Source organism: Phaseolus vulgaris, chromosome 11, assembly GCF_000499845.2.
Source record: "Phaseolus vulgaris cultivar G19833 chromosome 11, P. vulgaris v2.0, whole genome shotgun sequence".
NCBI lineage: Eukaryota > Viridiplantae > Streptophyta > Magnoliopsida > Fabales > Fabaceae > Phaseolus > Phaseolus vulgaris.
Window position 1 is genome coordinate 48,011,306 of NC_023749.2, and position 72,089 is coordinate 48,083,394.

The following is a 72,089-nucleotide window of genomic DNA, read 5'->3' on the forward strand; positions in this document are numbered from 1 at the left end:
AAGAAAACATTAATAAAGCATTATAAAATAAATAATATTTTTGAATGTTTTATTTTTAAAAATAGAATTATCTCTGTAATAAAAAAAATTTAAAAAAAAAAACACTTATCTAAAAGAATAGCATTGTCGTAAGTTTGTTTTTAATACCTATATAAGTGATATCATAAATTCACATAAATTGTAAATAAATTCTTCAAGCAAAATCGGTTAAACTCTCATTAATATTGGTTGAGATTATAAATTTTACAAAATTTAGAAACTAACAGTTACTTTATTAGTAATAGTAGATTATTACAAGAAAATTATTAAATAAAAATTAATTTTAAACACAAAAAATAATTAACTAAGTTATATATTATTTTAGAGAAAAAAAATGATGAGGATCTAAATTTGTTTCTATTATAGATAAATATTTTTTTAAATATATCTAATTAGCTACAAAGATTTTAGCTATCAACTTTATAATTTAAATAATTGATAATTAAAACTTCAGTAACTAATTATATTTTAATTTGGAAACTATTTATCAACAATAAAAACTACTTTATATATAAATAATTTTTTTAGTTTCTAGAATAGTATATAATTTAGTTAATATAGCAACTAATTATTATTTTTTTAAAATTAGTTTTTGTTTAATAATTTTTTAATAGTGCATAGTATGATTATTAAAATATGTAATTAAGTCTCAACTATTAAATTACAGAACAAAACATACAAAGAGAGACAATCATTTCATTATCTCTCTCGTTTAGACATCAAGTTATGACTTGAATGAAGAACATCTAGTTATGCGTTGTTCTTCGAATAATATATGTAGAAACAAAAAAACACAATAAATTTTACAGCTAAATATCAACCAAACCCAATCCTTCTAACATGTTTCAATTTAAATGAAACATACTTCCCACTCAAACTAACAAATATATTAACTCACATTAATTATAACTAATCAACATTCAATTTAAATCAAAACTACCATAAAAGCTAGACAACCAGTCCACAAATTTAGAAAATGTAAATAATTTATTAGATTTTACATAGATGAAATTTAATAAATAATAAAGAATGAAATATTTCAAATTTATTTATAGTATTTAAGAAAAAACATATTGATTTCCATTTAATTTAATTTAAACGTTATTATCTAAACTTAAAAACAAGCAAATCTTACATAAAATATAATTTATTAAAATGGAATCTAGTCTTATCAGTACATATTAAAAGTATTTAATTTTTGTAGTGTACTTATTCCATAATAATATAAATAACTTTGGTTACATTTATTTTTTTAATTGTTTTTAATATATATGCTCTATAATAAACTTCAAAACTAAAGTAAAAAAATGTAATTACGTTATCAATATGAAATATTTACATAATATGAAATATTTACATGTTGACGTTTTTCTTTTTCCAAATAATGTAACTCATCAATTCTCCCGAGCTTCTTCTAACAACATTTTTATTTATAAGATTTAAAGTCAATATATTTATTATAATATTAGTTTGGCACCATAACTTATGTCCTTTAATAGTGTAGTAAAAAGTTTAACTACGGTAATGAGACTTCGAAATTTAGAAGGTCATTTTCATATTTCATTTAAATTTTTAGATGGTTATATTCGTGAGTTATGAATTCCAGATTTTCATATTCAGAATGATGTGTTGTAAATGGTGCTGATGATTGATATCCGACACTCATTTATGTTTGCTTACGAATCTTGACATTCGAAAGGTCATTTATATTGTCTAGGTAAGCTTTCGGATTGTGAAATCCATAAGTGACATATTAGTTTTGGATTTGTATATCTAGAATTGTTGTTGGGATCTCGTCATCCTATAAGACCGAGGCTTCTGTATCCAAATTTTTTTTAGCGTTGTGCAAGTATAAAATCCTACATGGTAATAATCAGTTTTAAAGTTACAAATACTAAAACAATTATTTTTATATTATTCATTTTCCTTTGCGTGAAAAACTAAATTATAAACTATGGATCAATATGAAAGGTGATTAAGATTTACTTATATTTTGTATCAGTAAACAATTTATTTATTTTTTACATACAAAGACAGTAAAAGTTTGGTTAACTCATGAAATGGTAGGAGGGGGATACTTATTGAATGATGTAATTCATATTCTTGATAGAATTACACCAATTTCTTCATGTAACATGGTAAGTATCAAATTATGCAATTTGTATAATAAAGATTGTCATAAATTGTGCATCCATAGCCATGGACTCTCCATAAGGATGAAGGAGTTTTCTGCAGACTGCATTGACATCCATTTTCTTTAATGTATAATCAAATTTAACAATTTACACTATTTCAAATCCAAAAAACAAATATGATATACTTTTCCACACTCCAGTGTTACTGCTTGATGCCAACAAAAGTCACCATATTCTATAGTTGTCCTACATAAATTAGTAATGTCCAAAAGCACTATTACCTTGTAAAGCTTTTTCTAAGGGAACTAGAAGTAGTCATCTTATACATCTTTGATAATCATACTATCTTCATCAATATACCAGTTATCTTTTTTCATTTTCCTCCATTGCACATAGTTTAACTCCCACTTGGCATAGAGGAGCATCTTATAATTACTTCAGCTTTAGAACTGCTATGCACTGAAGATATTGAGGCAGAGGGTCTTAGGAGGGGTGTAACTACCCTGCTTGAAGTTTCATTAGCAATGGGAGAAGGGGTGGATGTAACAGCCGTGACTGGTTGTAATTCTACTTCAGGGGCATCAATTAATTGGTCATCTTCTTCAATGGACAACACAGTGCTTGTGTCTGTATGAATGGTGACGGAGTCATCAGGGAACATACCATGTCTTCTCTTCTTCCTAGCTGCCTTACCCCATCCATGAATTGTTTCTCTTATCCTCTGTGGGATTAATGCGGCCTTATAGTTTGTTCCCATCTGATACAGACATTAAAAAGCTGTTGTTGCATGGAACATTACAGTGGCAAAGCAAAAGCCCTTCAAGACAGGTTGTTACAAATCCATTTTTCACGCAACACAAGACGGATAATTCATCATTAAGGAATGCCATTTGTATAATTTGAGACTTCCAGAAAATGAAAACTTGTCATGTATAGTGTGTGTGATTTACATTTTCAAACAATTATTAGTTTTCAAAACAAAGTTGTACAATCAACTGGTAAAGAGGGTCATGCAATGCAAGACAGGTAGTGTAATTAATGGAAAAGTTGTGTAAGATGAGAAAGCATCTCCTATTTGTTTCTGTTCTTTGGATTTTAAATCACAAGTTTAAGAAGCAATTTTCAAAACTTCCTTGTCTTTGGATGAGAAATTGATTTTTGAGTAGTGTGGAATTATTGAAGAAAACAGCTTTTAAAACCAAAAGATGAGGAGAGAATCAAACAAATCCATAGTAAGACATTGTTATTGTTATATTTCCTTTACCTGTGTAACAAGTGCATATAGTGGCAAGGTGCTGTAGCTACAAAGAAACTGTCCTGCAAACCTGCAAAATTGAAATATAAGGTGCATGTTGATTTGTCGATTTGTGTAAACTAAGACAGTAAATATCCAATGCTGGCATTTTACATTAAATGTCCACGCCAAGTAGCTATTTTATATTTAAAAAATCGCATGTCAATTCTTTATTGAATTAGTTTACACAAGTATTGTATGTAAAATATTGAATAAGGGGAAAAGGTTTATTTCTGCATACCCCAATATTAGCCTTAAATACAGGAGAAGGTGATTCCTAATAAAGCAAGAATCATATCCGAACTGCCACTGTAGTCAAAAAACACATCTTGCTAGTTTAGTCAAATGCAAAATCACAAAGTTGCAATCTGTATTATGATTCATTAACACAAATATATAGTTGTGTCTTACTTCATTTGAACTCCCTAAAACCGAATCTTGCTTAGAATTTTGGATAATTTATGTCCAAGCAATTTAACTATTTTTTATAACTCAACCTTAAAACAATATGATTCCTATAACTCCATGTCTAATTCTAGGTTGTAAAATGGATAAGGAAGTACCCAGAACCAAAAGAATGAAGCCAGCTCAAATGCATTCTGCCAAAAGGAACAAAGAATCAGAAGTTAATACGAAAATAACAAATTTGAGTAAGAAATTATCACATAAGACGTAGACGAACCATGGCCAACCTGGAAGAGAATGAAATGGATCAAGGACAACAATAGTTCAGGCTTGTTAAACCAAAAAAGTTCATCACGAGGCCTCAACTTTGCCTCTGGAAAGAACCCTGCAATTCCAGCATTCTCCAACGCCAAGGTTGCAATAACATGTTGTAGCTTTGTTCCCACCAATAGCACTAGCTGTGCATGAAACATAATGATTTTATTGTTGAATGTCTTCAATAATTTACTCAACTAATTTATCTATCATATAAAAATCATAAAGCATTCAGTGAATAAGGCCATAATTTAAGCAGGTTAACCAAAAAACAGTGTATTCTATTCAAATTCCATAGAAAAACCCACCAACTATTCCACAAAGAACCAACCACATGCCATTCACAGCATCTAATGGTTCTGTGAACAAAAGTTTAAAAGTTCAGTTTATCCACCACAATGGCATTTGAAGGAATTAGGATAACTAAAAAAGGAAATGAAGAAAATAACGAAGTAACTTACAGATACAGGAATAATAGCTATCCAGAAATATAGGTTAGATCCTGCATAAACCACCCCAAAAAATAACCATTTGTAAGTTTCAACAGCATGCAAAACCAAGAATGACCTGACCACAATGCTTCAGTGAATCTTACAGAGAAAAGGGACTGAAAGTATAAGCATAAGGAGATTTTTTGAGTGAAGGGACAGTGAGGAAGCATGTTAAAATCAAGGAATTATAAACTAATTTTCCCCTGGACTGCTTATAAATAGGCTATACCTTTAATGTTGAAAAGCATGAAGCCAACAACAAATCCCCAGAGCGGGCCACTGCAAGAGATTTTACAGACATAATCAGCTTTCAACTTCTTCATGAGAATCAGTTGCTGAAAAACTAAAGCAATAAAAATGTAACAAGAATAAGTCCAACATGCTCAAAGTTAAGAATTTAAGACATTATATTCTTGCCTTTTTATTATTTGCAATGGATATAGCATAGAAAAATTAAACTACCTCTTGAAACACTAAATACAAATAAATGAATATCTTGTTTCCAACAATTTACTATTAAAACAGGTCATCTTGAAAATTTAAGATAATGGGAATGCACATAAAAATGCACTAGAGATGTTATAATACTTTAATGACTGAAATTGGTGTCCGAAGAGAAAATCATGAAACTGACTGCTGAATCTCGACTATTACTAACCTCACACCAACTATCCTTTGGAATTCCTCTTCCATAGACCGAACCATGTAGCTATGGAAATCATACTTTAATGAAAGGTGGTGATTCTGCCATGAAGAATGAAAACGTAGTAAGTAGTTCATATTCAAAAAATAGTAGTGCACACATACTACATGGTTCCACGAAACCTGACATACAACTACCATGGGGATTGTTGTTTAAAATTACAATTCATGCAATTACAGTCTTAAAATCAGATGGTAGGAACTAATATTATGCAAGTGCATGGAGTATCTATCTTCAAATAGTCTTTTTCAGTTTCCACTAGGAACTTAGAACCAGAGTTTTCTCAAGAAAAGATAAAAGTTTGTTAAATTCTGCATCTTGACATATGGTGGGATAAGAGTTTAAACAACATTTAGCCGAAGAACTTTGGGAAAACATACTAATTATGAGATGAGAACCACATTAGATAGCTTGTGAGGAAAAAAAAAACATATATACCAAAGACAAATTTTATTGCAATACTGCGTACCATGATGAAGCCTTTGCGAAGCGTAAGATAATCAACACGAACCACAGAATGTGCAAATTGTCGGAAAAAACATGTCTGCAGCTTAATTAAAATTAAAATTAGATAGAAATACAATTATACTGAGTAAATGATTCAAAAGGAAACCTCAATTTGCATAAAACTTGATGATTAAAATGATATATAAATTGAGTTGTATATGGTACAATGTACCTAAGAATAAAAGATTCATATAAAGTATGTTTGTTCTCAGAAAATGCTGATAATGTACTATTAGCATTTAGTATTCGGAAAACCACAAATTGAATTCCCATAAGTTTGACAACTTCAAAAAAGTAATCATTAAAATTCCGATCATGTTTTACTCAACATACTTGTTTCCTTGAGAAAAGAACTTTGAAATGATTTATCCAATTTAGTTGACCGTTGCAACAAACTCCTGTTGCATAACTTGTTTGGGAAAACAATTTAATCAAAAGATGAGAAATCTAACCCAAGTGAACCATGCAAAGATGGTAAACTTTTTACTGTATATTTTGATATTAACCTATCTTCCTAGTTCCTTCATCAAATAGGTTTAAGAAACTAAAGAGGGGAATGTTAAAAATACATTAATGAAATGAAACCAAATGGAAACAAGAAAACAAGGGGAGACATCTAATTACCACCCAAATGAGGGAACTGTTTTTGAACAATGGATTTGATGCATGAGACTTGACAAAGGTTGATTGCCTTCTCATTGTCAGCTCTCTTGTAATCTCTGTTGAAACAAAAGAATTGAAAAAACAACTACTAAATATGGTTTTGAATATGCATTTCATGACCACATATTTTCTGTCAATGACCAACTCTCCTAAAAGACTACCAAACTGTCAAGTAAAGATGTAAATGAACATTTTTAATGTGCTCCCTTACAGAAGCTCTTGAGCTGGGAGTGTGGAGAATGAATAAGAACTAAGTTAAGATTAAATATTAAAGCAGGGATCAAACTCTTGACTACATGTGATGATGGACGTAACATAATACTACTCATGGACAGATTATCATAAAAGCTAGAGCTCACAGGTAAAGATACATTTATATATTACAATTAGAATTTCCATCCATCTAAATCGCTGAATGAAATCTTGGGAGGTTTTGGTCATCCAAAATGCTTGTTTATTTAACTTCAATGGCTATCAGGAAAAAAGAAAACATAATTGCTCAACAGGATCAGTGAGTGAAGAGAATGGAGGGGAGAGATCAAACACAGAAATGCATTTGGATTTTAATTATATAACAGATTGTATTATCTGCAACGACTACATAACTGCAAGAATAATAACCAACCTGATTGATGTGCTTTGTAAGTTTGTATATTCAATAATATAATTGGAAACAACATTTCAAAGGACTAAAAAGGATAACTTAATAGAAATAGAAATAGCTTTCACTCAAAGGGCAATGAGCTTACCCGATAATGAATTACGCCTATCCATGTGAGCTTCATCCTCCCACACTCTCCAACTGTGAATCTGGTTTAAACTACTAGTGTTATTATGTCAAACAAAATCCAAAATGATAAAAACCTGAATGCTTTACCTCTCAGAGCCTGATTTTAGTTCCTGATGTGTTAAAAGTTCAACAATTTTGTCTTATTGTTAGATTTTACAGAATTATTTTGCCATTAAAATATAACTAAAGACCAATTTAACGTCAATCAAGGATAATTTTGTCTTATTAGGAACTAATTTGATTTTTTTTACACAGGGATTAAATAAGATTGTTCACTCTTTCAATGACTAAATTACGAGGGCTTCATATTAAATTGTTCATTTAGTCAAAATAAGAAAAAATATACATGACAGAATGTAATACACACACATAGTATCAAAACGGATGTAGAATGGATCAAACTATTTTGTATCATCATTGGGAAAACCCAAGCACATTTTGAAGAAGAAAATTCGCAAATTAACCATCTTTTTGCAACAATGATAAGTGGCAGACATGCTTAATCTAAAAATAGAAAACAGTGACTCACCTTCACAATGGCCAACAACATAGTAAGGCAACTGTAAGATATATGAGTTACTGCCATGACAAAAATGAACCGGTGCAACTGCTCTAGACCTTCATAGGAAACAAATGGTTCATAACCCTGAGCAAGATAACAAAAATGCAAATTAACTACATTAATTTAGAGCAGTAAAAGCCACAGAGAGTCAAATTTTATACATGTAAGCTATATTACTCATGCCTCTTTGCAAGTGCTTCTATTTATTCCATCTAACATCCTTCCAAATACATGATAAGCAGAAGCCATCAGTAATTTACGCTCTTCAGAGCCATTCTCTTCCATTTGTTCATCAATCTGGGATCGAGTGCATGGAGCAAAAGCACTGTTGTAGAACTTTGATGGAATGCAAATATTAGCTATCATGCGTGAGGTAGCTGTTAATAAGAGTGATATAAACCCGAGTAACATCAATTCTGAAGTAGAATTCCAAAATAATGAGAACTGATCAGTAAGAATTCTTGTTTATATCCAAAACGAATGCAATAAATACAAGTATAGTTTAATGCACAACACCTTCCTTCATCTTCTCTATAGCTGCAAGCAACGGTTTTCGATTAGTTTTCCGCAGCCACTGCAGCCACAGAAAAACATAATCACACATCAGAATTCATGCCAAAGGCAACCACTAAGAACGGCTTCAATCACAAGTAAGAGAAGTATGTGATTAAGCCAGAATCAAGCTTTAAAGTTTAAACAAAAAAATGAAAAATATAAATCTACACATGCCACTGAAAATGCATATGAAGAGAGTGAAAACTTCTTTCCATGTCAATTAATGCAGATCCTGTTAAATCTATTTAGAGTTACATTCCGCCCAGAAATGAAATTTCTGACCATATCTAAGTAGTTGTGTGGCAAAATACTCATTTTTTTCTCTTTTTGTTTTTTTTACCTCTACCCTTCCCTTTCTCAACTCATTGACAAGTCTGATAGTAGCTTGAGTCTTAACCACAAGTTTGCAAAATGCCTTGAAAATTGAACAAAATTACAACTTCTACCATGCAACTTTTTGCAACAACCGAGAAATTAACATCAAGAACCAACATAGATTGTAGTTTAACCATTACTTACATTGCTTAAACGGTGAATGGAGCGCTCCACAAGCAGAGAGACAGCAACAAAGACAGTCAACACAGTAGCAACAGACCATGTAGGAGTCAAGGCCAATGACCTTGTTTCTTGTACATTTTTTTCCATTTTGAAACACCCAAATCACAGACCAAACCTTTAATATGGCTATGGCTATGCCTAACAAAGTCACAGGCCAACTTCTTCAACGGGCTTGAGACATAGTCTCATCAAAGATCTCCTTCGAAAGTTATACAAACAGAACTCATAGTGCACCCCTTAATCAGGCTATAAATCAATGGGGGAATACTGAATCCCATAATTAGAAATTCTAATGGCAGTATCTTTCATCAACAGACAATAGCAAGTAGTGATCTTCCTGACTACTAGTTTACATACAAATACAAAGATACAACAGATCAAAGGAATATGACCCAATGGAAGCTCTAATTTCCAATCTCTCCTTCATTGACTCCAAGGTTTGAGCATAAGACACAAATACATACTACTTACTAACAAAGAAAACTTTGGCAAAGCCCCCAAATGAACCTGGTGACTAGCTCCTCAGTGCATGTCAATGATTCTTATATCTACATAATGATTCTGAAAAAAAAATCCATATATTAAAAGAAAATAAAAAATATTTACAATAGTTATATAGCATCATATTATTTAAATAAAGTACACAATGATGAATAAATAATAAAAAAGTAATGTTCATGTAGCAGGCACGTGTTTTCCAACAGAGTTGCTATACCATAGTTTTATTTGCTTAATGACTACGCTTTGAGTACAAAGCTAGTACATTATTTCCTTAATCGCAGCACACCTTTGCTTATGCAGGTATTAAGAACTTCAAATACAGTTTGTTGATACCCGGAATGACAGAATTTCAGGCAACCAGAGAGTAGTTGTTATCTTTGTTATTACTTGTATTGTAGTTCATGGTACTTGTTTCACATGCAATTAGTAAATAGTGTGCAATCTGTCTCACTGTGTTGCCAGATATGCAAAATGGAAAATAAGAAGGGAAAAAGACACATGAATTCATAGGCATTAAATCTTTGATTTGACCAGTGTTTATATCCTTTTAACGTGTTGGTAAATTTACTTAGATTTTGTATCTGTCGTTTGTAATATGTGAGTTCAATGTAGGGTGCAGCAGGAGTCAGTTGATGATGCTGAAAGAAATCATTTTCTAGTCAACTATGTTGATTGTGCTTTTGATGATTTTGGTGGTAGTCAACCGCCTGTGTACCCTGGACTGTCCACTGTTTGGGGAAGCTTGGCACGAAGTAAGGTACTGGCATGCTCTTTTTTTATTGCCAGTACTGGCGTGTTCATTAGCATTTTATTTATTCCTCTACCCCTTGTTGGTTGCTGCTGAATAGGTGATATTGTTTTGTTGTACAAATTATATAAAATCTGTTTTTGGGTAGCTTTAGGTTAAGGAATATAGGTTGAAGCCTTCCTCTAAGAGATATATTTTACTCATCCTTTTATATATATAAACATACATTAGCTCATAGCATACTTGCGATTTTTGGCCATCTCTAAATCGAAGTGGTCAATAAATTCTATTAGGACATATTACAAAGTATACTTTAAGTCTAACTCAACCCCATAAAACCAACTCATAGGATTATGTCTTCATCTCTAGTCGATGTGGGATCTCCAACAGGACAGATGTTGGACAGTTGGAGTTAGTTACTTAGGCTTCAGTTTTGGCTTGCAGTAGAAGCTATCTGTGTGTGTAAATAGTTGAGCCTTTTAGCTCACTCTTTGTATCAACATTTTCAATTTGACAGTTTAAAAAATCACATTAGATTTGGTCTCTAGATTCTTTACTGGGGGTTTGAAGTTCTTAGGATGACATACAATTCAGAGAATTGAAATAACTTGATTTCATTGAAAGGGACAGTAGTTGATATGAGCTTTATATTGCTGAGCTTGTAGTTAACTAACTGACATAGTTAGTTAGATTACAGCTCTCAGCCTAAACTGATAATTTACTGTAAAACAAAGAGCAAATACAAAGAATAAAACCTTGACACCCTAATATACATCTCTATTCACTAATAAAACACCCACAAACTCAATGCATTCGAACCCCCAAAAACTCAATGCATTCAAAACCACACAAAGAAAAAACCCACTGACCTTCCCGTCGCTCCTACCACTCCGGCCGCCGCAACCTCTTCGCACTCCGCCCCACCCTGTCAGGAATCTAGGAAACTCAAAATGGAACTTGTCACTCTGTAAAAAGTGAAGCCAGAAGAGTTAAATCTGAAGATCCCTCTCACACACACATAGTCACAAGCTGTAACTAACAAACTAGTTTGTTCCCAATACAATAATACATTGAATGAGTTCACCACAAACTACACGCATTTTTATGATTCCAATATAAAATGAGGGACAAGGCGCGTCTTTTCCAGCTGCAATATTATGTCAATGTCAATGGAATGCACACTGTTCAGTATCTCTTCAATGGGTCATAGGTGCGTGCCAACTCCAACAACTCTTGCAGTATATAATATACTAATCAACCACATCTACCACATTGTTTCATACTTGTGTTTTTTATGCAGGTAAGTTCAAAATTACATGAAAGAAAAAAAGGACAAAGATAATTTTTTTAATTTTGGTAATTCACACAAAAATGAGTATTCCAATATATTTGAAAATATATTTTTTTTTCTACTCTTTATTTATGAAGCTCAGACACTTTTCTTAAATGACGTGTCTGGATACATGTATCGGTGTTGACACTCATAGAACACTTATCGGTAAAGTATTTAATTCAAAAAAATATTTGTCGGATTTCTAACAATTTTAACATGATTCTAACACAGCTTTAAAAATGATAAATACTATAATTTTCTAAAAACTCAAATTTATTGTATAAATTTTTATTATAATTATAAAAATAAAGAAGAAAATCTTTTGAACCAATCATGAAAAACATCTTCCTGCTCCAAAAATAATTTGAAACATACTTGTGCACGTAAATATTTATTGTCAATTTATATAATTTATAGTTATATAATATATAGATTCATGTCCCCGTATCTTACATTTTAGAAATTATATGTATCTTCCGGTGTCCATGTCCTATCAGTCTGTGCAGTCTGTGTCTGTGTTACATAGCTCTTTATGCTCTTATAAAAAAAATAGTATTTTAATTTTCTTTATCTCTGTATCATTGTATAAAGGAGAGTTAACTTTTACACACATGTCTAAAAATTTAGTTGTGATTATATACATAAATTAAGTTACTTCATTAATCATTTTAAAAGAATTATTGTTCATTTCAATCGTTTATTATATCTACATAATGATTCTTAAAAAAAATCCATATATTAAAAGAAAATAAAAAATATTTACAATAGTTAAATAGCATCATATTATTTAAATAAAGTACAGAATGATGAATAAATAATAAAGTTTAAACATGTGAAGGGCAGAAGTTGGTGATGGTTATCAAACATGTCGGTGCCGCATATCACTTTAAACTTCATTTAACATTTTCTTTCACCAATATCATTTATTCAACATCCCCGTCAATGTTTTATTATATAATATAGATTTAATTATATTTCAATTCATTTATAAACTTAAATATTTTTAATTTAAATTTTATTAAAAAAATAATAACTTTTATTACTGGTACTTAATCAATGTTTTCTCTAAAAATTATTATATTTATATGAGGTCCAACAACTTCTTCCGTGGATGAGTTATGTTAGGTTCCGAAAGAAAAAGTGAAATAAAAAAAAATAAAGAGAATAAATTTAAATTATTTGTTTTAAAGGAAAATGAACGAAAAAAAATGTAATGTATTTTTTTTGTTGCGTAAAAGTGAAAAGATAAAAAAAGGAAGGAACAATTTTATATGTTTTTTTCTTTGTTTTGCCAGCTTGATTTTTGAGTGTTCATAGAGGGTAAAGAAAGATCCACCTTTTATCGTAGTCTTTCTCATGAAATACTCTGTTAATCTGTTTGAAAGATTTTAGATTATGTTTGAATTAAAATTAATTTTTTTTAGAGATTCTAATATGTAATAATAAATTTGAATATATATTAGGGAAAAATTATGAAATTTTGTTATAGTAAAGAGATATGATGATTCTATTGACTTAAAAAAATTATAGTTAAATGTTCTTTTTGGGTTTATAATTCTCTTATTCATGATTAGAGTTCAAGAATTTATGATTAAAGTTATTAAGTGTGAATAAAATTATGTTTATCAGTGAGTCAGGTTAATGTCGGTTGGCGGGTTCAAAAGATTAATCTTTCCCGCCTAAATGATGATCGTTGGTGGTTGGTACACTGGGTCCAATCCACTTTGTTACCCCTAGCCAAAAATAGTTGTAATCCAAACAATACTAAGGTTTTAACCAAAAGCGATTAGATGTCCAAACAATACTCAGGTTGTTTTAGCTAGAAGTGGTTAGGGTCCAAACAATTTTTGCTTGTAACTTCGTAGCGTTAGTCTACCAAGTGGAACTTGATCAAATTGATAAAAAATTGGGCATAGTTTGCCTTTACAAACGAACTAGTGTAAACCTCACTTTTCTTAATCTTGTTTAACTTTCATGTTATATAATTTGTTCTAGCAAAAGCATGTGAGCTTTCAAAAAAATTTATAAACGTTTATTTGGTATATCCATTGTCACATTAAATACTTGCGTTTGTCAACATTCCATTAGACAAAACTTGAGAAAAATAATGAAAAATTTTGATACACCACCCAACCGTCTCTTCTTAAGTATCTGAACTGTTTTTCACAGTCTTGTAATACAAGATGTTGGTAGAGATGCCTTCATCTACTTGTATTTTCATAACTACATAGTTTGTTATTTCAATCATGGCGATATTTGATCATCTTGCATTGATTTCATGCCTTTAAATTTTTTGTATATGAATTTTAGTAGTGGCATGTTGAAGCTTTTTGAAACTTGTTATGACGTTTACCAAACTAACATTTCGCATGAGTCTTTTCCTTTCATGGGTGCTCAACCCACCTCTTGTGAAACCCACCAATTAGGGTGTTGATTTTCATTTTTGGTTGTAGTTGTAGTATTCTCTACTTGTTGCCTTGCCTCTTTTTTTTTTTTTATTGTGAACTGAATTGACTTTTTAGCATGGCAAAAAAACTTCTTCGATGTTGGTCACAATTCCAAATCTCTCTATAAAAGCCCAAAATGATTATCTCTTCTTGTGTCAAATACTCATAAGAGCCAGAAAAGTGAGATCATATGGTTGATTTGTTATGAACTAGTTGGCGAATGATATTCAATGTGATGAAGGTGCCAATGGATTTCGTTAGTAACTCTACAATCAATTAAGGGTTAAACCTTTCAATGAGATGGGAAAAACTTAGCATGTGATGACCTCGCTCATAATGTCTCACATAGATCATATAAATATGTGCTTGTTTAGGTCGATAAGGTCATCATATTTGTCAATATTAAAACTTTTCTATCATTGGGATAAGAGAACTTTCATGATGTCATTTAATTATTACAATCACACTCATTAAGGAAGTCATGAGTTTACAAAAGGCTTATAGATTGATCTATGACATGATGGTTTTGGTCTTATAGGTTTTGAATTCCTTGTTGATCATATGGGGTACCTAGAAAGGTACGTCATGATCAACATTTATAGTGACTTCAAATAGTAGTGTTTTCTCTCTTTAGGATTATAACTCTTAAACATGTTTTTTTTTTGTATTTTCTCAAGTTCCTCTCTCTTCTCTAAGATGGTTGAAGAGGGATAGTTGACATCTTTGTCAATTAGTGGTTTAACAAGAGAGATCTCTATATCTCCATTTATATTTGATTTGAGACTTCAAAATAGATGTTGATAGTTTCTTCTTTATTAACATTCATAGTTCTAATAAGTGTCATTGTATTGTTTGGTGGAACATCATTTAGTCTATGGTGGATACCAAATATACTTATATAAAGTATAATATCTTTTCTTTTGTTATCCATATCCACATGTTAATGTGTATTGTAAGGTGATAATTAAATGTATCATATGGTATATTAAATGCTCATAAATAATTCATATTGTTTGGATTGATCCCTAGCTTTTGAGTTGGATTTGGAATATGATTGTAAATAATAATATCTTTTGGTCATATTTAAAGAAAAATTAATTATTATTTATTTATGCCTTAATGTTCTTAGTTAACACTTTTTATGACTTAGATATACACTATGCTTTAATTAAATAATTTTTATTCCTAATTTAAGTAAACAGATATTTTATTTCCATTTTTTATATTAAAATTACTATATTTTATTCCAAACAGTTACTTTTAAAATAACAGTTATTTCATAAATTTGATTTTTTAAATATCATATGTAAACATTACATTATCTACATCTTTGTGATAATAATTTGACTTTTCATTAAACAAATACAAAAATTAGAAAATTATATAATACTAAATATAAAAAATAAGAACTTTATTTAAAAACAATTGATAACAAAGAAGAAAAAATCTTCCAAACACGAAATTTAAAATTCATTTATTTTACTTAAAAAAATATTTAAATATTTAAAATTTTATGTAATATTCTTTTATTATTTTTTAATTTTGTATAGAAAAATTAAGCTTTAATAAATTAAAAGTATATAAGTTTTATTTTAATATTTTTATAGAAAGGGAGGAAATTTAAGGAAAATAATTAAAATTTAGAGCATTGCTGTTATTGTTATTATATCAAGCTTTCAATTTTCTGATGAAGAATGTATATCAAATATCACAATAACTTTTATTATTACTTCGATTGTAATGATTTGAATCCCCGTCGCATGAAAGGATTTATTTATTTTTACAAAGTACTAAATACTTAGTATTTTTATAATTAAATATAACTATTAAATTATGCAATATTATATGACTAGTTATACATAAAAATTAAATATTCATAAATATATTATATAATAATTTTCATTTTTTTATATTCTATAAAGTTCATCAGACATGAAAATGATGTTTAGATAAAACATTATTTAATTTTTAAATTACATAAATTTATAAGCGTAACTACTGAATCAAAATTATTAAAAAATTTAATATTCATAAAGAGAATTAAGTGAATTATATTCATCTCCCTAAGGTTTTCCTAGATGCATATAATCTAGTGATTTTTAGCATTTACAACAATGTCCCAAACATTATATTTTTAAAAAACATAAGAAAATATTAATGTAATGGATAAATACCAAATTTAATCTATAACTAGTATTAGTAATATTTTGAAAAGATAAAAAAAAGTTAACTTGAAAACATAAACAAATATGGTGAATGTATTTTTATGTAATTTAGTCTAAAAGTTATTTAGTGAAGGGAGTTTTTACTTTATATATACTTATCTAGAATGAGTATAACTGGAAAGTCTCACATAGTCGAGATAATTTATAGTTAAAGATAGTATATAAACAAATACAAATTTCATCTCATAAACTGATTATAAAGATTGAATAAAACTTATAATTCATTAAATAGATATAAATCTCATCTTATAAATTAGTTTTATAAGATTTAATTTCAAAGTTTCCTTCTTAATTCTAATAATAGTGAAAGAGACTCATTTAACCTGATATTTACTTGATGAATGTCCGTTTTAAGGAGGTGAAAAAGCTCGACCTATAAAAAGCAATCATGAAAGTCAGTTCTTATATTTTTACAATTTTATATATTTGTGAGTACGAAGGAAGATGGAGTCTGCATGCATGTTTGTCCTTTTTAAAATGAGTGGTGATAATTTGACACCCAATGCACTAAATAAGATTCATTTTATGTCTTATTATTTTAAAAAATACTCCTATTATATAAGTAATCCAACACTTAAAACGTTGTAATCTGCAACAAAGGAAAAATGGGATGTCAAAAAATCATTTTTCTTTTTGAATAGCAACTTGAAGAAGATTGGATGGATGAATAGGGTGATGGTTATCTTCACCAACCTTTTCTAGCCAGGCTGTTCAAAGCTTGGGTGTACATTTGTGAATTATTGGAACCCTATTAAATGTTGAAAAATCTATATTAATTATTTCAAGCAAGGAACAAAGCTATATCGATCAAATTAATGCTGAAATAATAACCAAATAAAACCAATGCTCAACAAACTAAAACCTTCTGCATGTTCTTAATAGCAGCAGATGCTTCATTGCCATCAACTGCATCATCTATGTCAACCCCATTAACATTAGGTTCCTCAGACTCTTCTTCCTGCTTAGTCATCAGACAACCAATATAGGACCCAGTCACACAGAAGTCTCACTCCATTGGCCCAATTGAGCAGAGCCAAAACTTAGATATTAAACTAACACTAAAATCATCATGAAATAAAAATCAATTTTTAAAAACCAAAATAATTAGTTGCAATAGTAACTAAATTAAAGATCATTTTAAAAACTAAAAAAAATAGTTTTTACATTAGTTTATTTTATTGTTACATAGTTTCTAAATTGATATCTAATTAGCAGTCAAAGTTTTTGCTACCAAATTTAGAAACTAAATAATTGGTAGTTAAAACCTTGGTTGCTAATAATTTGGAAACTATTTAACAACAATAGAAACTAATTTAGAACCAAATTTTTTTTCGTTTCTAAAATGGTCTCTAATTTGACATCTAATTAGCAACCAATGTTTTTGCTACCAAATTTAGAAACTAAATAATTGGTAGTTAAAACCTTGGTTGCTAATAATTTAGAAACTATTTAACAATAATATAAACTAATTTAGAAACCAATTTTTTCTTTTAGTTTTTAAAAGGGTTTCTAATTTAGTTACTATTGCAACTAATTATTTTAGTATCTAAAAATTAGTTTCTATTTCTTGGTTTTCTTGTAGTGTAAGAATTCAGATTAACTAAAAAAAGAACACCTTCAGAAGTTTGCCACTTGATTTGCAAAGCTGCAGTAAGAAGTCATGATATAATACTGTCAGCTTCGTTTGCCTATAATTTTGCTTGTATGCCATGGCATAAAAATGTTCTGTATCAACTACTACAGCTCCTATCAGAGATGCAGAATGATCATATGATTGGCAAACTTAGGATATTTTCATCAAACCAACACATGAATACAAAAGGACACACTTAGTTTGAAACTAGAATATCAATCTATGATGGTTCAGGAGTCCTAAAAATGACAATAGAATATCACGTGAGCAAATAAAAGCTATGATGGTTCAGGAGATGCCAGGTTGAAACTAACTTCATCTCACTCAAGTATACTATCACATATCACCAATGGATAGCCACCATTCTGACAAATCAACAAGGGAGAAGAAACAAAATTGACCACCATCATATTTTAATAACATCAAAGTTTTTTAACAGAATAACTACTGTGTCGTTTACCTGAATATAAGCAGAAGGTAACATACCACACCCTTTAACCTTTAACACAACATCTGTTTCAGAATCCTTGTTGTGGTAGACTACACCTGGACAATCAATCAAAAAGATTAGACTTTCGTTTCCCCTGGAATTGGAGCAACTTTGCAGGCCTTTTATAACATATAATTGGATACATGTTAGTCAATTTGTTAAAGTGATTATTCCACAACAATAATTTAAAACTAAACAAGATTAGTGATTCTATGCGTGCATTCATGTCCACATAAATGCATAAACAACAGCTTAAGCATTAAAGGAGATAGAAGTATTACATTCTTTGTACGCAAAGTGTTGATTACTGATGACTTCCCAACATTTGGATATCCAACAGATATTGCTTGCTTATCCCGTTTCAAACGTGCAAATTGTCTAAGTACAGATAGAAGAGAACCCTATGCACAATAATGACAAATAAGAAAATAGCACATAGCAGGAGATGCAGAATAGCTATATCAAGTTTCAGTTATATTTCTTTCATAAATTAACAAAATTGGCACATAAAGCAAACAAATTAAATGAAGATCAAGTGTATCAGAAATACTTTTCCAAAGGACTTGTTAATGTTTGCATGGAATGCCAGAGTTGGAAATTCTTTAGACAAAACTCTAAGCCATCCTTTTGTTGCCCAAGCAGGAACTAGATCACACTGAAAAGGGGGAAATAAAATTAAGCTTGCTTTAAGTCACATAATAGCAATATAGGGCACTTAACATGTTAGAGTAATGTTAAAAACAAATCATGCTGTCACTAACCTTGTTCAATAAAAGCACCATGTGTTTGTGCTTACAATTTTCCTTCAAATGCTTCTCTAAATGGTAACATCTTGTGCCTTGTGGATCCCTCGCATCTAGAACCTGCATTAGGATACATAAAGTATTCAAACTTTGAGGAAGAGAAGATGGATCTGTTGGACAACTTCAAGGACTTGTGTTCAAAGAAATCTGACCTACCATAGACCCTTTATCTAAACCAAGCACAAAAGGAACACAAAAAGAAAGTTGCTTTAAAAATGGAAAATATTAACCAAGACATTTTTTCAAATTTGAAGTAAGACCTAAAAGTGACCTTACACTGACAGAGCAACATATCAGAAATGCCTATCATAGAGCACATTTTTTCTGTGGCACAATCATATCTAATTGAAACAAACACATGCACACCATTGCAGAAACATAGACACGAGAACATCTAAAGAAAAAGGAGATGCTACCTGTACAACAACATCAGAAGAATCTATCACTTTGTAAAGCTTACTTTGACCCTTTTCGAACATGGTATGTCACACTAAATCTCTAAATCCATCCCCATCATCAGCTTCTCCAGATGCACTAGAACCACGCTTCTGTTCAAAAACATCTGCAAAATACCATAGCAAAGAAGGAATGACAATAATCTCACACTAAGTAAAGCACAATTAATTTGTAGAAAGAAACTACAGATCACATAAAACAAGAATTACCACAAAATAAACAAAAAAAAGTTACTATTCAGTTTCAATTGAGTGAATATGTTAAGTGCACCATCATAAAACAACTAATAGACCAAGGGGTGCTTAGATAAGAAACAAAATCTCAATTTAATAATATAACTTTCTAATTTCTACAAAAACATTTCCCATCTCCTGTTTTCTTAAGTGATCTGGTGAAATGTAGGACAGATAACTTTTAGAATAGTAAACTACTTTAGAAAAAGAGTTAACAAGACATAAATAAATAACCTTCTTTGTTCTTGAGATATACTTATTCGGAGAAACTTATGTAACCCTTATGAATTTTTTCACTCAAAAATAGTTTTTCTCAGAACATACACACCAGCAAACAGGTTCTAAACTTTTAAAGATAACAACACAACCCCGTTGCTCATCCACCCTACAAATTCACAGAGAAACCATCCTTTCACCTTCTTCTCTTGCTTCTACGCCATTGCAGTCCAAAGAGAAAGAGAGATGAGTTGGTTTCTTACCTTGTCAGTATCTACAGCAGTTTGGATATGACCTGGAATAGAGGATAGAATATGTAGTATGGTTTAGAGGTAGCAAAGTTACTTTTGATTAACATGATTTTGATCTCACTCTTATCTTGTAACTCTTCCTCTCTAAATCCCAGTATTAGTTTTGTATTTTAGCCTTCAAACACAAGTATTGTTATTGATATTGTACATTGCTGACATGTGTAATTTAACTCCTCTAACAAATCTAGAGAATCAATTAATAGAAGAATGATGAAGTATGCTACAACCACACTTTACATAACCATAGTAAGAATGGTACTAATAATTTCATACTTCATTATCTGTTAAATTGGATGTAGCAAGCTCTTGGTTCAACAGTGAAAGCAAGTGTGAATGATTAAACTAAATGTCCTGAAATACTTGTTTTAGGTTGATGTTACTATTACTAAATAAAGTGTGTTTCCAGTTTTAACATAAAGAAAAAACCTATGTTGTTTACCCTCGTAGACTAAAGACATGTAAATCCATTCAACACTTATTTTATATTTAAATAAATTTCTTCAAACACTTGTAAAAAAGTGTAAAATGAGTCAAGTTTTATATGTTAGACTTAACTTTAATTGAAGATTTTTCATTCAACTTTTCTAAAACCAAATGTACATTATTTTAATTTATGGAATAAGTTCGATTCGATTTAATTTCTTTTTTTGTTTATTTAGAAATACTTATGAAGATGATTATTTAAACAGAACCATAATATTATTATGAAAAATATCCAAACTCTACTGTTTGTTGTTATCTCTTTCTAAGCAAAGTAGAGTGGACGGTGGTAAGGTTTGTGGTGAGTCAATAATCACTATATTATCTAAAGGCCTTCCAAACATGGCCTAATCAAAATGCTTCCAAAACAAATGGGAAAAGAGTGGTGTAAACTTTCAGTGCTAGTCCATTTTCATTCGTCTAGTCTATTCAACAGGGGACATTCAAATTCTCAATGTCTACTTTGGAAAATGAAAGCATATGTGTCCATAAAATGGCCATTTCATTGATAGATTGAGATAGAGGAAGAGTTAGTACTAAGGTTATCAAACTCGCGAGTTGACTTTTAAACGGTTTTTTGATCATCATGGAGCTTTTTTTTTTGTTTTTACCAAAATGGGGTCGTTGTAAAAAAGATTATAAATCTGAGGCAAGTCGTGTCAACTTGGCACGATTTTGCCACGTCAGTCTAAAGTCGTGTTAACTTAGCGCGACTTCTACCACGTTAACCTGAAGTCATGCCAAGTTGGCACGACTTTGTCCACATCATCTTTTTTTAAATTTTCTTGTTTTTAAATAAATATATATTGAAACTCCCCACAATTCTCTATTTATTTTCCAAATAATTAATTCTCATTTCTATTAATTTCCAAATGCAATAACAATTTTTTTATATTTTTTATTAATCTAATAACCAAATTAATATATTACATTAGCGTCAAACATGATTCATACACAATTATTCATTTTTTATTGCTTAAAACTAACACCCTTAGAAAATTATGTATCAAATTAATTTTAAACATTACATAACTTACTACTCAATATGTAAATAAGAAAATGTTACAAGAAAATTATATATATATATATATATATGTGTGTGTGTGTGTGTGTGTGTGTGTGTGTGTGTCAAGTTGGCACGACTTCAGGCTGACGTGAAAAAATCATGCCAACTTGGCACGACTTCTACATATGAAGTCGTGCCAAGTTGGCACGACTTGCCTAGATTTGTAATTTTTTTGAAAGCGACCCCATTTTGGTAAAAACGGAAAAAAAAAACCCATGATGGTCAAAACCCCCTCTTAAACTCTCTCGAACAGACTCGCTGAATTCGGTGCAAACTCGCGAGTTGAAGTCCTTGTCCTTGTGTTTTGGCAGTCTCAAATCTCCGCACCTCGCCTCCACTGTGCCTCGCCTCGCCGCACTTCCTTGCACTTCTTCGCTCCTTATTGCAGTCCCGTTCAAGTCTGCGATTAGGTTGGGTTGTGTTGTTAGAGTACACGGTTGTGGATTTGAGGGTTGGGAAATTTTAATTTTAGGGTTTGTTTATAGGGGAAGATTGAGGGTGCGCGGTTGTGGGTTGAGTGTTAGAATATACAGCCTTAAACAAGAGGGGAATAAATTGTTTATAAAATATTTTTGCAAACTTTGAAGGTATAATGAACTCCAATGCAGAATCATAGAGAAAGAAATCAAGGAAACAAGAAAACAAAATTGTTTAAGTTGATTTTCAGAAATTCAACCGGTTGTTTTTGCTATTCAACCGGTTGTTTTTATCAGCATTGATTAAAACAACATAAAAGCATAAAATAATGAGTTTAGGGAAAAAGATAAACATGCAACCAATTTATATTGGTTTACTCTTATTCCAATAGCTATATCCAGACCCCAGACACCCCTGGCTATCTACTATGCAATCAAAATTTAGATTACAAACAACCACACCAAAGAAGTCACCTTGAACACCTCAAGCCACACACTTCCTTTGGAAAACTACACCACATAATTCAGAACACCCTCTGAGTCTGCTTACACCATAAATATTCAGAAATACAAGAGATAAAGAAAGGATTACACCTTATCAATATCAAAGTGAAAGATTACACATCAATCTTATTTCACTCCTTTGTGAAAATCCAAAAGCTTGAAGTAAATCTTGAAAACTCAAATCTGTTTTCTCAATCTGAATTGTCTAAATTGTTCCAATGCCTTTAGGAGCGTAAAATAACCTTTTATATACTCCAAAGGTTTGTTAAAAACATTTAAAGCAGGAGCCAAAACAAATATAAATCATTTAAAGCTGATTTACCAAACTTAACATAAATCTGTTATGGATTTTCAAAAAATAATCGGTTGAATTCTCGAAACAACTGATTGAATTGGTTTGACAGCAAATTCAACCAAGTCAAACAGCTTCAAACCCTTTTAAAAAACCACTAAGTGTCGAACAACCGATTAAAACGACAAAACAACAGGTTGTTTTTCCACTTCTTTAGAAAACAATGTTTTTCAAAAAGGTTTTGATTCAAATCAGTTTTAGATTCAAACAAAGAGTGGATTACACATTTAATCTACCCAAAACCCACCCACACAAGCAACAACTCAGCCTTCTACCAAACTTCATGGATTTTGAGACATCAAAGCACAAGATCATCCTTAATCAACAAACTCCCCCTATTTGATGAAGACAAATCCCTGGTTGCTTGTATTGTTCTATTTGAATCTGATCTAGCACCTGCAAAACAGATTCTATGCAAATACAGAGCATATATAACAGCAGGTTATGAAGACACACAAACCAGTTTTATGCATAACCATTTGAGCAGAAAAACCAGTCCAAAAACCAGTGTGTGCAGCAGCAGATTTAACATGTTAAACAGTATAATATAAACCATTCAAGATTAGTTTTGCTGCAGGTTACACAACACATTAACCACACCTTCTCCCCCTATTTGTCTTCACAAATAGAATGAAGAAAGGGTAAAACAGAATCAAGAAAGAGTTTGAGAATCAAGAATACCTAACTCATTTCTTAAAAAGAAAAACCTGTCTTTTGGCAAAGGCTTTGTGAAAATATATGCAAGTTGCATCCCTGTTTCAATGAATTTCACTTCAGAATCTCCATTGTTCACATGATCCCTTATGAAGTGATGACAGATCTCAATGTGCTTTGTTCTTGAGTGTTGAATCTGATTTTTTGTGAGATTTATAACACTTGTGTTGTCACAAAGCAAAGGCACCTTGCTAACCTTTAACCTAAAATCTTCTAGTTGTTGTTTGAGCCAAAGAATTTGTGCACAAGAGCTTCCAACAACTATGTATTCAGCCTCTGCAGTGGAAAGAATCACACAAGCTTGCTTCTTGTTATGTCAAGAAATAAGACTTGAACCAAGAAGATGACAAGTCCCACTTGTAATTTTTCGGTCTAGCTTACACCCTACAAAATCAGAATCAGAATATTCAATTAAATGTATAGGAGGGTGAGAAGGATACCGTAGACCAACATTGGTTGTCCCCTTGAGATGTTCAGGATGCTGAAAGGAGAATCAATTGCGGATGTGCAAAAGTGATTCACTCATATTGTCAATCACCTTATGAGTCTTAGAATGATCTTTGACAAAGAAGAGTTAAACATCAAAATCCTCAAGTGTCTTGATAGATCTTGGCAACCGAAAGTCACAACCATCTTAGAATCCAAAGATTAACATCTTTGACTACAACTTCTTTGTTTGGAAAGCTTAGAGAACATGAGTTGGATATGAACAAGCTACATGTTCAAGAAAGTGAAGCCTCAAGGAACTATTGCTGCCAATTGTCAAGATCGACTCTCAACAATGACAACTCACTCTCCATCTCTTTGTTCTTGTTATAAAGGATGTTGTTAGTGTCTAAGGCATATTGTAGCGAGGTGGTTGACTTGTTCAATTGAGCTTGTAACTTCTTGACCTCAACAAAGCATTTGTCTATTTTTACCAATTCGGAGGCCATTTGCTTGTCAAGAACCAAATTCCAGGAGCGCAACTCATTGAATGCGTCATGGAGCTCATTCGGTTTGGTCAACACGTAGGCCTCTTGCTCGTATGGGTTCAAGTTGATCGCAACCTACTCAGCCACATGGTGATTGTGACCAAAGAAGTGTCGGTGGTCCCTCGGGACCCCTTTTTACTCGCTTAGGGGACCTCCTCGAAGATGAATGATCGGAATTCCACTTTGCCGACTTTTCGTGCACTTTCCCCTTGTTCTTCAACTTCTTTTTTAGATTGGTTGGGGGACAAAAAATTTTGGGAGCGGGGATGACAGTAACAAGTGTCACGATCTATTGTTCGGGTGCAACTGGATTGCTGTAACATTTAAACTACATAAGACTCCCATAGTGAACTCATGTAATGGAAATCGGACGTGAACATGTGTTATTAGACAAGAATAAAAATAAAAGAAATCCTCGGACGAACCTTCTCATCCAAGGCCTTGCACTTTCATAAGGAAACTATACCATTCATAATGTTGTCTTCAAGCATTTCTACACTCTCAGCAAAAGATTGAAACATGGAGGCATGTTGATATTTTGAGAAGAACTCCCGTACTCGGTCATCTACCCATGAATAGTCGAACTCTCCAATTCCATTATCGGCTGACTTCTCGACCTCACCCGAGGACACGGGAGGCAACGACTTCAACACCACGTCAACCCCACCTATAGACTCACAACTAACCTAAGATGACCTACTAGTGTTTCAGAGTCACTAGAGCTGGAATTGATATTTGCAAATTAATTTCGCAACCCCTTACCCACACTCCCCACTTGGATGAAAACGAACTTCTAGGAAAAAGGGAAGACATTGTTACCTATAGGAAGACTCTTCGACCGACACACTCTCGAACTCTCATAAAAAAGGAAAAGAAATTGGATGAAATGTGGAATCCATCACACACTATGTACAGGCACAAAACAATCGAAGACGAACCGTCACGACCAACCTCAATTGTCAGATCATCTCGTTACCAACGATTAAGATCACGCGACCTTTCACATCCTCTAATACACAAATCCAAAGTTATTGTTCTAAATCCTTCGTAAGATACTCCCACTTGGGCCCAGGCGGCCTATATACCTATAGGTCGATAGAATGTCAACAAGTCGGTCATGTATCAACATCGATTATACAAAGAAATGAACTTTTCTTTCAAAACAAAATATCGTCAAACCAGACTATGTAACATAATCGACCAAGCAACCATGTATCGACTAACCAAAGAAGAAAACTTCAAATTTAGACTCTTCGTTACACTCAAGTCTAGGAGTAAGTGTAGTACTGAGTTGTTGAATGCCCGAGACATACCCAACTACTCGGCATCTCGAAACTTCTCACGAACCTCCTCTCAAACAATAAAAAAAATAACAACATTATTAAAAATTATTACATATTAAACACCCATAAATTATTATTAAGGGATGTTTAAACAGTATTGCACCTGATTTATCTATTTGTACAATCAAATATCCAACCTTATTATTATAAATAGGTCAACACTCTAATATTAAAGATAATACAATTTTCATCCTAAACTATTATCTTGTATTCAAATCCAATTTTGGACGTTAGAATATAATAGCAAGAACCTTATCAAAAAGACCCAAAACCAAAAAGATCGAAAATAAATTGAATCCCGAACAGAGTAAGAAGAACTCTAACCAGAAAGAAGAATAACAAGAAAGAGAAGCTAGCAGTCATATATAGAATACACAATATTAATGTTCACGGACGAAGGATCTCTCACAAAGCCAAATCTAAATTTTTATAGATAAAGTTAAAGTTCTAAGTATTTATATTAATAAAAGACAAAAATAAATAAATAAAATAAATAGTAAAAAGAATTAAACCTCTTTCTTATATTACATGTGGAAGTAAAGTCAACAAAATCACAAATAAAATCCACAACTTTATATACACAATCTCATTTACCACCCACTTTTAAATTTTTTAAAAAGTAAAAAAACTAAGCAACATAAAGTTTTTACTTTTGCAATAATGAAGACTTTAACCTCTTTATGACGTGAGAGGAAAGAATGAGCCGAAATCTGTGGACAGAAAGTGTCAACAAAAAAGGTGCACAAAAAAGCCAAATAAAGGCTTAAACCTTCAAAAATTAAAGTAAATTTCACCAGATAGAATAAAAACTTTTCAAACCGAAAAAAAAAATAAAAAAAAATACACAGATGAAAACATGACAATTAATAGATCCAAACCAATGAATAAAACAAAAAGAAACAAGAGAAAGAGAGATGTTATTGGTATAGTTGTTATATTATAGACGTGCAAAATATAACAAAGCAGGTAAAAATAATTTATAAGTTTTGAAAGATAAAATGAAGTGTGATAAAAAGGAGAAATTGGTGGATTTGTTGGGATTATTTAATAAATTTTTAATTTAATTATATATCTAATATTTGGTTTTTTTAATTTTTTTACAGTTATTAATATAAATTGTTAAATAATAGTTTTAAATAATTATTTTTTCTAAGAAATAATTTATTTTTATTGTTTCAACTTTTTTTAACTATAACATATTTATATTTTAAAAATTCACCTAAGAGCAATTTTAAAATTACACTAAAAACAACCTACCAACCTTGGTACAGGTTCTTTTATTAATTTTTGGAATGATAAATGGTGTGTTACTACTTCTTTAGCAAATATTGCAAGATTAGTTGATGGTGCTAGTATTCCGGATACAGTATCTCCGTTTTGGACAGGTGGTGATTGGAATATTCCATTGTTTTTACAGCAGATGTCTCATCTTTTTAGTCATATCATGGTTAGGGCGGAACAGGATATTCTTAATTGGATTCTAGATGAGTTTGGGCGTCTCACTCTTAAATCAGCTAGGACTTTTTTCTTGGATCCAAGGGTTTCCTGTGGTTGGGATAAATTTATTTGGTCTTCATATATTCCGCCTTCCAAAACTCTTGTCCTTTGGAAAGTTTTTCATGCGCGGCTTCCTACATATTAGCATATTCAAAATAAAGATATGCATATTTGTTCTATGTGTACGCTTTGTGAAAAACACGAAAAATCTATTCAACATTTATTTTTTTAATGTGTTAATGTTTTGCGTATTTTGGAGTTGGGTTCGACACATTTTTCCTACTTATGATTTCTCTAATAAGGATGATCTTCTTTCTTTTATTAAGAGTGATGATATTCCGTTGGTTAAATTGGTTAAGCTAGCTGTGAAAACTTTTTCTATTTGGATGATACGGCGTATAAGGAATTATGCTCGTTTTCAGGATAAGATTGAGGTTTCTAGGGCTATTTTGGTTATTAAAGATTTAACTTGTCTAGTGGGTAATTCATCTAAAGCTTCAATGAAGAATGATATGTTCGATTTCAATGTGCTCAAGTTTTTTGGTATTAACACTCGTACTGGTAAAGTTCTACGTCCTCTTCCTGTTAGATGGGAGTTTCCTTCACCAGACTGGGTTAAAATTAACACTCATGGGGCTGCTAGGGGTTATCCAGGTCTTGCCGCTTGTAGAAGTATTTTTCGTGGGAGTATAGGGGAGTTTATTGGAACTTTCTCTGCGTTTCTTGACGTTTTCATACTGTTTTGATTGCTGAATTTTATAGAGTTATATATGCTTTGGAGGAAGCTCAAAAGTTGGGTCTTACTAATGTCTAGCTGGAATGTGACTCTGCCTTGGTTTGTGTTGCGTTTACTGCTAGGACAAATGTGTCTTGGATGCTCCGTAATCGATGGAATACTTGTCTTAATTACTGTGGAAAATCAGGTTTAGGGTTACTCATTTTTCGTGAAGGGAATGCGTGTGCTGATAAGTTGGCTAGTTTAGGGTTACTCATATTTTTCGTGAAGGGAATGTATGTGCTGATAAGTTGGCTAATTTAGGATTTATTCATAGAGAATCCTTTCATTGGTATAATAGGCTTCCATCTAGTATGTTCTTAGAATTCTTTATTAATAGGTATAATCTACCTATGTATCGTTTTTGTTAACATATGGGTTTTGGTCTAGTCCCCCATTTTTTTGTTTTTTCTTTTTTTTAATGATACTTTTTTCATGTGATGACAAATGATTGTTGTTACTTGAGGTGTCAGCCTAGCTGAGATGTCAAGTAGTATAGTGATGCCTAACATGAAAGCTTTTTATAAAAAAAAAAACTTCTTAATCAAATCCACTATCTTTTCATAAAACTAAACCATGTTAGAAAAATAAATTTATTAATTAAGTAATATGGCTTATGTGAAGAATAATTATGACCTTAAATGTCATTTAATGAAATAAAATGACTTATTGATTAGTAAAGGTATTAGCTAAATCAAGGAAACAAAGGTCCTATCTTTGTAAGGAAGGTTACTCACTATTTACCATTAAAAAAGAGGGTGAGAGAGAAAAGTAACTACAAAGAGTTAGATTGGGAACAAGGAGATTGAATAACTTATTTTTTCATTAGGTCTTTTATGGATCAAAGTAAGTCTCTCTCACTATCATAATTTACCTCGTAGATTCTAAGGTTCCTATGATGTGAGTAGTTTTATTAAACTAAAAATGTATGAAAACTACAATATGCGTGTATATATTTTGCTCATGGATTGTATTAATTTTAGAATTAATTGTATGATATATTTATAATTGTAAAAAAAATATTAAATCTTTAAGTTTTATTTAATTTTAAATTAAAGATGAATTTTCTTTCAATTATCTATAAAATAGACACTAAATTATAAAAAAATAATTTATGGATTAATTGAAATTCATTATTATAAGGCATTTATAAATCACTTAAAAGTTGATTAGTTGTTTTTATAATTAATGAATATAATTGTGGGTAGTGAGAGTATGCATTATTAGCTTTATTTATATATCCAAAGATAATAAGTATTTCTAATTAATGCACCTATCTTACCAAATAATAATATTATTATTATTATTAACATCATTATGTGCTTGTGTATTAAAATATCATCCAAAATGAGAACATTAGTATGCATAGAATGTTTGTTTTTTGTTTGAATCTACATTGCATATTTAATTTATGACTCAAAGTATTAATCTTAACCATGTGATAGTTGTAATATATATTCATGTATCTTTACATATGCATGCTATGTATGTTTCAGTCTTTAATGGGTTGAATTTTTCTGATTGGAGTGAACAAGTCCAGTTTCACTTACGTGTGTTAGATCTTGATTGACTTTTCAAGTTAAAAAACACTGCTATTACTGATGCTAGTAGCAATAAAGAGAAAGCTAATTGGACTTGGAAAAATACATAGCCTAATATTTATGTGAATGAGCATAGTAAGTAACATTGGGTATGCTCTTCCCAAAATTGAAAGTGCAAAAGAATTTATAAAATTGGTAGAAAGGTACAATCAAATTAAAATGATATTCAACGCAAACCATCTAACATAGTGTTAGATCATCTAAAACCAAAGAGATGATAGTATAATTGTGGTTAGATGACTCCAAATAATCTTCCAACAAATCTAATAGTAAATCCCGTTAAATTTATATTCAAACACTACAAGAAAATCATGAAATAGAAACTAATTTTAGAAACCAAAAGTAATTAGTTGCTATAGTGACTAAATTAGAGACCATTTTAGAAATTATTTTTTTTGTTTATAAACTAATTTCTATTATTGTTAAATAGTTTCTAAATTGGTATCTAATTAGCTACCAAGGTTTTAACTACCAATTATTTAGATTCTAAATTTGGTAGCAAAAACATTGATTGTTAATTAGATATCAATTTAGAAACCATTTAACAATAATAGAAACTAATTTAGAAACCAAATGTTTTTTTAGTCTCTAATTTATTCACTATAGCAACTAATTATTTGTTGTCTCTAAAATTAGTTTCTATTTCATGATTTTTTTGTGAAAATTTATCTGTCGTCAACGTATTAGAAATAACCAGTCTCTCATAAATTAAAATAAGTCTCTCACTTTATCATAATTTATATGAGAATCATAAATTCTAATATCCTTATGATAGGTTGAAGAATTTTATTGAACTAAAAATATAAGAACTTGCAAGATACATTTGAACCTACAAACCACCCCACTTTTTCATCACTTTTTCTTCAAATCTCACTACAAATTAATCTTTCACTATCCCCATAAACCCTAACCAAACAAAGAAGACGAAGCCATTGTCCTCAAGTCGGAACAAAATCATTTCTAAGTGTCGACAAAACATAAACATCTTCCATGCATACAGATTCAAATACTTAAAAAAAAAAGATGTAGATAAAATCATCTCATTAATGTGATTCACATTGGAGCTTAAGATTCCTCTTATGGTTAAGTTGCACAAGAACTTTAAGAACACGTAATACACATGATTAATGTGTAAGTCACAAAAAAAAAATAGAACACCAAGTATCCAACTAAATTTTTTTCTTTTACGAGAACCTTATTCCCACACAAACTTATCAAAATCCTGAAATGCATGCATAAGGAGATGCGTAAGAATCCAACACTTTTCAATAAGGTTTAAATTTTTTAAAAAATAAATTAATTTTTCAAAAAATAAATTAATTTTTCAAAAATTAAAAAATTAATTCGCATATAAGTGTTGATAGAATTTTTAAATTACTCGAACTTTTACCACTAAATTGAAATATTGTTGTCCCCGTAAAAGAAATAAAACGGAAAATTAACTAGAATAATGAAAATATTTAATTACAAATAAATTTTATCTTCTACCTAACGTATCTTCTAAATCATGACAATAATATATGCGAAGAATATATAAAGTCGTGTATTGACTTATAAGTCATTCTTCACTTACAATTTTGATTGAACTAAAAACTACATATGATTTCTTACTTTGACCTTAGATATTATAAATTCCTTTTCTAGCTAATTTTAAAGTGATGATGGTCAATCTGAAAAAGTATCACTAATAACCCCCAAAACAAGAATATAAATAATAAGTCGTTAATATTTAACTTAAATATTTTTTAATAGTTTATATATATATATATATATATATATTCATATATTGTATAGTTAATAACTATGTTCTATATTGTTCCTATAGTTCTTTTGTTTTCATGTCTCCTTAAAATATGGAAAATTTTATTTTTAGATAAATATACTAATTTTTTTTATTATGTATTGGTTTGTCCCAACAAAATATACTGTTTTTAATTTATATCACTTAATACTTTAGAAAAGATTATGTCATTCATGCATGAAAAAAATCAAATTTATCCACATATTATTAATCAGTACATAAGTTCATCATTACTTATAAATTATTATTTATGGACTAAAGAAAAATTAGAAACGATCGATAAAAATTATAGAGATAACAAAAAATAAAAACTAGAAGACTTAAAAAAAACAAATTTTATATTTATAAGTACTTAAAACGTATGTTAAAATATTTATATTTTTTAATTAATTATTTCAAACCAAACCAAGTGTGAAAGTAACAATATTCTTTTTTCTAGAAACAAATGGTATCTTTGTTTCTGGTAGGCAAATATGTGGACCTTGAGGCTGCAGTAATGGCTCCAAAAAAGAATAAGTTATCTCTTATTGGGTGGAGAAGATTAACAAATATCAAATCCTAGTTACTGTAGGGGACTAACAAATAGGATATTTAAACGAGCTTTTATGTAAGAATTTTTAAGTGAAAAGAATAAAACTTATTTTCTTTATAGATTAATTTATAAGAATTCTTTTTTGTATTTTTTTTTTTAAATTTTATTTTTAACTTCTACATTTTCACTATCGAAATTCATTCAAACATGGTTTATCAATAAAAATGAAAGAAAAAATATGTTAAAACGTGTATGAAGGGACGCATGTTTTTGTAACATTTATTACTATTATTTTTGTTATAATTATGTTTATAATTTATAACTTATATTATAATACACACTTACAAAATAAAAATAAAGTGTTTCAAAACTAATTCCTTTCAATAACTACAAAAATATTAACTACCAGTTCTTTAGTTATGTTTTTTATTATACTTATTATTATTAATATAATTTAAATTTATTAATAATAATAATAATAAAATTATATTAATAATAATTATTATTATTATTATATTAATAATAATAATAATAAATTATATTAATAATAATAATTATTAATTATATTAATAATAATTATTATAATTATATTAATAATAATAATTATTATTATATTATTAATAATTATTATTATTATATTAATAATTATTATTATTATTATATTAATAATAATAATATAAATTATATTCATATTATTAATATGATATTCATAATTAATATGATATTCATATTATTCATAATAATATAAAAGAATTTGTCTGGTGTAGTGGTTAAAGTTTTTTTTGTTACTAAAAGAACGTGGTTTTAAGTCCCTTTCACTACAGATTTTATTTTACTTTCCACTTCATAGTGCCAAAGTTACATACAGATTCCGTATATAATTTGCGATTTTCTTGTAGTGAATGAAATAGTCATATTACATGGTGTACCCCTTCAACACGGTATCATACACAAGGATTTCATTTCACTTCTACTTTTGGAAGACCTTTCAAGAAGCTTTGGAAATCAAACTTTGTCTTAGTTCATCATATTATCCAATATTGATTGACTTTTAGAGAGAACTATTAAATCCTTAAAGGATCTACTCAGAACCTACATGTTGAATTATTTGGAAAGTTAGGATGAAATTTTACCTTTGGTAGAATTCATCTATAATAACAATTACCAAGCAAACAATTAGGATGAATTTTTATGAAAATCATATGAGAGGAAAATGTAGGAAACCTTTATGCTAGTTTCAGGATGGTGAGAGTGTGTTGATTAGACTAGACTTAGTACAACAAACCTAAAAGAAAGTCAACAAGATTTAGAAAATTTGAAGACATCTCTAAGTAGGAAAAAATCATATGCAGATCAAAGAAGAATGCCTTTAGAATTCCTTGTAGGTGAACATGTTTTTCTAAGAGTTATACCATTCACTAGTGTTAACCTAAAACAATTAGATCTAAGAAGTTGACTCCAAAGTTCATAGGATCATGTCAAATCCTTTGGAGAATAGGTCTAGTTGCATATGAACTTTTTTGACCTTTTCCTTTAACAAACATTTACAATATTTTTCGTGTATTTCAACCAAGGAAGTATGTATCTGATCTTAGTCATATTTTAGAGTCTGATTTAGTATAAGTACAAGAAAAATTGTCTTTTGAAGTGAAGGAAATTATAATTTTAGATTCTTAAGTAAAGCAACTTTGTTGTAGGAATATAAACATGGTCAAAGTGTCGTGGGATCTAATATCTAGTTATTCCATCTATGAAATAGAGGAGAAGATAAGAGAAGCAAATCTTAGTCTTTTCTTGGTAACATAATTTTCGAGGACGAAAATTTTTATAGTTCGGGATAATGTAATTCCCATTGTACTCACACTCCCTTTTCTCTTTTTTTTTTATCTTTTCTCTCCTTCCAATATTTCTATAATATTTCGCCTCCCTACCTCGTTTAGTTTAGAATTTGATTACACATCACAATAGCTGAGGAACCAGAGATCATTCCTATTTGATCAGATTATCAAACAGAGTACATTTCTGTTTTCTCTAAATATTTCTTGTTCTCTATTTTTTCTTATGATTTTGTTATCAATCTCGGTAAGGTCAGTTGAGAAAAGTGATCATCTCAACTTATTTTTAAGGTATGTTATATTTGTATACCTTTCTCAAGGTCCCTATATCTTGGAAATAACCTTATTGCTTGGTTTTGGAATTTTTTTGTTTAAGATAAGCATTTCAGGTAAGAGAAACTAGTTTTAATTTTTTAATAGTATAAACTAGAGGATCTGGATGTGAAAATAACGTGGTTAAGTTCCAAATTTATCTGGTACAATTTTTGTTTGTTTTGTTGAGTGAAATAAACATTATTTCATCAAAATGGTTTGAACTTTAAACAATTTGAAAATGGTTGACTATTTAGATTGACTGTGAGGTGTATTTAAAAGTTTACATCTTGGTTTTATTTTTCAAATTGTGATTTAAATGAGATATACTTATATATGTACGTGTGTGTGTGTGTGTGTATATATATATATATATATATATATATATATATATAGAGAGAGAGAGAGAGAGAGAGAGAGATTTAGGCTAACTTTCATTTTTTATGTGCTATTTGCCTCAAATTCGCTCAACACTAGCCTCCTACGTTGAAGCGAAATGAGGTGCAATTTTTAGGGTGTTCTCAAATATGCTCAAGGCCAAATCCCTACACTCAAGCACATCTATCTAAGCTTAAGCTCCAACTCTCTATGCTTAGCGCCAACTACCAAAGCTCAAGCTCCAACTCCTTGAGCTCAAGCTGAATTCCAACACTAGCCATTTTCACTTAGATGTCTCTTGTTTCTTTTCTATTGGTAATGAAACTTTTTAAGGCCAACAATTGATTTAATTCATGCAACTTAAGTGCTTAGAACAAGTAAATCTGACATTATCAAAATATAAAGTGAATATTATCTTATATATTCAATTTATATGTGAAATTTTAAATGTTATGTATCGTATGAAAATGGTTACTAAGATAGATGGAATTTGTGTGAATTTGAGGTCATACATTTAGGATAATGTGTGAGTCATTATTTGATTTGTGTATTAAGTATTAACTCTTATGTTGTAACAGAGATTCTCTAGCTTCATCGATGGTCTAAGTCACATAGACTAAGACATTAGGCGGTGAGAAGTTGATGAGCGAGTTCATGAACATTGTGACCACTTGTAGATACACGACTTTGGTTGTATTGAACTTAACTTATTCTTTCTCTTAGGTTTGTTTGTAAATATATGTCTTGGATATTAGATCAGATATTAGTCTCTGGTAGAGGCTACTTAATATGAGTCTTCCTAAATGCGTCATCAATATTTCGTGTGTTGAATATTATAGATAGATAGATACATGTGTAGTATATATGATTATTGTATATTAATATTAGAATAAAATTATATTATTGTAATTAGTAAATAATTTTGTATGTTTATGTTTGATTGGAAAAAAAAATAAAGTATTTATGAATTACTAATCTAATTGTTTCTTTTATATATATATATATTAAAAATTTATTTTAATAATGTATCCTTGTTTTTTTATTTTTTATTTTGTAAACTAGTATGAGTATACTTTGTACACAAACAAATAAACATCTAAAAGAATATTAATTTTATTAAACTTCTCATAAATATATTTTAAAATTTTATGAATGTGATATACATTATTTTAACATTATTTAGTAAATAATAAATATTTGGGATGTGGTATATTCTTATCAATTAATAGTAAATTATAATCTCTCATATTATAGAGATTACTTACATTACATCTTCTAAATACAATAATACTTCTCCTAATTTGCAATGGTTCATCTTCTTATACTATAAAATCAGCCAATAACTAAAACTATAAATATTAAATAAAATATTTTTGACTAAATACACAATTTATTTTACCATCAAAATTTTTAAGAACGAAGAGTACAAGTTCAAAAAAGGTAATTGTTTATTTTTAAATGCATCATTCATAATTACAATGAATAAAACAGAAAAAAAAATTATAAGAACACCCTAATAATAAAAAAAATCTCTTTACTAACTCCTTTATTATTTTTTAACATGCAAGCAATATTTTATGTTGAGAGAATGATGATGAAGTTGTAATGATGGTGCGCAACACGGCGAGTGGCGGTGCCGCGTGTAAACTCATCCAACTGCAGAAACCGCACAACAGTGCGAGCCAGCTTGCACAAGTTGTAAAATCAAATACATTTTATTCAGGATAAAACATTATTATTAAAATATAATAAAAATTATATATATGATTATTGTTTTTATAATTTCAAGCAATTAAACTAATATGTAATTAAGAAAGACTTTTGTTTATTTAGTAAATATATTTTATTTTCCTATTTTATACAAAATTATTTAAATATTATTATTTTCATCTGTTTCGGACATTACTCGTACGAAATGATTTAAATAATATTAGGCAATCACTTAAATAATCTTTGGTTCATCTTTTTCCGGCATCACTCATTGAAAGCATGACAAACAACTCAAACAACCGTTTTTTGTTTTTTTTAATGTGAGCTGAGATATAAATATATATACAATTACCTGTCCAAACTTTAGTATATTGCCACCTCATCAGTCTTAATGTTTTTATAATTTTAAAATATAGATTAATTATTTTAATAGTTGGATATTTAAATTATAAAATAAACCCATTTTTCAGTGTAGGGATTGGTTGTTCTTCCGTATACTTTCTTTTATATTACGAGCACTATGTGAAAAAGACAAAAAAAAAAAAAATTGACATTCTTCTATAACTAAACACTCTTTTTGTAAGAATAAATATTTATTCGTATATAAATTTAGTGTGTTATATGGATTCGACCAACTCACCATTAATTTTGTAATATCCTTATATTTTTCACATCTAATAATATGAAATATCAAATTTAATATATAAACATAATACAAATGTTTACCATTCTTTCATATAATATTTTAAAATATCTCTCTTTTCATAACACTTTAAGTATTTACATAAATTAAAACAAATTCTTAAAAGAAAATATATTTTTTTATCATTTAGCTTCTCACGGAAGAGTTCTATCACCTGTAACATCATCTGTTTCCGTGTAAATACACGAGCATCACATATTAAAGAAAACAACCATAAAGCAAAACAAAGGGTAACTTATAATATAAATATAACTTTAAACATCTACATAAAACCATCAATTTTCATGCATTTCACATAACCATCAAATGTCTATCAAAAATTCAAAATTTATTTTTCTCATGTCAGACTTCTACTTACTCACAACACATAAACACTTGACTCTACTTCCGAAAGACTTGTGTATTGAAATTAGAATCCTGAGACCTGCACATGTCGTACTACTCGCTATGAATCCACACAGTCATGCACATAAACATCTCAATATCTCATCATCTTGTATGACAGGATAAATTCATATGACCTGAAAGATCAAATTATATTTCAAACCGCAAATGAAGTCTATGTGATTTCATTATATCACTAGAGTCAGGATCGTCTCATATCGGGACTTGAGATCAATACATCCTAATACCAATCTCAACATAGTATTTCTTTTTTCCGAAAATACTATGTTTTGATCACACTTTATCATCATTACACACTTCATATAACACATAAACACACATTTCAATCACAATATATTTTAAACTTTCTAAACAATCCAAACATATCTCAAAATTCACTAAAACACATAACTAAGTTCCTTTTAATTATATTTTTAAAATAAGATTTAGAATTTTCACTTAAAAACAATAAGCAATAATACATTAGGCTTTCAAAAACAAAAATAAAAATTTAAGTTTTTTTTACAGAGATTCTAGCTTCAGCGATAATTTTTTGCTTGAGCGATAATGGGTCTCACTTAAGCAAAAATCCTCTCGCTTGAGCGAGAATCAAGTTGAGAGCATCCAGAATTTCATCCTAGGTCTTGCTTGAGCGAGAGGGAACATGAGAGCACCTCCTTTTTCTATTATATTCTTGCTTGGGCGAGAATTATCTCGCCTAAACGATATGCAGAAAAATCTGTGTAATTCTGCCAAATTTCACCATTCAAAGTCAAACAAAAACAATTTCAACAACTCATTCATTTCAAAAGTAACTTGCACTAATCAACGATACAAATCAACCAAATTTTCAGATTCAAACAAAATCCTCTACCATAAATCATCTATATCAAAATCAACATTTTTCATATTTTATTTCAAATAATACCACATTACTCATAAACAATAGATCTTGCAAACCAAAATTTGAACTGATGACCACGTCACCCCCACATCTAAATCTTTTAGCTTAGGGTTCTATTGAAAATTTAAACTAGCTTCCCTTTCCTGAACTTAAGCATATGCTCCCTAAGAGCTCCAAACTACCAAAAGCTCAAGGGTATCCTAACCTGCACCACAGAGTCCTAATAAAAAATCTAATTATACCACTAGGACCCTGAGCCAATAGACATTAACCCTGAAGCTACAAGAGTCACATGCAAAGCCTATGCAGAGACAAACCCAGCAAATTCAAAATGTGACTCATAGAGAAGAGTAAAAATGAACTTACTCTATTAAATATTCTAATCGGACAATCTTGTAGTATTCATTGTCAAGAGTCTGATGACGAACTCCGATCGTCAAACTGATGAATGAGGTGGTTAGAATCTTAGAGAGAAACCTAAATCACTGAATTTCTATTTATATACTCTTTTAACTTTAATAATAAAATATTCAGGTGTCATTGTAATTGTACCACTTCTACTCTAAGACTATTTTTTTTTGTCCTTACAAATTTGACCCATATAAATTACATCATAAATAGATAAAGTTTTATTTTACTATAATTTTATTTTTAAATTAATGAACTAAATCAATACGCAAGTTTTAATTGTTGAATTGTATTCTTATTACCTTATAGATGAACTATTAATTATTATTTTTTATTAATTTATCCACAAATTAATTATTTACCTTGTCAATCAAAATAATATACTTTCTACGTTCTACTACAATTTAAGACTATTATATACGTATTACAAAACCAACAATAAATATAATACCTTTCTAAAATGATTTACTTAAATAGTCCCATTTTTTTCACAAATACATTACTTTGAATAAAAAGAGAAAATAATTAAGTTGAAAACAAGGAAGGAAAAGAAATTAATAATTATTGGAAGGTGATAAGATGACATAAGCCATGTTGAAGCTTTTATATTATTAATATTGCAAAATGGATAGAGTGTTCTTGAAACAACTACTTCAACAAAATTGTTTCGTGAAACAATTTATTAATTATTCTTCTTCATATATATTAGAAAATCCTATGTTATTAAAGGCATCTTTATTGTCAAATCTTGAATTAAAATTTAAAATCTAAATCTTATAAAAGAACACTTATTAAAATATGGTATTGCTGATGTGAAATAAGATTAAAAATTAATTTTCAATCTTAACATAGTATCTTTAGGCCACTGATTTTATAGGAAAAAAGTGAAATGTGAAATAAAATGTAATAATATAAATTTTATAAAACTAAGCAAAACTTAAAAAACATTAAATTAATATAACATAATCCATTTAAAATAAAATAAGACATAATGATAAAATCTTTATATAATTTAGTATATGTATGCGTAATAAATAATATTCTTACTTATATAATTTTTTTTACAAAATTAGTTATCAATAAAATATTATTTTAACAAATTTTACAGTGAATTTTAAAATTAAAATAAATAACTTACATAAAAATGGATGTGACATGAATCCATATTTGTGAAGTTTATATTAAAATAATAGTTTTATTAATAAAGAATAATTAATTTTACACATAAGTCTAAAATGGTGACTTAATCTAAAGTATACTATCAGACATGTGAAGTACACAACTCAATCAAATCCATGCAGAAATTAAGGATTACACCATTTGAATGCTGTAATATAATATATGATGAACAAAATCTTTAACACTGTTTTTAAATTTATGAAAATATTTGAAGATCTACATGTATTCTTTTATTAGATATACAACTGTGTTTATGTCTAATATATCATGAGATAAAATTTACTTTATATATTATATTTTAACCTAATCTTATATGACATAGTCCAGAAAAAAATGTGAGTATAATATTGTTTATACAATATTTTACTATCGAGATTTACACATTTTCTTGTAATTAATATTCATAAAATATATTAATGATAACTGATACACTTGCAATATTGTTTTAGAACATAATTTTTTTTATATATTTCTATCCTTATATAATATCTGATAAATAATGAATAGGAGAGAGATATTCCACAAATATTATTATACAAAATTTTGTATTAATGGCTGTATAAATAATGTTTTAGGAGTTTAATTAATATAAATATGGTGGCAACTTCATTAAATTTTTAAATATTTGTTATAACTTATTATACTGAAAATAAGTTGTAGAATAATTTTTTTTAATTTACCTTTTTAAATAATCAATTAAAATAAACATTAAATTTACATTGACTTAGTCAACTGATATAGATACAGTGTTTAATTTACGTCAAATGTAAAAATTGATCTAGTCAACAAAATCAAATAATCACAAATGAAATTAGTGGGACAAATAATTTAAGAAAAATATATAAAAAAATCTATTGTGGGTTTATTAATTTCTTTACCTTTGTTTTGAAAAAAACAAAGGAGAATAAGGAGGAAGAAAATTAATTTTATTTATTTAGTAGAAGGGAAAAAAAGAAATAAAAAATATTAGAATGTACTAATTTTCGTGTTCATAGATTTACTTTACTTTTTTTTTATACACATGACAGTGATATAAATTTTGGTAGGGAAAGTGGATCCAACGCGCGTTAAGGGAGAGTGGGGAAAGAGCCTAGGTACGAGTACGGACAAATTGGACGCGTAGTTGCAAAGAAACTGACATTTAGAGTCACGGAAGTGTACTGTAACGGTCCACGAAGTCCCAAACTTATAATATTTGTTGTGTTTTAAAGTCAGTTTTATATTATTTAAAAACAAAACTTATACGGAAAAATATTTTTTTCCTTCTAAATTATAAAATAGTCTAATAGGACAATCAATTTAAAAATAATTATGCACGTTAAAGATTTAATTATATTTTTAGTTACTGTATTTTACAAAATTCACAACTTTTAGTTTTTTTTATTATAATTTAACCCTCTTAAAAAAAATCAATTATTGAAATTTTTTTACTACTATGAGGTAAGGTTGGAGAGAAACTTACAAAATGTAGAAATAATTTAGAGGCTTAAATTACAAAATGTAGAAATAATTTAGAGGCTTAAATTACAAAATTTTGTAAAATAAAAACCAAAATCAAGATCTGTAGGAAGGATAATATTTTTCTATGTTATTTGTCTACTATTTCTGCTAGGGAGATGAGACCTAGATAACTATTGAAATTTCGTCTTCTTCCTTCTTTTGGGTAGGTTGATAGGGCTTTGCTATGATCCTTCTGGTCGTCATGCTACTTCGTCGGCTCTCAGTATCAGGTGAATGCCAAATGGGGGAGGTACATGCAGAAGACACTCTGATGCTCAAGTCAGTAAAGAGGATGTTCAGCACTCGAGTATGTATATAGTGATAATGATGTACCTTATTCCTTAGAATGCGTGCTATTTATATTATTTTAATGGGCTTACTTCATTCGACCTGATTAGTGGAATGGATCACACTTATCGTTGTATTACCTAATTCTTAATGGTAGTTTAACTTTACTGACCTTGGTTTGAGCGTTAATCGTTATATGTGTTGGTCGACCAGGCCATCCGTGGGTGTTTCGGTCAGCTCGGTCAGGGAGACCGATCCACGTCAGCGTGTCAGTTGCCCATATCAGTACATCTACTTTCCTCACAACTTCATATGGACTATTCAAACTTTGATAGTTAGTGTATTGTATCAAAATCATCCTTATTATACATTATTGGTTAACTTCATAATTTTTAAATATTTTTCTAAGATACTTCTCTTGTTTCTTCTTCTTTTAAGACTTCAAATCCCATTTAATGTTTGTATGAGTCTTGTTAAGAAATTTCTTCTATTCTTAATATGCATTTTACTCTTTGTTCAAACTTTAAATACTTTGTCTAAGATTTTATAACTTGGTGTCTTGCATTATGTTAGACTTCGTCTAATACCAATATCACACTATGTAAATTTTTAGATAAACTACCAAAATATGTTATTATTTGTTATTATCAAAATATGAGTGTATTAGGCATAACTTTCAAATTTATACTCATATTTTATCATATAAAATCTCATCTATAATCTTACTTTTCTTTTATGACAAAAAATATTAATTTTGTAGGAAAAATAAACAAGTTATATTTTTACCTAATTAATTGTTTGTACTTGTAACACTCCTATTTAATACGCATAAACTAATTGGTAATAATAGTAATATACTGACACAATCATATGCTAGTATTTGTGTATATAATATATTGCACAATTTCAAAACATAATATACTACAAAATAATATGTCTATATATGAAAAACATGTACTCATCACTCTACAATCCTATTGTTACCACTTGCAACATCGTCTACTTTTATATACTACATGCATGCAAGAGTGAACTAATTAAATTTTAAATATCATATATATATATAACATACATGCATATCACATCTCATAACTCTTAACAATATATATCACAAATTACACTGACACATTGTCACTAAGATGAAGGAATTATTCAATAACACCCCTAATCAACAATATAAACTAAAGTTATCAACAAGATGAAGAAATGGTGAAGGTAAAACCAACGGCAATGGCGATGTGCGTTGATGCGTAGGGTTGACGATTACAGAGTGAGGGGTCTGTGTGAGAGCTTAGAAAGAGAAGAAATAAGAAGGATTGACAAGAGTGAAAGGTCTCTGTAAGGGTTTTGAAAGAAAAGAAATTAGAGGGTTTCCAAAAATGGTTCGAAGATTTGCAAAATACAATGTTTAGGGGAAAAAATATTTTTGGAAAAAAGATGAATGATTTGGAGGGAAAAAAAATTGGTCTACTTCATAAAACGACGATTCTAAATAACATATTTTTAAGAAAAAATATAACGCTTATTAACTTGTCGTATTATACAGATAATTATGATAGTTTTTAATAATTCTTTCAACCTACTTGAGAATAAGATATCAAAACTTACTTTCAACCTATGTTTCATGCACAAGGGTTTCATTATGCTCTATCATATGCAAATAATTGTCTAAGTAGAATCTTTGATAAATTGGAACACTATCATGACACCTTATAACTTAAAAAACACAAGGATACATATCACATTAAGAGATTAAAATAAGATACATTGGGTTGAAAATAAGCTATGAAGAGATTAAAAGTGTTGTGAGATTTATATGAAAATTAAAATGAACAAGTATCGTGGTGGAGAAGGAAATGAGATATCCAAAGTAGAATACACGGAAAGTTGGGTTTAGGAATTTTATACACACATCTTATCTCACTAGCTACTTTGTATTTTTCTCAACAACTTCCCTTATCACAATTTCTCACCAAAAACAAAACAATATTATATTCCTAAAATAATTTTAAAAAACCTCAAATCTCTTCTTAAAATAAATAAATGTATTTTCTGTTTCTAAATTGACTATTAATTTTTTAAAATAACTTCATCGGAATAAAATCCAGTTTGCACATATAAACGATTTTCTATAGGAAAATATTTACACAAGGGATATCAAAATTTTAAAAATTTAAACATATAATAAATAATTTTTTGTACTTTTCTTTAGTAAAATTAATTCTATTTACTTTATTTTCTTATTTAGTAATTTTTTATTATGATCTTTTTAAATTTCATATCACTATTTTTAATGTTGTTCTTTTGATTTTACTTTTTTCTAATCAATATAATTTCTATCGTTAAATTCACGATAAAAATATGTGTGACGTTCTATCTCGTGTTATTGATATAATGTTGTTATCGTTATCATTGAATATTATTGATGTAGTGTTGTTAATTATAATCAAATTTGACAGAAAAAGTTATATTTCCTAATTATTTTTTTGAAAAAAATACCTATTTGGTAACGTTAAAATTAATAACACAAAAAAATAATAATTGAATAACTTTTTTTAGGGTAGCATTGGACCATGCGGGCATCCTGCAGTTCGTTACTAAAAAAGTGTGGGACGAGGTCACTAATCTAGTCTACTGACCCACTTAGGCGAGACAGGTTAGCTCGTTGGCCCGTGTAAAAAAAATAATTATTTAATTTTTTCACAAAAACAATTATACCCTATTCATTCATTATTGAAGTGTAACTTTTATTTTATTTAAAAAAAATGAATGTTTTATTTTAATTCTCTAAAGGAGTTAATATTAAGAGTGTCATAGTTCTAAGTAAAATCTTATATTTAAAATTTGTTAATAAAAAAGTAATATAAAGAAGAAAGTTCAATAAGATAGTTAAAAAAATAGTCATCTTCATTAAAATATTTTTAGCAAAACATTGATAAGATACTCTTATACATATATAGAAAAAAATTAAATGCAAAGCAAAACTTTAATTATTTTTAATCAAATCTCCTAACAATCCTCATACTTGAATTTATATTTTTATCTCAATTAACTAAATTGAAATACGATAAAATTTTAATTTTTAGTAATAGGAACTTTTATAATTAATGAATTTTTATTTTTTTTAAAAATATTTTCTTATTTTAAAACATAATTTTTATTTACTAAAATTAATAACAATTTTGCATTTTAATTCAAAAGTTGTTTTAACTTTAATTTATACTTTAAAAGTGACTTTTATATCAAAATATTTAAAAAAAAAGTTATTTTACAAATATATCAATACAAAAAAAAGATCATTTTTACTATTTTCTCTTCTTCTTTTTCATTCCTTCTTGAATCTAAACCAAGATATAGCAGATTGAGAGAGAAAAAAAAAGTGATTACATTAAAAAAATGGAATTAAGTTTGAGTTTATTTTTTTAATTTTTTTTATCTCTCTCTCTCTCTCCCATGTACCTGCCAAGTACGCTTACCTGTACCTCTAAAACTTCCCTCATCGGTCTTCATCATCACCATTCATTCACAATCACAACACAACCCTTTCTCTATAAATTCCCCCTTCACATCCACTTCACACCCACCACACTTTTCATTCTCCATTCTCCATTCTCCAAACACCAACTCTCATCATTCTCTTCTCTTCTCTTCAATTCCACCACATCATCAACAAAAACTTCCATTTTCTCTCTCTCTCTCTCTCTGTAAATCTGGCTCAGAAAGCGATGAAGCAGCTAATTCGCAAGCTCTCACGCGTCGGCGACTCCTCGCAGTACACGCTCCTCCGCTCCGACTCCCGCCGCCCGCGACGCGCCGCCTCTCTCCGCCGCCACGCGGGGGTTCCGGTGGGCCACGTGCCGGTGTACGTGGGCGAGGAGATGGAGCGGTTCGTGGTGAGCGCGGAGCTCCTGAACCACCCCGTTTTCGTCAAGCTCCTGAACCGGTCCGCGCAGGAATACGGGTACGAGCAGAAGGGCGTGCTCCGAATCCCCTGCCACGTCATCGTCTTCCAGCGAGTCCTGGAAGCGCTCCGACTCGGTCGCAACTCGCTCCAAGACCTCCACGACCTTCTCACCTCTTCCCAAGAATTTTCCTAGATTCAACCCTTTCTTCTCTCCAATGCTCTCTCTTCTTGTACATATACGGTGTCGTTTCACACCCACTAAAAAGGGGGCATTTTTTTTCACTTTTTTCCCCAAACTGCAGAGAGATGAAAGAACATCATTCATATTTTTGTTTCATTTTCGATCTAGCTTTTCATCATTTTTTTTTATTATTTTAGAATGATACTGCAAGATCGGAAGAATATGTGGTATCTGTTAATTTTCCGCAGAGTCCAAAATTATTATAATTAAAAACTAAAATCGTGGAAAAAACTGAAGAAAAAGAGTTTAAAAAAAATTAGACAATAAATATAATTAAACGTATTATTTATTATTTTGGCGTCTGTAATTTTTGTTTTTTTTGACGAACAAAAGAGAAGACACAAATGTCAATGTACGGATGGTTTGGCAACACTGTCCGAATTCGTGCCGTTTGGAAGAAGCCAGAGTTATGTTTTTTTTTTAATTAATTAAATGAAATGAAATGAATATTAATATCAGAACTTTATAATAATGGTCACATCTTTAGATAATTAAAACACATTAATAATTAATTTAATCAAAATATTTGTGAGATTTTTTGTTAGATGAGTGATACGAAGATTTTCAATTTAGACAAATGAACATGCAATTTAATAATAAATTAAACATATAGAAATTATATAAAGTAATAAACCTTTGCATAACAACCATAATTAAACAAAATACTTTTATTTTTATTTTTCAATATTTATTACGTAAGAAGAAAACTTGTACATTTTTAGATTTTATTATGTAATTGAGTTAAGTTTTAAAATTTATAAAGCTCAAAATGACAATGTTTTTGAAAATTAAAAATTAAGAACTTGATTAAATATAAAGAGTTTGATAAAAGAAAGAATAAATTATCGGAAATATAAATTCAAACCTAAATTTAAGTAGAGAATTTGAATGTTTATTAAGAAAGTAATTATACATAAGACCATTACTACATCCATAATTATTTATATAATTCTCTGTACAAGAATCCGTACCCACAATAAATTCTATTTTTTCAAATTTTAGTCAAACTATGCTCTTTTTATTATCTCCTTCTTGATTCATCAAAACAATCCAAAAATAAGATAAACAAAAATGAATTTAATATTGTTACTTAATTAATGTTGTTATTTTAATACAAAAATCATCTTAAATTATTAAAGGGACAACACCTGTTATTAAGGATATTCGGTGGTTCCATCACATTTGTGTTTGTTAAATGCGTCTGAGATGCAAATCTTAATTTTGTGCTCTCAAAAAAAGAATAGTTTCCTCACTCAAATGGTTTGCCAAATGCATCAATCATCTCAACGAATAAACATGAATTCCCAATTTGTGTCGGTAAGGTGTCATCACACTAGTCCACTCTTAATTGAAAAAATAAAATTATTTTAAAAAAGTTATATGTATATATATATATATTAATTATAATCAATTTAAAAATAAATATTTATTGATTCGTCATATTTTTTTTTTTAAATATGAAGTAAATATTCTTTGATTTCGTTTATATCAAACAAAGATCTAATAAATTTAGTTTAACACTAAAGGTCCTAAAATCAGACATTTTCAATATCATAATCTAAATCATTCAAATAGTGTTTCAATCTAACATTTTGTGAAAGTTGATGATTGTGTTTTTTTCACTCCACGTTCATCACACAGGTTTATAAGAAAATAGACATAAATTCACTAGATTGTCTACCACTCACAAATGCTAGACAATAACAAAAGAAAATGCAAGAACACATAGAAGATAAACATGGAAAGTAAATGAAGAATCACATTGAGAGATTTACGTGATTCGACTGAAACCTAGTCTACGTTACAAATTCACTAAGAAAAGAAATATGAGATTACAACAAAAAGTCTATCTTACTAGTGAACTCTCAACTCCAAGTTAATGATAATTGTTCATTACAAGGTCTTGTTTATACAATTAAAAGTGTCTAATTAAAAGGATGCACCAAATAGTTGCAAAGTCAAGTACATAGTGATTCAATTAGGTGTTGAAAATGCTAACTAACACTTGAAGTCAAACTAATGCAGGCGATCTAGCCAGAAACTTTATCAAGATAGACGACTTGTTCCATCAGACGCTCTAACCCCTAGATGGTCTACTACCTCTAGACAATCTTGGAACCTTTGAACATAAATTTCTACTAAACCAAATCTTCATAAATCTCCACCTTGGTTCAACAAAAATATTCTTAGTAATAAAACACTTACTACCTCTAAGTCCATTACAGGCTTAATCACCTTTTAGCCATCTCAACATCCAAGACAAGGTCCCACAAATGTCGGAAGGACCTTAGTAGAAGAATGACTGGGCATAGACGAGAGCATCAGATGTTCTTTCTTATGGTCTTCTTACAAGACAAAAATGTTTGTAAATAAATTCAGCTCACTTTGTGGGTCCAAATAGAAGAATAAGCTAAAGTAGGTTTACATAGCATAAATAGGAATGTACTTAGCAAATTGGGCTTGTGCCAAACCCACTTTTCATGACACATGTACCTAAGATTAGGGTTTTTAACCTAGCTTCTAGAAACTATGCATACGAGGCAATTTTGACCTCAGTCAAACCCCTAGGCCGTCCCTCTCCCCTTCCCTTTATACCCTTTACTCATCTTGCCCTCCAAGTCACTCCTTCCTGTATATATAGGGTGCCTTCCTCCATGTATTGACACATTGAATTTGAATATAGTAAAGAAACTCTGCATGAGTGTTTTTGTGAGACTTGAGAGTTCTCATAGTGGGTCTTATCTTGAGTGTGTGAGCACTTCAAGTGGCGGCTCTTTCACCACTCATCTTGGATTACCTTCTTCTCCAAGTGGCTCGACATCCCTTCTTCTTCCATAAGCTTTAACCATCCCCTCCTCTTTTTATCTTCCTTTTGCGCCACCCATTCCATTCCTCTTTATGATATCATGTTTGTCTTTTAAGTTTGGTTATCACTTGTCTTTCTTCATCTTATGCTCTTTCTATTTCTGCAATTTACATTCATCATCATAATCACCATATTGTGTTTTTCTCTTTGCCCTCTAGAAGTGAATCTTCACACTTACTTAACCACTTGGTTAAGTTCGTGTCCAATAGGGATCTTTTTTGGGTTCTCACTTTAATTTTTTAATCTAAAAAATCTTAAACAAAAGAGTAACCCCTAAAATGTGCCAATCTAAAATTAACTCACAAAAACTTAAAAGCTTGCCAATGTGGTCGTCTAAGGTTAAACATAAACCTTCTTACAAACTCACAACAAAAGTTATGTTAGGGTGTGTGCAAACCATAACATACATAATAGAACCAATGAGATTAGCAAATGGAAGATTGTCCATATAACGTTGTTTCTCCACCGTCTTAGGAGATTGTTCATCACCTAGATTGTAGTGAGAAATAATAGGTGTGGAAACAGGTTTTAAGTTTGTTATCCCAAACTTATCAAGGATTTTTTGAGATAGGTCTCTCGAGACAAGTGCAAACGCTTCAAATCACGTTGTCTGGTGATTTCAATCCCCAATATCTTCTTAAAAACTCCAGGTACTTCATTTTAAACTCATTATTAAGCTCAATTTTAAGCTTCTCTGCCACATGTTTACTATTACTTGCTGTCAAAATATCATCTATAACAGTAATATAATGAATAAACCATTTTTTATAAACTTGAAGTAGACACAAGTATCATACTTGTTATGTTCAAAACCAATTATAGTAATGAATTCATCAAATCCTCTACTCCATTTCCTTGGGATTTGTTTCAGATCGTACAAATATTTGTTTAGTTTAGAAACATAAAATCTTCCCTGCTTCCTAATTCAAATCCTTATGGTTGCTTTATGTAAAATGGTTTCATCTAAGTCTCAATAAAGAAATGCAATCATAACATCCATATATTTCAACTCAAGGTTAAGCTCAACAACCATGGCTAACAACATCTTTATGGATATGTGTTTCACAATAGGGGAGAAAACATCATTATAATCAATTCCTTTCCTCTATGTATAACTTATAGCGACTAGTTTCACTTTTAACCTTAAATTTGTTGATCAGTTCATGGAGCACCATCTTTTGTTTTGAAAATTATTTGTATTTGACTAACCTAGAACTCTCAAGTCTAGAGTCCAAGTATTATTCAAATGAGGAGACTTTATATCTTCTTAACCATTGAATCCTTACTCATTAAGGCTAAAGATACAATAGAAGTTTCATCTTCTAGCATCTCACTAGCAACCATCAAGGAGTACGCAATTAGCTCTGCATAACCATACCTATCCAGAGCTCTAATCATTCTACTGATTCTATCTCTAGCTAATATGTGGTCATCAACATGTTGATCTTCATTGGACATAACAAAATGTCTATCGTCTTCAAATGCATCAACCAAACATCTTTCACCTTCAAACGTATCAAACAATCTAATAGGTTCAGACATGTCTCATCTATTGGATTCCACCTCAATGTCAACCTTCTCAACATCGTTACTATCAACGAGCTTATATTTAGACTGAGTTGTACATAATTTTAGTTTCATTGAAGATAACGTCTCTATTAATGATACACCTCTTGAATCCTGGCTTTAGACACCACACACAATATCCCTTCACTCCTTCTCGATACCATATAAATATGAATTTAACATCAAGAACATTCAATTTACTTAGGCTAATATGAATATAGACAACACAATCAAAGGTTCTCAAATAATCAAAGTTGGGGGAATGTCCCGACCATACTTCCTTAAGAGTCTTCATATCTAGTGCAGTTGATGGACATTTGTTTATCAGATACAATACAGTAACCGTATGTATAATTAAATGAACCTTCCTAGAGTCAAAGGTAATAAACATCGCACCCAAAATACTTTTTACACCCAAAACCCCAACTAAATTGAGCGTCAAAGTGTCATTGCAGGTACCCCTGCCAAAAGGATCGAGAAGACCGATAGTTGAGAAGACTATAAAACAAGGACTTAACGTTGTGACTATAAGAGAAGTTTTGTCCCTAAAAAAACATGTGTGTTGCAATTCGTAATGAATACGAGCCAATCTATGTGAAAATATGTTTGGATCAATGAAATGTTAAATTATATGCATAAATTCTCTATGGTAGTTAACAATGTGTAGTTTAGAGTGATCTAACATGGGGTGTGTGTGGATCAGTGTAAATAATTTACCATCTTTACATGTGATTACATTATTTTTATAATAATTATCTCATTATTAAAGCAATACTTAAGTTTAGTACAATACACATTCAATATTTAGAGTGTGACCATTATATCTTACATGGGTAGTCATAAGCATTCTTAGGGATTCTTGGGTACATAATATAATCAATTATAACTTTAATACCAAATTATTTATATCTTAATTATCTCATTATTAAAGCAATACTTAAGTTTAGTACAATACACATTCAATATTTAGAGTGTGACCATTATATCTTACATGGGTAGTCATAAGCATTCTTAGGGATTCTTGGGTACATAATATAATCAATTATAACTTTAATACCAAATTATTTATATCTTATATTACTTAATGTGTGATTATATAATGCGATATTTTTAGGAATGTTACACCCAACTCTTCCTACAATATATAATCACACAATAACAAATGTTATACAATATATTTACCAATATCTCATGCAATATCTCAAAATATATCCCTTTTCATAGGGATTTTAATATCTACGTAATATTTAAAACACAACATTTTCAAAAAAGAAAATAAACAGATCCTTCTGCTCATTGTGAAGCTCTCTCACTTGCAGCATTGTCTATTCCCGTGTAAATACATGACCATCCCAGATAAAGAAAACAAAACACAACAATCAATAGGGTAAGCTAGCTATATAAAAAAAAATTCTATATAATTTCAATTTAAATTAACAAACATAAAGTCATCAAATCTCATAATTTGCTCAAAATCATCAAGTGTCTATCAATATTCTTCATTAACAATTCATATTACTCATCTTAGATTTCTACTGACCCACATTCTCAGATAATTGACTTTATTTTCAAAAGACTCGTGTATTGAAATTAACATATAGGGACCTGCACTTGTCATACTACTCATTGTAATATGTCAGGGTAAATTCTTGTGATTTGCTTTGATAAGTTCTTTCAAACCTCAAACTCAGTCAAATGAACCTTCTTCAACTCTCACCAACTGAATAACTTCATTTATGTGATTCCATTATATCAGTAAAGTCAGGATCGTCTCATTCACAGAACACTCACAAATCAATACACCCTAATAATAATCTCAACACGATATTTCCTTTCCTGAAAATACTATGTCTTGATCACACTTTCACCTCATTGCATACTCCATTCAACACATCAATAAACCATTCAATCACATCATATTTAAAACTTTCTAAACAATTAAAATATATCACAAAATTCACTTAAACACATAACTAATTTCTTTTAATCATGTTTTTAAATAAAATTTCAAATTTGCACTTAAAAACAATAAGCAATAATAAATTAGGCTCTCAATAGAAAAAAAATAAAAATATAAGTTTTTTTTAACTCGCTTGAGCGAGAACTTGCTCGCTTAAGCGAGAATGAGTTTTGTCCAAGCGAAAATTTTCTCGCTTGAATGAGATTGAACCCATGAGCACCCCAAAATTTACCCTATTTTCGCTTGAGCGAGAGTTGCAGATTAAAACTGCATAAATCTGCCAAATTTCATATTTTCAACCAATTCCATCAAACTTATAAAACCCAAATTGACAATTCCCTATTCAAATTTGGATAGTTTCTCTATCAATCTATAATATCATATATATATATATATATATATATATTTATTGAACATCTCTATATCAAAGTCATTGAGAATGATCAATCAATACTAAATTTTTTTTTAACTTTAACTATATCATAAAATACAATTCAACATTTAAAATTCTCAATCACAAACACTTTCAACAACTTATTCACATCAAAATCAACATATAATATCCAAAATAAATCATTTTAGTCAATATACTACTTTACTCTAAAACAAACAATCCTACAAAAAAATTGGAATTGATGACCACCTCATTCCCACATGCAGATCTTCTAACCGTTGATGGACATCTGTTTATCAAATACACACACAACAGTAACCGTAACTTCAATCCAAAAATTCTTTGAAAATCTAGCACTCAATGTCATGCACCTTACTCATCCCAGAATAGTTATGCTCAATTTTATTTGATATAGTCTCGACCTAATTAGTAGTAGTTATCACTAAAAATAACAATTGAAGTTGTAGGTTTATACTATTCTTAAAATGTTTATTTACTTTAGCATATTTTTTTTTGTATATCTCATAAATGAAGTTATAAACATGGGATTTGATCTAAGTGTATGTCAATTGAAAAGGTGTTTTTTTTTTAAAAAAAAAAAATTGTATCTTGTAATATAGGTTCTTTCAAAGTATCTTACAACCTCAACCCAATTCAAATATTTAAGGCTCCCTAATTCTTAATATTCTCATTTACCTTTTTTATTTTTAATCTTTTTTTCCAATATTTTATTTTCTATTCAAATTTTAATTAATTTTTTTTTATTTAATATTTTTTTTATAATTTTATCTATTAGTTCAGTGACACATCTAATATTTTGTCTACAAACAAATGATATTGGATAAAAAAATGTTGAATTTATTTAAAGGAAGGATTGCACCTAAGATCCTTCATGGGAAGGATTTTACATGGACAAGTTCATTTTATGATGACCATTTTTATTTTGATGGATGTGATTGGATCGTTGTTTATTATGAGAAAATGTATATTTTATCGAGATTACTATTTTACTTTTCACAACTTTATAATTTTTTCTTTATAGAAATGAATTTTTTTTATTAGTTTTTCATAAGAAGTGTAAAGTGTAATCATTGATTCTACATCGATTCCCAAATGTGTAGAAAGGCTTATGTGACATATATAGAATAACAGTGTTTTTTTGTCACTATTCAAACATAATTTAAGTATATTTAAATCGAATTTTAATTGTATTTAGTGAAAAATGCCTAATATCTTAAACTTAAAAATAACTAGTCAAACATCTAATCATTTAGCCATTTTGATAGCTTATAAAATCAATAAGGTTTAGAAAAAAATAGAGTGATGTGTGGCTATAATCTCATTCTAATCCTTTTGCTAGATTTCAGTGGATGGATAATGTTATTATTATTCGAATAATTATATGACACTCTTATAATCATATCCAAATTGAATAGAATTACATACACGTTTGAATTTTACTGATAATGTTAAAATTCCTAAATATTTTTTTACTAATAACTAGAAAAAATACACGAGTATTTTTTTAAAATTTTAAAAATTCTAAATTACTATTAAATGTTTCACTTTTAAAAAGTAACTCTTTAAAATATATTTAAAATTATCTTTTATGTTTCTTCCATGTAATAAATATTGAAAAAAATGTGTATACTAAATGAAAATTTTTCAGTATATATTATTGGTGAAAATTTGTGTGTCCACCTTTTTGTTGTGATAATAAAAAAGATATCATTAAAATTAATTAAAATTGTTATTCAAATTTATGTTGAAGCTAAACGAATTTAAGTATATAAAAAAATCATAAGTATTTTTTTAATTTTTTTATGTTAACATTATATAATTAAAACAATTGTAGTTTTTATTAAAAAAGCAAAATTATAATAAAATAGTTATAAAATATTTTTATTTTAATTAATTATTATATAATAAAATAATTTTAATATTTATGGATAATTGTTTTAGATAATGAAAACTAAGTTTTTTTAATGAATATGAGGAATTTTTTACCCGAATTTAAATCACAACTTACAATTTTCACGATGTTTTTATAAAATAAATAATTCTTATTTTTATTAGTGTTCTATGAAAAGAAAATCTAAACATGAATCTATCACTAAAACCAAATCTCTAGTTTGGGTCAAATTCAACAATCTTTATTACATTGATTCTATCTTCACCAAACAACAAACACTTTGAAAATCTTAAGAAAGAAACAATTTTAATGTAAAATTGGTACAAGTAACAAAATAATATGCACTCTTATTATTGTAACTTGTAGAATTAGTTTATACACAAAATAATCAACAAACAAAATTATATAATTTTTGAATATTAATCTTAATTTATAAAGAAATTTAGTTTAGTTTTTATTTGCTTAATTTTATTCATAGAAAACTAGTCAAAATGTATACTAAAGTTAGTGAGCACGCAACCAAAAAAGATTTTAAGGGTGCTAATATTTCAGTTTGAAAATTGAATTGAGTTGAATTCTAAAATTAAAAAAAAAATGTTATAACTTTAAATTAACTTAAAGTTTGAAGTAAATTTTGGTTTTAATCAATTTTTTTTTTAAATATGTTGATTAAATATTTAATAAAAATAAAAAAATTGATTTGGATGTTGAAAATTGAACCCACTTGTTTGGATTATATTTTGAAATTGCATTATAAAGAACACATTTAATGGTGGTTGCATTTTCACTACCTAAACCCTTCCTCATGTGGGCCAATATGCATGATTAGTGCCGTGAATGAATCCATGCCACCTGTGTGAGTTAGGTTAATCATACTCTCTACTACAGTTATACATTCTGCATATTATTAAAAGAAAAATAGAAAATAAATTTATATATATTTTACTTCAAAATCTCATTTTTATAAGTGAATTTTGTAGAGTTAAATTAAATTTGAATTTCATTTTTGTTAATATTTGAAGATATAAACGTGATTTCAAAGATTTCATCCTACTTAAATTTTATCTCAGAAGATACAAATGTAGAAAAAATTCGAAAGCACTAGTTGTTTGAGGAAAAAAAACAGTTATTCAGTGTAAAAAATCATTAATAGAAATTAATTTTAAAGATAAAAAATAATTAATTATTATATTAACTAAATTAAATATTATTTTAAAGATTAAAAAAAATTATTGGTATTTAAATTAATTTATATTATTGATAAATAGTTTCTAAATTGATAGCTAATTAGCTATTAAAGTTTTAACTACCAGCTTTAAAATCTAAATAATTGATAGCTAAAATTTTGGTAGCTAATTTAAATACCAATTTAAAAGCTATTTATCAATAAGAAAAATTAATTTTGATATAAATATTTTTTTAGTCTCTAAAATAATATTTAATTTAGTCAATATAACAACTAACTATTTTTTGTCTCTAAAATTGATTTTTTATTTAATAATTTTTTTAATGATTTTCAAAGAAGAAAAAGTAAGTTGTGGTACTCTTTTATTTCTTTTACATGAAATAGTTCCAACATTAGACAAAGGAAAATATGTTATTATTTTATTTTTGTTTCTCTTGTACATAATATATTAGGGTTTCAAAACTCCATACTACTCTAGTAAGAAGTGAACTAAATTTTACATAGAAATTATTTTGGTTAAAAGATCAAACTTAACCACTAATGGGAATGAAATTATTTAAGTTTGGATTAAATATATTAATCCTTTATGCCAAACTTGTTGGTTAAACTTTTTTGTTATGGAGTTGTATTAATGAAGACTTGATGATGGAAGAGTAATAACCCATCACAAAATAGTAATATTTCACATTATTGTGAAGTAGGTTTATGGTAATAGTTTGAAGTAAAATTGAAAGGAAGGTTTGTTAGGTGTAGAACATTTTCTATGGATTTCTATCACCATAGTAGTGCAAGAAAGGTGTACATATATGTCAAAAGCCATCAAACTATTGGCTACAAATTAGTGTTTGGTATACAAAACAAGGTGAAAAAGTGGCTAAGATTCTTGAGCATGAAAGGTTTAGTAAGAATTTCCTAAAATATTTTATGGAAAAAATGAAGGTTTGTTAGGATTTGAGATGGATAATGCTTAAAAAAATTATTCCACAAATTCACATATAGTTACTCCAAAATCCAAAAACAAAATTTGATTTTATTTTACAAGAGAAAAAACATAAAAAAATAAAAGTAACTTTTGGATAAGTTAAAAGAAACTTGTACACAAATTATTTTATCAAAATTCTCTTATATTACTTTTTGAACTTTTAAATCCACCTCAAATGATTTTATTCAAAGAATAAAACAAAGTGGTAAGTAATGAAACGTGGGAAGAATAAGATGAAGTTTTTGCAAAAAATCTCATGTGACATGTTTCTATGTTTTCTGGTAAACCCTAAACTTAGTATGATTAGTTATTGTTTTTTTATAAGCAAAAAAGGTTCATTGATGATAAACATGCTTAAATTGAGCACAAATAATACATATGAAACATCCCAAATAAAGAAAATAAAGCTTAGGCCTCTATTGAATAGTACTGAACTAAATTTAAAAAATATTCAACTAATGGAACCAATTATAAAATTAATTAAATGACATTAATGTTTGAATGAAACGTCCAAAACTTAACATGTAATACTACTTGAATATTCCGATTTGTATTAATTATTATTATCACAAACCTTATTTTAAAATATATTTTTCCGATTTATAAGTTATAATCAAGTTTAATTTGGGTAGTTATATTTATGAATAATTTAGTTTTTAAGAAAAAAAAGAGAGTTTAATTTAGTTTTTTTTTATGTGATATGGTTTAGTTTAATATTAATTTGGTTCATTTCAAAAAAATTTAATAGCTCTATAATTCTTAAACAACCCTTTTTCTTATATGATCTTTGTGTAATTAGAAATATGGTTCACGAGAGTGACAATATAAGTTCTAGAAGAAGGATAAAGTCACCCATTTACCAATTTTAGCATGATAATCTAATTTATAGTCAATGATTTCTTTGACAAAGAATGTGGTTCTATAATACGAGGAATTCATTATAAAACCAATTTCATCACTTAAAATTGAATTATTTTAAATTTAATTAAAATAAATACAAATAAATTTTGTTATTTATTTTCTTTATATTTATTTTTTCTTTCTCTCTTTTACTCTACTATTTTTTTTTGGAGATTTCACATCGACTAGATATTAAGACATTTAATTGTATATAAGTGAAGGCAAACCTCACCCAATAAACTAATTTTATGAGATTGAGTTAGGCTCAAAGTTCATTTTATAATATTTTTTTTCTTTCATTTTTACGTATATATTTGTCCTCCGTTATTTTTCTTTTTCGTTTGTTTGTCTATCTTCTTATATGTTTATTTTTGTCTATTTTTATGTTTATTTGCTTATCTTCTCATTTTTCTTTCGCTCTATATCTTTATTTGTGTATATCTGTCTATTATTTTTCTCTATCTATATTTGTTTATCTATTTATATGTCTATCCTTTTACTTGTTTATGTATCTATTTATATTTTAGTGTTATAAATAGATTAATTAATCAAGAAGTACAAACGTATATAAAACATACTAAATTTAAACAAAAATTCAAAATAATAACTTTTTAATAAAAGTCTATTTGTATAAAAGTTTTGACTCAAATTCTTCTAACATATTCCATAGTTTCTGAGTCTATGGTTTATGGATGTGTATAGTTTGCTGATAAAAAAAATAAAAAAATAAAAAAATGGATGTGTATAGTTGAAAAATTACAATATTTAAAATTAAATTAACATAAGTTTCGAAACTAATAATATAATTTATCAATTTATTGATAGGTTACAACATATTATCTAAGGATAAACCCTAAACATTTATAATAAAAAAAATTATTTTAAAGTTAATAAGATATGATGGAGAAAATGCAAAATAAGATACTTAAATTAATGTAGAGTGTAATCTAAAGGAATATTAGAAACAAATATTGGACAAATATATACAGCATTTTCAACAAATGCAATATGTATTACAACACTTCTAGAGCCTCCACAAAAAATATTGGAGACCAAAGTTTTAAAGGTACTACGATTATAAATGATATTTAATTATCAGAGTCTAATCATTTTTAATTTTTATTTAATTTATCTCACTTCATCCTTTTAATTAGTTTGACTAAGTCCACACTTTAATTAGTTTTCCGGTAAATTTTGTATTTAGTTTGTGAACTTCACACTTTTAATTAGTTTGACTAAGTCCACACTTTAATTAGTTTGACTGTAAATTTGTGTTTGTCTACATTATATTGATGCAACACTTTTATTTATATTATAAGTTTGAGATGAAATGTCTTTGAATGTTATTAGAAATTACAAATAGTTTTGTTAATCAAATTGTTAATATAGAATAAATTTTTTTATTTTTAAAACAAGTTGCAACTAAATTAGTGACTAAATTTTATATTAATTTTTAGAATTTTGCAACAATATATTTGCAATCAGTTCTTGAACAATTATTTTAAAAAAATAACCACTAAAATTTTAGTCACAAACATTTTTCACACTTAAGATGCCAATATCCACTACAGGTTTACCCTGGGTTGCGGTTTCCCTCGCTAAACCATTCCGGGGTTTTTTTTAAAAACCAGGAAAAGGCTTTCATAACCTCCGTAAAATAAAAACCCAAGCAACCACAGTTAATATTGCAAAGAAAGCACATCAACCAGGATTTGAACCCAAGTCCTTCCAATAACCAGGGAAGAGTTAACCACTAGACCAGAGAAGTTCTTTAATCATATTATCATTTTTATTTTACTTATTATTATTAACATAATTTATACATATTAATATTATATTAACATAATTTATACATATTAATATTATATTAACATAATTTATACATATTAATATTATATTAACATAATTTATACATATTAATATTATATTAACATAATTTATACATATTAATATTATATTAACATAATTTATACATATTAATATTATATTAACATAATTTATACATATTAATATTATATTAACATAATTTATACATATTAATATTATATTAACATAATTTATACATATTAATATTATATTAACATAATTTATACATATTAATATTATATTAACATAATTTATACATATTAATATTATATTAACATAATTTATCCATATTAATATTATATTAACATTATTAATATTATTATTATAATTAATATTATATTCATATTATTAATATTATTCATATTATTAATATTATTCATATTATTAATATTATTACTATTATTATTATTATATTATTATATTATTATTATTAATATTATTATAAATATTATTATTAATATTATTATTAATATTATTATTAATATTAGTATAATATTATTATAAATATTATTATTAATATTATTATAAATATTATTATTAATATTATTATAAATATTATTATTAATATTATTATAAATATTATTATTAATATTATTATAAATATTATTATTAATATTATTATAAATATTATTATTAATATTATTATTAATATTATTATAAATATTATTATTAATATTATTATAAATATTATTATTAATATTATTATAAATATTATTATAAATATTATTATTAATATTATTATAAATATTATTATAAATATTATTATTAATATTATTATTAATATTATTATAAATATTATTATTAATATTATTATTAATATTATTATTAATATTATTATTAATATTATTATTAATATTATTATAATGAATAGTTTCCAGTGTATGATTCTTCAAAATTTGATACTGCAAATGTAACCAAAAAATAAATTATGATGATGTATATATGTGATAAGTTAATGTCACTTCACATTTACAACTTATTTTTACTTATTGAAATTCATAAAAACAATCTTTAAGAATTGAATAATAATTTCAATTAATGAAGTGCCTTCTAACTTCAATTAATGAATCAACTTCTAAAACCTAAGTTCAAAGCATATTTAAATATGTATACCAGTTTAGGCTAAACTCACTAAAAAATTTAATTATATCTATTTATTAAGAATTGAGAAAATATATTTTATTGATGTTTTACAATAAATTTTTGACACTTAAAAAAAATTAAAAAACTCTATTATTTTGATGAGATTTTAGAATAAATATTTAGAATTTAACGAAGGTTTTAAAATAAACCTTTGGAAATTAACGAAGGTTAAAAAAATCTTTGTTATTTTATGGAGGTTTTAAAATAAACCTTTGTAAATTAACAAAGGTTAAAAAAACCTTCGTTATTTTGTGGAGGTTTTAAAATAAACCTTTGGAAATTAACGAAGGTTAAAAAAACCTTCGTTATTTTGCGGAGGTTTTAAAATAAACCTTTGGAAATTAATAAAGGTTAAAAAAACCTCTGTTATTTTACTGAGGTTTTAGAATAAACCTTTGGAATTTAGCTAAGGTTAAAAAACCTCCGTTATTTTGTTGAGGTTTTAGAAAAAACCTCCATTAATTAAATCAATTCCTAAGGTTATATTAACCTCCACTAAATAACCTCTATTAAAACTTTTTTTTCTTGTAGTGATCATTCTAAACAATAATTTAAAAGTTGTAAAAAAAATATAGTCACTAAATAGTAATAACTTTAAAATTGGTTGTAATTAAATCAAAACTAGACTTTTAGAGACTTGATTTGATTACTAATTTGATCAATAATCTAAATAGCAAGAAATCTTTTAGGTTTGCTAAATACCATTTTTGTTGTGCTACAGTACTTATCTAAACTTATTAGATCATTTCTTAGTGAATGCTTTTATTTTAACAAATATGAACAAGTAATTGAATTAATGTATTGTTTATGAATTATTTAACATGTGTTTTATAAAGCATATGTATAGTTAATCTCATCAAAACCTTCAATCGTTTACATTGAAGTGCAAGAAAGTCTAAGTAACTTGGAATCTATTAAATATGATAGCATGATGTGTAATCAAGTCATAACTAGAAACTTTATTATACATAAAATTAAATATATTTGGTTAGAGTTGATTTATATGAATTGATCTTAATTATTGACATCCAATAAGACATATTTATATAATAAAATATATAATTTCAACAATGTTCAAAAATATATTTAAAGAATAAATTGATATGAAACTTAATCAATAACGTAAGCATTGAAAAATCAAAATGACTCATTTATGTCAAATATTCTTGCAATACTTACTTGTTTATAACTTGCATTATTTATAAGGAAGAACAACCTTCTATACATAATGTTATATGTGAAATTAAAATTAATATTAAAAAAATCCATACAAAAGATTAATGATCTTATTATCAAGCACAAAGAGATATCATCGTTGAATATTATACTAAGCAATGATCATATTCTCAGTGTCTGTTAGAGCAAAAGTTCAACATCTTATAGTTTTGACAAAGTGTTTAAAAACCTACAAACATGAATCAATGCAGTTGTTTCTGACAGACACATAAGAAAAATAACATATCATAAAGGTGTATATGATAAGAGTACTATGTAGACTATCCACTCAATTTGATAGATGGTCAAACAATAAGTACAACCAATACTCTAAGCTGACATGTACTCAAAGAATATTTCTAAACTTTAAGTTTGTGATTTAAAGAATGTCTTCACCATCTTTTGTAAAATAAATCTGCACCAAATAGAAGTTTCATTCAAATATCTCTTCAAATTCGAGTTAGAGATGTAATCATTTTGCTTTTGATTCAATGCATCATTGCATTACTGTTTCAACCTCCTACATGCTCATTGTAGATCGTCCACAAACACAGGTACACTTTCATTTCTACAAGGGTATAAAGGTTGTTTACCCAAAAGGCACCACGCCTTTATTGATGATACTTAAAAAAGGGAGAGAATTATAAAAGGAACATCCACTTAGGAAAAGAAGGTAGATGGAGAAAGGTGAGCATGCACTTAAAAGAACATGAAGGCATCATGAGATTATGTCTGTCTAAGGGGGAGAGGAAAAAGGATAAAAAAACATAACCAATAGATGATACTAACATGATAATGTATGCTTTCCAAAGTGGAGTCTGAAAAGAAAAAAAAAAGAGGTTACTGAAAAAGAAGAGGAAATCAACACTCAAGTTCAATGGAAGATGTTTGTTTAAGGGGAGCCTGCAAAAGAAGAAGAAGAAGCTCAAGTCAAGAGGAACTTTCAACCATGGAAAAGGCACATAAGTTACCATTGATGAGTTGCAAACATTTTTCAAATTCTACAACTCAAAGGGAGCATCTGATATTGATGAGTTGTATATTTTGATGAATCGTGCAACTTAAAGTTGATGACAAAGAAGATGTGGTTTAACGCTTGAACCCAATGTTTCTTTTATGAACTATTGCTATGTAATTACAAAATGTTCATTGTTTTAAACACCATAAAAAAAGGGAGAAGATTGTTAGGGAAAAAGTCCAACACCCCGTGGTTTTGCCTAACTCCTTAAACTAACAAAGCATGAACCAATGTAGTTGCGTCGGGAAGATGCTGAACGAAAAGATCAAATCATACAGGTGCAAGTTCTTTGTCTGACAGTTGATAAGAGCAACATGCAAATTACCCAAAAATGTAATAGATGATTGATGATGATTAGATGATACAAAGAATATTCCTTAGGCTTATGTCTATGATGTAGATAATGGTGTTCACTACTTATTTCCAAGATATCCACGCGAACAAAGGCTTCATTCAAATATCTTTTGGGATTCAAGATAAAATTGTAATGTTCACCAATTATCCTAACAAAAGTAATATTCAACTCTAGCTCAATTATCTGTATTGTACAGTGTGCAATTTTACCTTTTTTTAGTGTAAAAGGTTCTACTATCGAAGAAGATAAGTACTGCTAGCTCTTACAGAGGTTGCATGAAGAAGAGAAACACAATTAATATTGGCTAAAGCTCATTTAATGCTTCTTAATGTTCAAGTTCATCAGACTATAGATGAAGAAGAAAACCTCTAAATGAGTTCAAAGAAGATGAAATAAAAATGGCTACATTCTTTGAGCCTATACAAAGACATGCTTTGAAAAGAAGAACAAGAAAAATAACCATTATTGTCAAGTATTGAAATTCTGCTGAATTTTTTGGTCATAAAAAGTTTTGTAAGAACATTGTTTGTGTTTGTTCTAGAAAACTAGTGTAAAGAGCCTAAACCTTGTATACGTTGAAAGATGCTACCTTTTCTTATGAGCGTAAAACGTGATTTTGATAAAAAAAAAAAAGGCATTGTATTGATCACAAAAGTGGTTTATGAAATAGTACTTGGGTTGAGCCAAAAGTGACTTGTGAAAGAATACTTGAGTTAAGTCAGGAGTGACTTGTGAAATAATACTTGAGTTAAGTTAGAGTGACTTGTGAAAGAATACTTGAGTTAAGTCAGGAGTGACTTGTGAAAGAATATTTGGTTAAGCTGAAAGTGACTTGTGAAAAGAATACTTGAACGGGATCACCCAGAAGTGAATGGGAGTGGAAAAAGTACTTGATTGCACTTCACAATGATAGTTTGCTCAGTGGAACTTGATTGGTTGGTTAAGAACTAGACGTAGTCTTTGCTATCAGTCGAGCCAATATTAAAATATTGTGTATACTATTTCCATCTCTTTGTAAATTGTATGTTATTTACTTGTAACTAACGTAAGAAGGTGAAGCTTTTAAATCTATGTTTGTGAAAACATGTGCCAGTTCATTTGACTTGAATTAAACATATCATCTAACTATGTAGTATCAGAGGATACTTGTGAAAAGATGCAAAAAATTTCAAAACACAATTCAACCCTCCTTCTTGTGTTTTCATGTTTTCCACAACGTCTATATATTGATCAAAGTTTCAAGTGTTCATCACCAAAGAACTATAGGATATACAAGTATTTTAAACTTAAATATAATATGTCTTTGTGAAAAGTGTTAAACTTTGTATTCTTCACGTTGCGACACAACCCATTTGTGAGAATTTTTGCCATATTCTCTCATTGAGAGTTTACCTTTGTTACCATCAATCATATATTTTTGTAGCACAAAGTGACAACTAAAGAATACTCATGTTCTCAGTCTCATGAAAATTGAGAAGGGATAACTAGAATTGGTTTGTGTACTCGTGTTTGTAATTAAGTTTTGATTAGTAGAATCATTTGGGAATGTCAAGATGAACTGGATGTAACATAAGAGTTGTGGGTAAACTATTATAAATTGCTATGTTGTTTTTTCTTATTCATTAAACAGTCTAACTATTTGTGAAAAGAATCTTGAGTTCTGTTCAACACCCTTTTAGAGCTAATCCACATGAGGGAACTTAGAAGTAAAGTTATTTATCTTAAGGTTTGACAATTAACATTGTAAAAAGTCACATGTTTTGCTCTCATAGTTGAGGTTGTTGTAAGTGTCTGCACAACTCTTCTATGAAACATTAAAACATATCCTGATGTATATTTATGATGATATGAACAACCACCATGATGTAAATTAGAATAGTCCATTACCTCAAGATAATCAGACTTCCTCTAAGTAAGCAAGTGTTCCTTGGTATCATATAAATACCTCAATGTTCACACCAAGTTTGTTTAAGTACTTCCAATGCACTTTAAGTGTTGAAAAAAATATCAAGAGGTGCACATACTTAAACACACGTATGACTGCCAGTAATAGAAACATATGAGACTTCTCTATTTCAACTTGTTTTTAACTCTTTAGGATATTGGATGTTAGAAAGTTTTTTACCCTTTTAAACATGTAAAATACAAGAATTACACTTTTTTTCCATATTAAACATGCTTAAAATATTTTCAAACATAACTTTTCAAAGACAAAGCAAGAACACTTGTTTAAAAAGTCCTTTCAAACCAAAAAAGTTATCATCAATTTACAAGAAAAAAATAACAAACTTACTCCAACTCTTTTTTTTAAAAAAAAGATGAATTGATCAATTACATTTTCTTTAAAAATTGAGATAGAAAATAGTCTCATCAAATTTCAAGTATCATTGTTTAAAAGGTTGCTTCAATTCATAAATGAAATTTCTCAATTTACAAATCAAGTGTTTTTTACTTTTTTTTTTCTTTTTAAATCTCTGAATTGATATAGCTACACATCCTAGTAAAAAGTCACCATTTTAAATAAAAAAGTTGTTTTAACATCTATTTTATAAATCTCTAAGTAAAATGAGCCACCAAAGCCATCACAAAATAAAAATATTTAGCAGAAACAGAAAGGAAAAAAAAGTCTTTACAATAAAAAATTTCTCTTTACTTATACCACTTATCAACAAATATAGGACTACCTTTCTATTTTATAGTTACATACTTTTTTTATCTTAAAACTCATTTACACTGGTCATAGGAAAAAAAAAGTCATAAAATACACATTAGAAAAAAATTATTAAATAAAAATTAATTTCATATAAAAAATAATTAGTTATTACATTGATTAAATTATTTATTATTTTAAAAATTAAAAAATTTACTATATGTAAAATAATTTTTATTATTAATAAAATTTATAAACTAGTTTCTAAATTGATATATAATTAGTTATTAATGTTTTAACTATCAACTTTAGAATCTAAAGTAGTTTAAAACTAAAATCTTGGTAGTTAATTAAATATCAATTTAAAAAATAATTTATAAATTTTATTGATAATATAAACTAATTTAAATATTAATAAATTTTGATAATTAATTATTTTTTTATCTAAAATTAATTTTTATTTAATAAATTTCTTTTAGTGAAAAAGAAGAACCAAAATCATCTAACACAAAAATATAAATTAAATTTCTTATAAAAGACATAGTTATATTATTCAAATTCAAAAACTTGTATTCCTTGTTCTCAAGACAATTCTTAAATTTTCTATTTATACTTCACATTGCATTTTGATTTTGGGTAATAAGATTTTTCTCCAAATTATTACCAAAGTGATCTCCATAATGTAAATTATATCTTCCTTCTTAAGTGAATTTCCTAGTCTTAATATTAAAAAAAACTTATTATTACACGAGACACACTTTACACTACGAGACTTTCCATTTTTTATAATTTACACTTTCTTAATGAGTATGATTTCATCAAACCAACATTATGTTATGCATTATATGAAGTATCAAAACATCAAACTGAGATGCAAGAGATTCAAACACATATCAAAATAAGAAAATATTCATATTCATGGACTTTTAGGTTGTTGTACTAAATTCACCACCATTTTCATAAAATGTTCACCTACTCCACTATAAATAGTGTTTTTCACAAAGATAGAGAGCAAGCCCTTTTCAACTTCCAAACTTTAATTTCTCACCAACAACATAGACAAATTCTTTTACATTTTAAATATCCCAAACATTATCCTTAATTGTCTTATTTTTGTGGCGTGTCTCATTGTCACCAAACACATCACTTGTCGTATTTTAACTCATTAATAATATAAAATATGTCAATAGAGAGGCTTTTCTCCTATGATTATCCATACAAGACAAAGCAATAATAGTTTTGGATAAGAATTGGTCAATAAATATACAAGAAGGAACTAAAATTTCAAAAAGAACACTTATTCCATTGTAATTATGCTTAAGGATCCAAAACTACAATGCATAAGAAAATTTCCATAAAGATAAACCATTTTCTTATAGTTAATATCGACAAGATATTAAAAACTCTAAGACCGTAATATTAAATAAATTCCACCATCATATAAATTATATTAGCAAGGACAATTAGACACGATGCATGTAATATTCAATACAATTTTAGTAAAAAAAATCATATTTAATCCCACGATAGCTGAAAACTATTGAAACAAAGCATGAATTTATTTCACCATAAGGTAATATTCTTAATCATAAGTAATGGCAATATTTAATCAAATTATGTAATCTTGGAATCAATTCAAATATATGTCAATTAGAAATATCAATGTGAAGCATTGATACGTGAAGCATTTTTCAGGAATCCATTTTTTTTTCTCTCGCACCCATAGAACAACAGATTTTATGTCCAAATCAACTAGAATCGAGATTCTGCAGTGGATATACAGGAAAAAGAAAAAAAGATATCAGAAAAAAAAATTGGAGAATGATTCTATGTGAATCTAGAAATGAAACCTTCAACAATTTTATAAAGTCACAAGTTAAACCATGTTTTGATGTCAATTTTCCATTAGAGAGACTCTTCTATTCCAATGTACATCTTGATGAAGTATCATTGAGAGTGTAGATTAATTATCAATAGAAATTGTATATAGCCGAATACACTACTATGCTATGGCCAAACCCTCTACAACCAAGTATATCTTGAGAAACTTCTCCAATAACATGCTTAACATGATTATTGTATAAAATATTTGTCTAATACTAGAGTTAATTTGGTAACTTGTGTTAAACTAGATCCAATAGTAGAGATCCATGTTGACACTATAAAAATACACTTCAAGACAAGACAAATGTACGCATTTTAATAGTATTTAATACTTCAATCACTGAATACAAAATTCTAACTTGAATGTCGAAGGATCTTATGCAGGTACTCCTAACGTCGATCGAAGACCAACAATAAAAAATTAACGATCAACGATCGAATACTGACGACTCACCATATCTAGAAGACCATAAATTATACTTGATCGTGAGTATCCTTTCCGGTCCATACAAAAATATAAATATTTATTTTAAATCAAATATTTTTCATTCACTTGCAATAGGGTTTTATAATAATATGAACATTAACTTAATAATCAGACCATTGAAACTAATAATAATATAAATTTGTATTTATTATATTTTAGCATCAAATTAATATGAATTTTTAGAAAAATAATAACCCTAGGTATCATGTTTAATAAATAATTCAACAAACACTAGTACAAAAAATGCTTATAACATCGGTTGTAGAAGACATGTATCACTGGTGTAAAATGTCAATTACATATAACATTAGTTGTAAAATCCAATGTAATATGTACCAAAATTTGAATAAAATATTCAAAAATATGTGCTTCAAAAGACACATATAACACTGGTTGTGACTTCCAACTAGAGTTATATGTGCTCCAAAGTCACATATTAAACTTTAAACCCTAAACTCAATATCATAACGTTCAACATATAAAAATTAAAATATCAATTCAAAAATTAAAATATAATACATTATATTTCAAATATAATACATTATAAAACACAATACACATTACGTTATAAAATTTTAAAAACTTTGTTTTTTAATCTGAAAATTACATTGAATCAAAGTTAGTTTAGAGTACTATTATACTAGTTTCTGTATTATCTTATAAAATAAACGTTATCCTTTATTAATTTTCTAATTCAGAAGATGAAAATTGGTCAAAAGTTAAGCAATTAAAATATTGATCCAAGCATTGACTTGCGAGGAAAAAAGAACATGCAGCATGTGCAGTCAAAATAATAATTTCGATGAAATTCTCGCCACAACATTATTTAAAAAGACAGAAATCAATGAATTATAGTCTAATGAAGCTGATTTTCTGGAATGATTTTCCATCTATTTAGAATTAAATACATAGAAGTGATACCCATTAATTGCCTTTTCTAAAATAAAGCAGTGAAAAAAAAATTACATCATTTAAATGAACTAATTTATTTTATTCTTTTTCAATAAAAAAAATAATTACTTTCTTATTCCATGTTGTTAAAAGAGAACCTAACCGTCATAATTGTGCTGCCATCACTGCCACCAGGTTGACTGCAAAATCTTTCACTCTTCAAAATATTTTAGCTTGATATTTAATTCATATGTCGATAATTCAAAGAAAAACTCATTAGACATATATTTAAAACCAACTAGTTAGTTATGTGTATTTTTTAATGATTTGGAGCTAAATTTTCATTTTCTTTGTGTTTTATAATAAAACTTATGTCTGAAATTCTTTTACTGGCGTAAAGGGTCTCAAAGATTCAATGAACTATTCATTTTCATAAAGAAGTTTGGTGTCTTTTTCTCTCTATTGAACTCTACAATTTAACCAAGGAATCAAAATGGTTGTATCTCTAAGATGTGATTCTTCTTGTAACTCTTTATGCTCACTATCCATTTTTTCATTTTTTCTGCTCTTTCTACAAATTGCTCCATAAGCTTGTTATTTATTGATGGAAAAGTTGTTTTAATGTGTACAAGTTTGTGAATAAGGTAACATAAGTTATAATAATACTTTTTATTCATACAATTTATTCGAGATTAAATATCTCCTACCAAACTGCTCCAGCCTGCTCTCACTTTAGTTGTTCTTCCTGATGTCTGAGAGGGCGGGATACCTAAAAATATACCTGACGCTCAAATTAGTTGAGGTTAATTTTGGTAGTCTAACCGTTCAAGATAACATCATTTTCTACCATGAGGATCTCCTTTTATTTATATTATTCTGGTGGGTTTTATCTGGTCAGAAAGGTTAAATAGACCCAATAGACGTTTAATCACGCTTTATAGTCCCTAATAAAGATTAGCGTTCCTAACCTTAGATATGACGTGGATATTGCTTTCTGTCGAGACCCTGCTAAGTCGCCAAGGTATCTGACCATTCGAGCTTGTTGCTGATGCGTACACAAGATGGTCTTTAACTTGTTTTAGGTTTATTCATATTGAAAGTCAGACGTTTAACCCTCACTTACTCCTGATATAACACTTGTTATCTTTATGTTGTGTGATTAATCCACATAAAATAATTTATTTTTATACTAGTTATCTTTATATTAAGTTTGAAAATGACATAATTTAACCTAATTAACATTTTAATAATTAACATAAGAAGTGAAAGATAAAGTTATTAATAACCTGAGGTATTAAAGTTCATTATTAAAATGGTCACGCTTATTAATTTTATGATCTTTGGGACCATTTACATTTTAGGAGAAGCATTGTCGGCATCATTCGTTTGGAAGCTACTTCATGTCAACATGCTGCGAAACACAGGACAATGGTGTCTATATATAATCTTTGTTTAGGTTAAATATTTTTTTAATCTCAAAAATTAGTTCCTATATATTTAAAGTGATTTTTAAAAATGAAGTTAGTACTTTTGATATCCAATATTAATACATATGTTAATTTGACAGTGTTGCAACTTTATTTTTCTAAATATAAGATATTTGAAAAATATTTTATACCATTAATTAAGAAAATAAAATAAATGTTAAATCCTAAATCCTAAATTTTAAAATCTAAATTCTAAATTTTAAATCAAATTAAATAGACCGTTAGATTTTAATGTCATTTATCGAAAGTTATAGATATATTAATTATTAGGAGTTAGATTCGATAAAATTATTCAAAATTTAAAAAAAACAATAGAATATCTACTAATGATCAGTTAATTAAAATACAAACTTTAAAAGTTAAATAATATTAATTAAAATTTAAAATATAATATAATTGACTAAAATTTATAAAATGCATCTCTTATTATATCTAAGAAAACTCAATTTGAAAGTTATGGTTTGAAATTATTTAAATAGATTTAAAAATACTATTTTTTTAAAATATATTAATTTTAATACAGACTAGATTTAGAGATATAAAAGGTGATTTAATCTTAAATAAACTGCTGCAATATAACCAAATAATAATTAATATTTACGTTTTGGGACTATGCTGTTGTTGAATAGTCGTAAGAGTGTGCTACAAGATGGTGGCATTATTCTATTTTATTTTTGTTTAACAAATTGCGATCTTATTCTATGAAACTTGGTCAATTCCTCATCTATTTTTTTCAACTCATGGAATAATTTTATAATTTGTAATAAAAAAAATGAAGCAATTATGCTTTTGTGTATCAAGTGCCAGTCATGCCTTTGAGTTGTCATGAAAAATAGGTTATGCCATGCCTTTCGAGAATATTATAAAAGCATATCTTATATTTTGACCATGTCATGAAAATGGTTATTAATTATATATGCATATCTACACTAATTAATTAGTTGTACTATAGTTATATTAAAGTGGTTAGGCATCATATCAACATTAACATATTAAATGCCTAACCATAATTAAGTCATAGTTTAATATTGCATCCAGCTAAATTTGAGTAACATATTTTCATGCAAATTTAATCAACAATATTGCAATACATATTTTTTTGAATAGTGAAAT

General features: G+C 28.3%; 3 protein-coding genes across 4 annotated transcripts; 1 reads left to right on the forward strand and 2 right to left on the reverse strand.

The window, feature by feature from the left end:
- Positions 1–2,250: 2,250 nt before the first annotated feature.
- On the reverse strand, positions 2,251–11,532 carry LOC137823379 (MLO-like protein 11). The gene is made up of 16 exons (XM_068628486.1): positions 11,136–11,532; positions 8,979–9,578; positions 8,421–8,478; positions 8,088–8,320; positions 7,872–7,988; positions 7,302–7,362; positions 6,514–6,608; positions 5,852–5,926; positions 5,338–5,423; positions 4,909–4,958; positions 4,650–4,690; positions 4,161–4,331; positions 4,032–4,067; positions 3,710–3,777; positions 3,439–3,499; positions 2,251–2,931 (listed from the first exon to the last, which is right to left on the reverse strand). Exons 2-16 carry the CDS (start codon positions 9,102–9,104, stop codon positions 2,572–2,574), a joined length of 1,638 nt encoding a protein of 545 aa, XP_068484587.1. The 5' UTR covers positions 9,105–9,578; positions 11,136–11,532; the 3' UTR covers positions 2,251–2,571.
- Positions 11,533–16,882: 5,350 nt separating this feature from the next.
- On the reverse strand, positions 16,883–19,907 carry LOC137833377 (nuclear/nucleolar GTPase 2-like). Of its 2 annotated transcripts, none has more exons than XM_068641730.1 (7): positions 19,614–19,907; positions 19,156–19,257; positions 18,945–19,049; positions 18,676–18,795; positions 18,365–18,513; positions 17,887–17,916; positions 16,883–17,229 (listed from the first exon to the last, which is right to left on the reverse strand). In XM_068641730.1, the coding sequence occupies exons 1-5, from the start codon at positions 19,674–19,676 to the stop codon at positions 18,472–18,474; spliced, it is 432 nt and encodes a 143-aa protein (XP_068497831.1). In that variant the 5' UTR covers positions 19,677–19,907; the 3' UTR covers positions 16,883–17,229; positions 17,887–17,916; positions 18,365–18,471. The 2 variants fall into 2 exon arrangements, with proteins under 2 accessions (XP_068497831.1, XP_068497835.1); XM_068641734.1 differs by having other exon boundaries at positions 17,023–17,229; positions 18,365–18,450.
- A 25,585-nt stretch (positions 19,908–45,492) lies between these two features.
- LOC137829776 (auxin-responsive protein SAUR71-like) lies at positions 45,493–46,310 on the forward strand. Its single transcript, XM_068636684.1, has one exon. It carries the CDS (start codon positions 45,795–45,797, stop codon positions 46,164–46,166), a length of 372 nt encoding a protein of 123 aa, XP_068492785.1. The 5' UTR covers positions 45,493–45,794; the 3' UTR covers positions 46,167–46,310.
- The last annotated feature ends 25,779 nt before the right edge of the window (positions 46,311–72,089 follow it).

Coding starts and splice junctions, on each gene's coding strand:
- LOC137823379 (XM_068628486.1), bottom strand. CDS start 9,104: ATGGAAAAAAATGTACAAGAAACAAGGTCATTGGCCTTGACTCCTACA. Junction 4,959..5,337: donor CAAAGGATAGTTGGTGTGAG/GTTAGTAATAGT, acceptor AATCTCTTGCAG/TGGCCCGCTCTGGGGATTTG. Junction 3,500..3,709: donor TATTTAAGGCTAATATTGGG/GTATGCAGAAAT, acceptor TCAATTTTGCAG/GTTTGCAGGACAGTTTCTTT.
- LOC137833377 (XM_068641730.1), bottom strand. CDS start 19,676: ATGTTCGAAAAGGGTCAAAGTAAGCTTTACAAAGTGATAGATTCTTCT. Junction 19,258..19,613: donor CTTCTGATGTTGTTGTACAG/GTAGCATCTCCT, acceptor ATCCTAATGCAG/GTTCTAGATGCGAGGGATCC. Junction 18,796..18,944: donor TTAACAAGTCCTTTGGAAAA/GTATTTCTGATA, acceptor TATTGTGCATAG/GGTTCTCTTCTATCTGTACT.
- LOC137829776 (XM_068636684.1), top strand. CDS start 45,795: ATGAAGCAGCTAATTCGCAAGCTCTCACGCGTCGGCGACTCCTCGCAG.